Consider the following 72089-nt stretch of genomic DNA (forward strand, 5'->3'; position numbering starts at 1 on the left):
ATATTAGCCCTATTTTCACTTCTCTAGACAAGCATAAGAGCTATATCTACACTTCTCAAAGATAAGCATATGAGCTCTATCTTCACTTTTCTAGACAAGCATATGAGCTATATCTACGGAGTTCATCCCCCATCTCCTCCCAAGTCTATCCGGTTTAGAGGTACATCCCCCATCTTCCCCTAAACCGTGGAGTACATCCCCCATCTCCTCCTCTACACACAATGCATATAAACACAAATGTTCTATACACAATCAATCAATACATAAATTTAATATATTCAATCCACCGTCAAACTCTATGACACATTCAATCGATTAGTTTTAGTTTGCCTAATCATCATGCATTGTCTACAACAATCACGACTATCCTCCACCGATAGCCCAAAACAGTTATTTCTAAGCAGAAAATAAATGCACAAATGGATATTAAATCAACATTTCACTTTGGTGAGCGATAGATAATTCAACTACACCCTTTGACCCCATGCATTCCCAATCTCAACCATTCCATTTCATAACCTCATTTCTCACAATTAATTATCCCAATTAATTAACAATGTAATTAGGTCATTTTTCATAATTAACATTACAACCCTTAGGGCCCCATTTTCGTCAATGATTTAACATTTATTCCATTTCTCTATGCCAAACATGCATCTAGGTTTATTATAAGTAAAACCCCAACTTTTGTAAAATTACACAAAAGCCCCAAATTTTCACAAAATTACCAAACCAACCCCAACATCTCAAAATACTAAAATTTAAAGACAAAGTCCATAGAGAGGAGTAGGATATCCCTACCTCGAAGTTTGAGCTCCAATGGAGATGAAGACCAAAACCAAAATGCTCCAAATTCCAAAATTTTCAGATTAAAACGACGCCCTCGACGATCAACACGACTTTTACAAAGACCGAAGGTGAGGAACTCACCCTAGCTAGATCAGACTCTAGAGAGAAGGCAAGATTTTAGAGAGAGGAGCTCTCAAAATAGCTTTTAGAAAAAGTAGGAGAGAGAAAGAAATGTAAAAAGTGATTTAAAATCACCCAGCGGACAACTCATATACGTATGACCCGCTCGAGCGGAGAACACGACGCTCGAGCGCCAAGAACAAAACTCTGGACACGCTCGAGCGCAATAAGGCCCGCTCGAGCGCCAAGACACAAGAATAAAGCACATCCGCTCGAGCGCGAAAACCAGTTCGCTCGAGCGCAGATTTCAACCTCCCAGAACTTACACCCAGAAAGTACCGCCCGCTCGAGCGCCAACAAACCCGCTCTAGCGCCACCGCTCGAGCGTAAACAAACCCGCTCGAGCGCAGAAATCACCACTGCAGAAGTTTTTGCAGGAACCCGAAATAGGACCTCTAAAAACCTCAACAACAAGGTAGAGGTGTTTGGTCTAGGGTCTCTTTGCAAGAGTGTAGGAAATTCTCACTTCTAAGCACAATATGGAAAAAGAGAGAGGCTTCTAGAGAGAGGGGCTGGAATTTTGTTTACAAAATTATAGAGAGAGAGAGAGAGAGAGAGAGATTTAGAGAGAGAGGCTCCCAAACTTGTTCATATTCCAACCATTTAAAATGATAGATATTGCTTCAATATATAGCAAAAAGAGGGCATTTGGTCGAAATATCTGAATATAGAGACAGCTGGAGCATTTGGAAGACAATCGGAGCAAAATATCTTCAAATTCTAAGCTTTCTGGACATTTCTGGGCCACCGGCCATCTTTTTGGCCGACTTGCTACTAATGATGGCCGATTGTAAATTCTGCTCTACAAGTCCGATTTCAAATGGGCATAACTCCTTTATCTAGACTCCTTTGCAGGTCATTCTTGTGTCTAAATTGAAGCCCGGAAGTAAGCTTTCCAATGGTGTCAGCCTCACCTCAAAATTCCAAGTGTGCTAAGAGATATCCCTCTTTTAGTAAAGACTGCTCATTTCTAGCTCAATCGGATTGATGCCTAACTTCAACCAACCATATCTCCCCCATCCGAACTCGGCTTTAGGAGATTCTTGAGTGTAAAATGAAGCCCCAGAAGTCTTATTTCCAATGGTGGTGGCCTCATAGCTGAAATCCAAGTATACAAGTGGATAGACCCGATTTAGCGAGGACTGCTCCTCTCTCTCTTAACGGTTCATGCCCATCTTCTTCCTCAACTACGTTTCTTCCCTCCACTCCTCTTTTCTTCAACTCCAAACCCCCAAACAAGATGTTTTTGAAGATTTTTTGAAGAGTTCACCTCTCTTTCATGTATTTTCACTTTGTCCTTGCTCAGTTTTCTAAAAAGCGAAACATTTAACAAAATGCGAGCGTTGGAACATCGTAGAAACTTTGTTTCAAAAATGTTTTCAAATAGAGGGTTTTAAAGTCTAAAATCTTTGGTCAAAATAGTTTTAGTCCAAAAATGGGGTGTAAGGTTGGGATTTGACTCTCTCATTGCCGAAGAAATTGAACCTTTGCATTGCACACCTCATCAACAAGTAATTAATCAGTAACGCCCAAGTCTTAAGGGCGGTCAAAAATGGGTGTCTACAACTAGCTACTACTGCATATCAAAATAAAAGAAGTATACAACAAAGCTGAAATGGTAAATGAAAACTAGAAGTGTTGACAGAAGCAAAAAGAGTTACCAGCAGTTGTAGTAATGATAGTAGGCGTGCTGCAAATGGTGTGATGTTCAGTAGCTTTGAGCTTCCTTACAACCTCATGTTGTGTTGCCTTGACAACAACAGCCATTTTCTTTAAAATTTGCTGTTGTCTCTTCTTCTTAGACCTTTGAAATACGAGGACCTCCTTGGCTTGCTCATGTTCTATGCCTTGACAACAGCAGCCATTTTCTTTAAAATTTACTATTGTCTCTTCTTCTCAGACCTTTGAAATACGAGGACTTCCTTGGCTTGCTCATGTTCTATTGCCTTAGTGTAGACACCCCATTTTTGATCGCCCTTAAGACTTGGACGCTACCAATTGATCACCCAATGATGAATTTTTACGCTTGTCAAACGCTCGATTTCCTCAGCAAGAAGCCTCGGTTTTGAGCCACATAAATGTACAAACCTCGCACCATTTTTGGACCAAAACAACAGTTTTCCAAGCCTGACCAAGCCTAACCACCCAGAAGCCTGCCAGCCACTTGGTGGCCGGCCGACCACAAATAAGTGTACGGCCGCCCCCTTAGTGGCCGGTCGGCCACTTATGTCAAAAAAACCAGATATTTTTGTCAGCTGTGCCAGCTGTCTCCACAGATGCATACACTGCACCAGCTATTTCTGTGTTGATATTTCTGAGAGCCTAACATATTTTTCTATATATACTTGACCCCCTCTCATAGAATTAGGTTAGAAAAAATTCCAAAAGCTCCAATACTTGCATAGCACTCTCTCTCTCTCTCTCTCTCTCTCTCTCTCTCTTTCTATCTTGCAACCTACACAAACACTCTCTCTACACTTCCTAAACCAAAAATTTAACTCTTCTTGCTAAGGTTCTTGAGCTCAAATCTTAGCCCTTGAGAATGTAAACTTTGTGGTTTGTGAACAAAGGAGTTACTTTTCTTCAAGAGGCATAATTTTGACTATCTTTAAAAACTTCTTCCTTCTTTTTTCTTATTGTTTTTGAACTATTTTTGGACTGTTTTCATGGGCTGAAACTTGTGGCTTAAAGCTATCAAAGGTGGAGAGGTTAACCACTCTTCTTTGAACCTTATTCTTTAAGCTTTTGCCCTTGTGTTTTCTATTTCTTTCTCAACTTTTTTTCAAATTTTTATCACTAATTTTTAGAGTTTTTCATACGCTAAAAATGTTGTTTTGAAGTCCCAAAAATGGGGGGGTTAGCCACCCCTCCTTATGCTTGTTTACTAGCTTCATTTCCTCATTATTTTAGCTACCTTTTTCAAGCTTTTCTCTTAGAATTTCAGTACTGCTTTTAGCTATTTTAGAACTGTTTTGGGTTTTTTATTTCATTTATACTTTTTATATGGGCTTGTAGTGTAATGGTCCTCATAGGTTTGGTATTTTAGGCATTAGACACCAACCTATTTGAGTTGATAGCATTTATTTTATGCATTTCATACTTGTGTTCACACATAATCATCTCTACACTCTCCCTCCTTTCTTGGATTTTTTATTCATTTGAGAGTTGTTTCCACCAAGTGTTGTTTAAGTATGAGAAAGAGATCTTCTATGCTAAATGGTTTAATCTCTTTAGCGGTTCATTACCAGGGCATTACATCTCTCTTATACCCAAAACAACTTCTTGTTTGACACTTCCCTCCATTAGTGGACTTAATTCTCATTTTTGGACTAAAATGACTAATAAATGGAAAGGTAAGTAAAAGAGGCAATAAAATTAGACTAAAATGGAACAAGACAATAAAATCAAGTTGGGTTCAATCGGACGTTAATTGAACCATTAAGTCTTGAGTTCATACTTGTTAGTGGTGATAATGGTTCAAGAATCAATGTCAACCACTTCTCTTGACCAATCCCATGATAGGGATAAGGTTTTGTGGGTCTTTATTTGCACCTATTTAGCCTTTGTCTAATCGAGTCATGGATCATCATGCAACAACTTTGCTACCATTGATGATTTGTGAATTGAGTCTACCTCTCCTTTGATCAATTTCGTGATAGGGAGAGGTAGGGGTGGACAAACATCCCCTGAAAATGCTCTATTTGTGCTCTGTTTCTTTTCTGTTGTAACAGGGGAGAACCCAAAACTAGTGGCTGGCCGGCCATATCTCTGTACGGCCGACCACTTTTACTGGCCGGCCGGCTACCTCTTTTCAGCCAAGCAGTGTCTTTTTCCTTGTAAAACAAAGCAGAGGCTGAGGCCAAAAAAAAAAAAGAGTTCAATTTTCTGACTGTGCAACAGAAGCATTCTGGCAGCAGAACAGAGGGCATTTTCGAGTGAAAATCTACATCCATGCATGAGTCATCCCTTGTTTCTCGAGGCCCGTTAGAATTATGTTTAATAGTTGTATGTTAAGTAGTGGACTTGTAATAATTAATCACTTAATCACTGTTGTATTGTTACTAATTAGTTAATTCGATTCTAATTTGTAATAATTAGCTAGTGTAGTTGATTCATTCATTTTGGTATTGTAATAGCTAGTTAATTTGGTAGTTAGCTAGGGCATTCATTCAGACCCTATCGCGCAAAGGCGAAATTGTAATAATGTGTGTGTCTTCTAACCCCATTTCTTTATCCTTTTTATTTACTTACTTATGATGGATAACATAGGGCATCATGTTTCTTTTAGCATTTTCCACGATTTGCATCCATTTGTCTCACATGCATAGGGTTCTGTTCATCATTCTAAACGGCATTTGTCATTTATTAATTTCTTGAATACGTGCGCCACTGCATGCTATCAAAGTGTCTCACATGACATATTAGACAATCGAACCTCTTAGTTGCACTTTTGTATGTGTTGCATTAGTCATCATGTATCGTTAGGATCATGCATTTTTTCTAACTCTTTTATTTCTTTTGGCTTGTCTTGGAGTACTAAGTGAGCATTTATTACTTTAGCATATTGCATGCATGTGATTATTGACATATCAAGCATGATTACCATGAGGCTACGTACTTAAATGATATACCTATTTGAATGCTTACGGATGAAGGCTAATTGCTTCAGTTGGGATAACTTGATGAATATACATATAAGATCACTTTTTCAAGTGGTACATATTCAAAATAATTTTCAAATAAACATAAAATCAAAATGTTCCAACTTTTGCAAATCAGTGTTACTTGTTTGCATCACCTAGTAAAAATAGCCTAATAAACTGGAACAAGAGCATATACTGTATATAAAAATCACATTATGATTAGTAGAGGCCGATCTTTGATCGAGCGAGTAGGTTACTCAATTCATGACCTTCCCCTCTCGTACCTAAATTCCCGAACTGAGACACTTTGGTGATGACGGATAAGTGGCCTTTGGCGCGAGTCTCAGGTTTCCTAAATTTCTCAAAAATATTTTGGTTGCGACTCTGAAATCTGGTAATGCAGTCCATTTTTGACATTTTGATTCAAAATTGATTTTTCAAAAGATTTGCTGGATTTGGACTCATTAGTGTTTATCTATTTCACATTGCACTTATGAAATCAGATTCAGAATCACAGGAGTCCAAACTGTAAGGCTATCGTATCCAAAAGGAGCATGAAAAGCAAGCTACAGTTTTTGTCGACTCCACTGGGGATTTAGAGAACTTGAGTTGAAATTCATGATGCGAATTTTTATTTACATTTGTATGTTCTTTACATTGCATTTGTATTGTTACTCTAAGTCACTATGCTTTTCATCTACTATTCCTGGACGGCTTGCCGAAGGCTTGCCTAAAAAGCTTGCCAAAAGTGTCATGACCCAAACCCGCCCCTATAGGTTTAGCATCGTAACCGGCCAGTAATCCGTGATTATCGAAGACTTATTTAGCAATAAAGACAATAATACAATATAAAGGGGTTGGCAGAAGCCATCCAATAATCTACATCGTCTAATGAGTCGTGCAAACCTGAATGGGAAAAACTTTTATGGACACAACCACATTCATAGTCATATCTACATACATACCAAAAACACATATACAAGGTAGCATACAGGTTAGGGACCTAATCCCTTCACCATAACTGTACAATCAAGTCTTAAACATTCACTACATTAACAAGGACAAAAAGGGTGAATCTGAAACACCCCAAAACAGCCTTGACTCGTACAGGTTCGGAACCTCGACATGAGGTGCGATGGTTGGCTTGACAAAACGAGAGCTTAAGTCGACGCCTCTAGCTCTGGTCCAGTGCTTGGCCACCTACATATATATATATATAAACTGTGAGCTAAAGCTCAGTGAATAACAAATGTGTAAAGAGGTTAAGAACGATGTCCTTTATAGTCTTTGAAACAATCGATTAGCATTAGAACATTTTCAATCAATATCATTTGTCAATCAATCATTCAATTCGATCAATTCGATTCATCATATTCATTAGGTCATACGTGGTATATCCAATAGCAACAATACACTAGGTCTTAAAAGACCGAACAATCGATTGATGGCCATCATACAATAGTTCCAAGATTTGGAATTGACAGAGATCTTTGTAACAATAACGATAACAATATCAATAACAATAGCAATATGTTATGGATGCCACGAATGCAGTTCAAAATAGGATCATCATTCTATCGATAAAAGTATCATTTCAAAAGCATTATAATTTATCATTCAGAGAATAAATACAATTTGAACATATCTTTACAACATTGTTACTCACAGATCACAGGGCTATAAACAGGCCAATCAGCTTCCTTGGGTGCAAAACCTACACAGTTACAGAACGAGCGCATACTAAATTACACATCCAACTTTGGTAACTTAGCCCCTTTTCTTGCTTTAGTGTTGTTCTAGTTCATCATTCCTCATTATGATGCCTTAAATACGGCCTAGGGATGCCTAGGATGGAAAGATGATGCAAAAATGTACTTGAAAATGTTTTTCAAAATTTGCTGAAAACAGGGGTCTCGGTCGAGCGTGGATTCCTTCGCTCGAGCTGCATACCGAATGTGAGTAATCTCTCGAGTGTAGACTCTTTCGTTTGAGCGGTCTACAAAAATGTGAAAAGTTCTGGTCGCTTAAAATCTCTGCTCGATGCTCGCTCGAGCGTGAGACACAGTTCCTCGCTCGAGCGCAAGTCTTGTCGCTCGAGCGTGCTTTTGCACACGCAAAATTCTGAGAGCTTGCAATTTACGCTCAAGCTAGCCTTCTGTTGCTCGAGCGAGAGTATGAAAATGCAGGTGGTCGCTTGAGTGTGGAATCTTTCGCTCGAGCGAGGAAGTAGAATTCTGGGTTTTCCAAATTTGCTCCCAAAGTCCAAACCATGGATTTAACATGCCAAAATTCTGGAAAACACTTAGAACCTCATAACACATTATGATTTAAAGATCATTTCATAAAATCAAAGCTCAAAAGTATGCCAATTGTGCACAAATTAACTTGAAAATGAAAGAACATGGTGTAATTATGCCATGCATGTGTTTATTTGAATTCATAGCTTCCAACACATGATCAAATGAGCCATTCTTTCCAAAAAACTTGATGAATTCTTAGATTACAACTATAATATGAACATGCATGAGAGAATTTCATAAAAACAACTTCAAAATTCCATGATATGGACATGCATGCATGAATTAATTCTCAAATCTACTCTTTAAGCTATTTCTTGACTTTAGACCCTAATTTCCATGAATCCATGCATTAAACAACCTCAATTCACAATTAAAAGGGCAGATTCCTACCTTAAGTCTTGAATTTCCAAGTGTGGTAGCTCAATCTTCCAAATCCTCTCCAATTTCTTCTAAATCTCAAGCAATTGCCTAGTTGAAATCCAATTCTTCCTATTCTCCCTCTCTCTCACGTTTTGGGCAAGAAGGTGGAAAGTAGATGATGACAAACATGTATGAAATAAGAATAAAGCAATGGTTTTGAGAAAATCCACTAGGTGGCAAACATGAAATTAACTCAACTAAAGTAATTTAACATTATTCATTCTAATTTAATTCTTCCGAATCGAATTTTAATTAAGCCAACCATAAAATTCTATAAATCCTAATTAGCATATACGTTAAGTTAATTTCTGAATCGGTTGCCGATAAGGCTGTTAATTCGTAAATTGAAGTCAAAACATGAACAGGTCTTTCTATATTAAACAGATAAGAATGCATTTAAAGCAACACACTCACATAATTAATTTAGAATTTCATTCTAATCATTTACTTAGTATGCTTAATTATGAATTAGCGTTAACCATGAGTCGGGGTTGTCACAAAAAGGCTGGCCAGTCACAGACTCTGCCATGTTGGAAACACAACCCTTGGATTTGGATTACCGCTATACCGCTTGATCCTCCTTTCACTTCTCAATATTAAATATGAGAGGTATATTAGGTAATCTTGCTTAGGTACCTCTTTGACCAATCGGCCTAGCTGCATATAGTAAAATCATAGTGACTGTTCTAACATAGGACAGGATGTTCACCCATATGCAGGATTTTGTTAAACTAGTTGCTTGAAGTAGTAAAACTCTAGTTCATGCCAAAACTAAGACAAGGTAACCCTACCCCCTCATAGGGGTGATTTAGCTCTCTTTACTTGATATGTGCTTCACAATGAAATTGTACAGGGGTGCTTCATATCAGTGGTATGGTTGGTATTAGTTTGTGGGGTAGAATTCAACGGGAAGTACATTCATTCAGCTGTGATCATATCTGTTCTAGTGAAATTGGGCTGAGGTGCTGCCTGTTTTCTCTTTTATTAGGTAGTCCTGGAACCATAGCTTCAGAAGGCTCCGATATTCCCTAGGTACTCTGGACTTGTGTCGATAGACTTTGTAAGGTCGAGGACCTAGTTCAGAAGCAGCCAGTGTTTGCTTCACTACCGCCAGTGGCAAGGCAAAGAGGGCCAGACAGGGCTCACTAGTTCCACTGTTCTAACATTCACCAGTTAGATCACCTTTGTTCAGCTCATCACAGGCATCTACTCTTATCATGGCTCAGCCTCCAACAAATCTAGAGGATTCACTGATCCGTCTTTAGCAAATAGTAGATTCGCTCCAGCAGGATATAACCCGACAAACTAAGGTCACTAATAGGTTACAACAATAACAACAACAACAGCTAGTTATGGCTTCTGCTTCTCATGCACCTAGCGTGGCTACTCCTAGGCACCTCTGCCAATACAACTCAGGATGCACCAGGTGTTCCTATTCCTCCAATCCAGACAGATCTAGTCCTGGTTCAAATGTCTAGAGCTCCAGTCGAGGCACCTTTTCGAGTTTGAGTTTGAGTTTGACTCGACCCTGCTCAAAATCAACAAACTTGGAAAACTATTCAAGAAAATGTAGAGGGTTAGCTTCATTCCGAGTATTGATGATGGATATATTGAATTCGCCATTACTTTGCCAGAGCGGTTCAAGATGCCGCATATTGACCGTTTCGATGGCTCTGGAGATCCAATGGTGCATCTGCGTCTTTTCTCTAATATCCTGTGACCAATGGGTTTGACCTGAGTTCAGAAGTTGTCATTATTCGGCCAAACCATGTCTGGAATAGTTGCCATATGGTATGCTAAATTGGAGGACTCTGTGAAACAGAGTTGGCAGGAGTTGGCCGAATCCTTCATTGCCCAATATTCCTATAACACGCAGATCGAGGTCACAACTCATGATCTTGAAGCAACAAATCAGGAACTAAATGAGGCCTTTTTAGAATTTGTTACTCGATTGAGGGCAAAAGCGGCTATAATGGAAAATAGGCCTCCAGAGAAAGAGCAAGTTCGTATAATTGTTAGAAATCTACACGAAAGGCTATTACAAAAAATAATAGTCCTCTCACTATTCAACTTTAAGGACCTTCATGAAATTGGGATTCAAATTCGAGGATGCCATCAGACAAGGGATCATTGTGGAAGGCCAAGAGTCTATAAAGAAGAATGTTGTTCATAGTTCCAATGCTACTACTAGTGGTAGCACAACTGTAACGCCCTAAAAAAAAAACAACATTAAACCCATCAGATAAGACATACATTTACATATAAACTAACCACATACTTTTATTCATTAGAGTTCCATTACATAAGTATTACATGTTAACATCAAAACAAAATGCCCTACGGGCTTACAGCTTTCCAAGTTAATACTTGGTTACAACAAAAGAGTACTAACTCATACACATTAAGCCCTTGACTTGTATTTACATGTAATACATCAAAAAGTAAAACGACTACATTATGTCCGCCTCTAGCCTCCCAAGCTATGTCCTTGGAGGTGGCATGCTTCCTGTACCTGAAAATGATGTTCCCATATAGGGTGAGCCACAGCCCAGTAGAAATACACTAAACCAACCATGAACAATGACTAAAAGATTAGCAATTGATAGATGGCTAACACAGATACATTCACATAAATTACACATTTATGTCATACAACTTATGAGTCTAAGTTACCTTTCATTTTCCCTTTTTCAACAGATAAGCATGCTAGCTCTATCATCATTCCACATATATGTATAAAAACTATATCCCACATTCAGATAAGCAAATAAGCTATATCCACATTCTCAACAGATATGTATAACAACAATATCCCACATTCACAGATAAGCGTATAAGCTGTATCCACACTTTACCAAGATAAGCATATAAGCTCTATCTTCACTTCTCTAGACAAGCATATGACCTGTATCTACGGAGTTCATCTCCTATCTTCTCCCAACACTATCCGGTTTAGAGGTACATCCCCTATCTTCCCCTAAACCGCGGAGTACATCCCCTATCTCCTCCTCTACACATAACGTATATAAACACATTGGTTCTATATACAATCACCCAATACATACAGTTAATGTATTCTATCAACCGTCAAGTTCCATGACACATTTCATTGATTAGTTTCAGTTTGCCTAATCATCATGCATTGTCTACAACAATTACGACTATCCTCCACCGATAGCCGAAAGCAGTTATTTCTAAACAGAAAATAAATGCACAATGGATATTCAATCAACATTTCATTTCCTCATTTCTTACAATTAATCATCCCAATTAATTAAACAATGTAATTAGGTCGTTATCCATAATTACCATTTCAACCCTTAGGTCCCATTTTCATCAATGATTCAACATTTATTCCATTTCTCTATGCCAAACATGCATCTAGGTTTATTATGAATAAAACCCCAACTTTTGTAAAATTGCACAAAAGCCCCAAACTTTCACAAAATTACCAAGCCAAGCCCAACATCTCAAAACACCAAAATTTAAAGACAAAATCCATAGAGAGGAGTAGGGTATCCCTACCTCGAAGTTTAAGCCAAAAAGGAGATGAAGACCCGAAGATCAACTTGCTCCAAATCCAAACTTTTTCAGATTAAATCAAAGCTCTCAACGCCCTCTATCTTTTTAATAAAGGCTCTAGGCTAGATTCACACTCTAGGGAGATCAATTCTTAGAGAGAATATAAGTGTAGAGAGAGAGGGTCTCGGATCTAGGGTTTGATCACAAAAAGAAAGTGAAAAGTGATGTTCAAAATCGCTACTGTCCGCTGATATAAAACACGCTCGCTCGAGCGAAGACTTGGTCGCTCGAGCGACCAGACACAGAAAACTCTTGCTCGAGCCAAGAAGTTCTCGATCGAGCGAAGAAAAACCCAGACCGCTCGAGCGAAGGAAGCTCGCTCGAGCCAAGAAAGGCAACTCTCAGGTCCAGAACCAGACGCAACACTCGCTCGAGCGAAGCCACCCTGGCTCGACCCACCAGACACGAACCTCACTCTCGCTCGAGTGACCAACTCCTCGCTCGAGCGAAGGTCCAAAAATCTGGGCAGCAACACTAGGCTCCCAAACACAACCAACCTGTAACAAACCTGCCCAACACATCTTATAACTCAATATACAAAGTAAAGAGGATGCAAACTAAATAATAAACAAATACCAACATCCACGGACACATGTCCGGATCACTGTACAACAAGGGTAAACCCGGGATCGCTATAACCTCCCCCCCTTAAAGAATTTCGTCCCCGAAATTAAGCACAAGTTTTCAAAAACATGTTTTTCTTCATTTTAGACAATGTTACACTTTAACATTCAACAATTCGATCCATTACCGGTCATCCCATCTCTTTAACAAGAGGCATTCACAATATGTAAACAACATATGTATTTTCAACATGCATCAATATTATGCACTATCTTTCCAATTTCAACAATACGTTCAACATATATAATGTCACATTCAACTTCCATATGAGGCAAGTTCCAAAACATACTTCCAATAAACAAAACATTTTCAATATTTCACAACTTAAGACATATATAAAAGCTCTTAAGTTCAACAATAGTTTTAAATTTAAATACAAGATTACATATCATTAAACAAGTCCGGATATTTCTCACGGACTCCCAACTCACGTTCCCAAGTGGCTTCCTCCACTCCGTGATGTTTCCACAAGACTTTCACCAAAGGAATGGTCTTGCCACGCAGGACCTGATCCCGCCTATCCAAGACCCGAATCGGTCTCTCCTCATATGAGGCATCCTCATCTACCTCTAGATCGGTCCAATCCAACACATGTGATGGATCTGGCTCATACTTCCGAAGCATACTCACATGAAACACGTCATGCACTCCGGACAACTGCGGCGGTAAGGCTAACCGATAAGCAACCTCACCAATCCTCTCAAGGATCTCAAAAGGACCAATAAACCGAGGGGATAACTTCCCACTCTTCCCAAACCTCATCAAACCTCGCCTAGGTGATATCTTCAGAAAGACATGATCACCTACCTCAAATGCCAATGGTCTCCTCCTATGGTCGGCATAACTCTTTTGTCGACTCTGGGCTGTAACAAGCCTCCTACGGATAAGCTCAACTTTCTCCGTCGTCTCCCTAACCAACTCCGGACCCAACAAAGGTGTATCACCCACCTCGGCCCAACAAACCGGAGACCTACACGGTCGGCCATACAAGGCCTCAAACGGTGCCATACCGATGCTAGACTGAAAACTGTTGTTGTAGGCAAACTCTACCAATGGCAAGTGCCTCTCCCACGTCCCACTGAAGTCCAGGACACAACCCCGAAGCATATCCTCGAGGATCTAGATAGTACGCTCGGACTGCCCGTCAGTCTGAGGATGATAAGCCGTACTAAAGGTCAACTTAGTACCCAAGGCACTCTGCAAACTCTGCCACAACCTAGCAGTAAAACGAGGATCTCTATCTGAGACAATCGTCACTGGGACCCCGTGCAATCTCACTACGTCCCGAACATACAAGTCGGCAAGATGATCTACCGAATCTCTCACGCGTATAGGAATAAAGTGCGCCGACTTAGTCAACCGGTCTACAACCACCCAAATAGCATCACTACCCCGCTGAGTCCTCGGAAGACCTACAACGAAGTCCATAGTGATATGCTCCCACTTCCACTCGGCAATAGGCAAGGGTTGCAACAAACCCGCTGGCCTCTGATGCTCGGCCTTCACTTGCTGGCAAGTAAGGCACTTTGATACGAAAACCGCCACATCTCTCTTCATACCCCGCCACCAAAACTGGCGACCCAAATCCTGATACATCTTAGTACCTCCCGGATGCACCGCAAGGCGCGAATGATGAAACTCTCGGAGTACTTCCTCTCGGCAAGACTCCGGTACAAACAAACGGTCTCGGTATCTCACACTCAGGTCGGGATACACCGTCAAACCCTTCTCAACTTTCCCACTGGAGATCTTCTCTCGGAGAGATTCTACTTCAAGGTCACCTCTCTGTGCCTCTAACACTCTAGTCATAAGTGTAGGCTGTGCAACAACAGAAAACAAGGCCGCAGCCCCAACAGATTCGCCCAGTAGCAAATCAAACTCGCCAAGTGCTCCCAACATCTCCCATTCTCGGATGGCTATACTAGCTACATCACTAATGGATTTCCTACTAAGGGCATCGGCCACAACAATGGCCTTTCCCGGATGATAATGCAACTCAAAATCATAATCCTCGATGAACTCCATCCACCTCCTCTGCCTCAAATTCAAGTCTCTCTGTGTAAACAGATACTTCAAACTCTTGTGGTCCGAGAACACCTCGAACCTCTCACCATAAAGGTAGTGCCTCCAAATCTTCAAGGCAAAGATCACAGCCGCTAACTCTAGGTCGTGTGTGGGGTAATTCTTCTCGTGTATTTTCAACTGACGTGAACCATAAGCTACCACTTTCCCCTCTTGCATCAACACACAACCCAAACCCTCTCGTGAGGCATCACAATAAACCGCATAACCCAACCCTCTCTCCGGAATAATCAACACCGGAGCGGTGGTCAATCTAACTTTCAGCTCTTGGAATGACTTTTCACAAGTCTCACTCCACACAAATTTGACTCCCTTCCGAGTCAGTCTAGTCAATGGTGACGCTAACCTGGAGAAATCTTTCACAAACCGACGATAATACCCAGCCAATCCCAGAAAACTGCGGATCTCAAACACACTCTTAGGCTGTGCCCAATCCTGCACCGCCTCAACCTTGGATGTATCAACAGACACCCCTTCCCCGGATACCACGTGGCCTAAGAATTTGACTTCCCTCAGCCAGAACTCACACTTCCCAAACTTGGCATACAGCCTATGGGCTCTAAGCAACTCAAGCACCACTCTCAAGTGTGCCTCATGCTCCTCCTCTGAAGGCGAATAGATAAGGATGTCGTCCACAAAGACGACCACAAATCGGTCTAAGAACTCCCGGAAAATCCGGTTCATCAAGTCCATAAAGACTGCCGGTGCATTGGTAAGCCCAAATGGCATCACCAGAAACTCGTAATGGCCATACCACGTACGGAATGCCGTCTTCGGAATATCCTCTTCCCTGACCCTCAACTGGTGGTAACCCGATCTCAAGTCTATCTTAGAGAAACAACGGGAACCCTTCAACTGGTCAAACAAATCATCTATACGGGGCATAGGATACTTATTCTTAACCGTAGCCCGATTCAACTTCCGGTAATCAATACACAATCTCAAGGCACCATCTTTCTTTTTAACAAAGAGGGTCGGTGCTCCCCACGGCGAAACACTAGGGCGAACAAAACCCTTATCTAGCAATTCCTGGAGCTGAACTTTCAACTCAACCAACTCTGCTGGAGCAAAACGGTAAGGTGCTATAGAAATCGGCGCCGTGCCGGGCACTAAATCAATAGAGAACTCTATCTCTCGGTGAGGTGGCAAACTAACAAGATCTTCAGGAAAGACATCCGAATACTCACAAACCACCCTCGGCAATACATGCTGGGTCACACCACTCTCACCACTCTCAAAGCTAGCAAGTAGACCACTAAGCTCACTTCGCCCTCGCGAATCATACCCCGGTGGCAAAACACTACCAACCCGGTCTCCCAAGAAATGAAACCACTCCCCGCTCAAGGTACATAACGTGACCCTCTGGCGGTAGCAATCAATAACAGCCCGGTATGACGATAACCAGTCCATACCCAAAATAACATCAAAACCCTTCATGGGCATGACAACAAACGGAAAAGGAAGCCTATAGTCGGCGACCTCTATATCACATCCTCTAACACCCTGTTTCAGGATCAACTCACCACCCAAAGGCGATACCACACAAATAGGAGATGCTAACTGTGCTAATTCCAATTCCAAAACCAATGCAAATGCAGCAGATACAAAAGAATGAGATGCACCCGTGTCTATCAACACACTAGCAACCGAGTTGCAAAACAGAAAAGTACCTCTCACCACCGATGGAACCGGTATTAAATCCTGCGCGGTAACAGCATACACGCGCCCCGTAGGCCCCTGGTCTACCTGCTCACCTCTCGGAGCAAAAGACTGCTGCACAGACTGGGATGACGAAGCTCCCGGATTGGCCCTCGAGGCCTGCATAGATTGAGCTGGCTGAAAACCCTGCGTCTGCCTAGAACCAGACGCTCCCGAAGTGGCACTCAACTGCGGACAAAACCTCTTCAGGTGCCCAGGCTGTCCACACTGATAACAAGTCAAGGGCTGCCCCCTGCCCAAACTCTGACTCTGCGGTCTAGCTGAAGAAGAAGCAGCTCTCTAACCCCCACCCTTCTGCGGGCAAACAGAAACCTTGTGACCCAACTGGCCACACTTGTAACAGGTGAAATCCCCCTGACCACCTCTCCCGGAGCCTGCACTCGGCACTGAGAAGGTCGATCTAGCAACACCACCCTGTGACTGCTGAGGGTTAGAACCCCTCTGCCTCCTGCCATCACCCTGACTATCCTGGCTCCTCTTGGAGCCTCTCTGCCCCTCATCCTCCTCCTGCATCATAAGCTCCATATGAGCTGCAGCGTCCACTAGGTGTCTATACTCTCGGATGTAAGACCCACCAACCCTCAACTTGAGGCCCCGCCTCAACTTCCGCTCAAACTCATAGCAACGACGTTCCTCAGACGCCACCAGTTCCGGTGCAAACCTGGACAGACTGGTAAAAGTAGCCTCAAACTCGGCCACTGACAAGCCCTGCTGATTAAGCCGGCTAAACTGATCCCTCAGCTTCTCCCTAGCTGCTGCAGACAAAAACCTCTCCTGAAAAGCATTTATAAACGCCTCCCAAGTACCACCAACACGAGCCTTCTCGTACTTCCACCATTGACCTGTATCTCCCTTCAGTTGGAAGGATGCCAAGGTCACTTTCAGTGCTCCGTCCTCGATGCCAAGCATCTCGAACGTCTTACTCATTTGTTCTAGCCACTCATCAGCCTTCAGTGGCTCATTCGGATCCCCGACAAACTCATCCGGATTAGACCGGAAGAACTCCCTCTTCAAGAAAGAAAGCCCTGCCTCAGCGGCCTGATTCCCAGCTCTAAGAATACCCAAAGCTCCTGCTATCTCTCTGGCCAAGGCACCCATAGCCTGCTGACCCACTGGCTCGGCCACATTGGCCTGACCAACTCCCTCCTGCACTGCCGGAATCTCACCCGGTAACGGTGCTTCCTGCCTCGCAGGTCTACCACGCCTAGCACCTCTTCCTCGTCCTGACATCCTAATAAGAACATTAGCACTTTCACAAATGTGCCGAAACTAAACACTCACGTCCTAATGCATGGACAATTGTAATTCACTCCATATAAGCACATAAACACATAAGCACTTACGAATTTCATTTTCGGATAATGATAGTCCCGAGGCGTTACTAGAGTTCCGGTTAGAAACAGCATTGATCAAGTGCTTTTCCAACAAGACTCCCAGAAACTCAAGGATCCAATCAACATCCTAGAAATTAAATCCCATACCCACATAGTCACATAAGCATGTTATCAATTAAGCACATAGCATATGATATTACATCTAAGTCTCTATCAAGCGAGACAAACCCATTGTGATACTAATCACTTCCCACGTACCCAAAGTATTCGAACCCGGTACGCTCTGATACCAAGTTGTAACGCCCTAAAAAAAAAACAACATTAAACCCATCAGATAAGACATGCATTTACATATAAACTAACCACATACTTTTATTCATTAGAGTTCCATTACATAAGTATTACATGTTAACATCAAAACAAAATGCCCTACGGGCTTACAGCTTTCCAAGTTAATACTTGGTTACAACAAAAGAGTACTAACTCATACACATTAAGCCCTTGGCTTGTATTTACATGTAATACATCAAAAAGTAAAACGACTACATTATGTCCGCCTCTAGCCTCCCAAGATATGTCCTTGGAGGTGGCATGCTTCCTGTACCTGAAAATGATGTTCCCATATAGGGTGAGCCACAGCCCAATAGAAATACACTAAACCAACCATGAACAATGACTAAAAGATTAGCAATTGATAGATGGCTAACACAGATACATTCACATAAATTACACATTTATGTCATACAACTTATGAGTCTAAGTTACCTTTCATTTTCCCTTTTTCAACAGATAAGCATGCTAGCTCTATCATCATTCCACAGATATGTATAAAAACTATATCCCACATTCAAATAAGCATATAAGTTATATCCACATTCTCAACAGATATGTATAACAACAATATCCCACATTCACAGATAAGCATATAAGCTGTATCCACACTTTACCAAGATAAGCATATAAGCTCTATCTTCACTTCTCTAGACAAGCATATGAGCTGTATCTACGGAGTTCATCCCCTATCTTCTCCCAACACTATCCGGTTTAGAGGTACATCCCCTATCTTCCCCTAAACCACGGAGTACATCCCCTATCTCCTCCTTTACACATAACGTATATAAACACATTGGTTCTATATACAATCACCCAATACATACAGTTAATGTATTCTATCAACCGTCAAGTTCCATGACACATTTCATTGATTAGTTTCAGTTTGCCTAATCATCATGCATTGTCTACAACAATCACGACTATCCTCCACCGATAGCCGAAAGCAGTTATTTCTAAACAGAAAATAAATGCACAATGGATATTCAATCAACATTTCATTTCCTCATTTCTCACAATTAATCATCCCAATTAATTAAACAATGTAATTAGGTCGTTATCCATAATTACCATTTCAACCCTTAGGTCCCATTTTCATCAATGATTCAACATTTATTCCATTTCTCTATGCCAAACATGCATCTAGGTTTATTATGAATAAAACCCCAACTTTTGTAAAATTGCACAAAAGCCCCAAACTTTCACAAAATTACCAAGCCAAGCCCAACATCTCAAAATACCAAAATTTAAATACAAAATCCATAGAGAGGAGTAGGGTATCCCTACCTCGAAGTTTAAGCCAAAAAGGAGATGAAGACCCGAAGATCAACTTGCTCCAAATCCAAACTTTTTCAGATTAAATCAAAGCTCTCAACGCCCTCTATCTTTTTAACAAAGGCTCTAGGCTAGATTCACACTCTAGGGAGATCAATTCTTAGAGAGAATATAAGTGTAGAGAGAGAGGGTCTCGGATCTAGGGTTTGATCACAAAAAGAAAGTGAAAAGTGATGTTCAAAATCGCTACTGTCTGCTGATATAAAACACGCTCGCTCGAGCGAAGACTTGGTCGCTCGAGCGACCAGACACAGAAAACTCTTGCTCGAGCCAAGAAGTTCTCGATCGAGCGAAGAAAAACCCAGACCGCTCGAGCGAAGGAAGCTCGCTCGAGCCAATAAAGGCAACTCTCAGGTCCAGAACCAGACGCAACACTCGCTCGAGCGAAGCCACCCTGGCTCGACCCACCAGACACGAACCTCACTCTCGCTCGAGCGACCAACTCCTCGCTCGAGCGAAGGTCCAAAAATCTGGACAGCAACACTAGGCTCCCAAACACAACCAACCTGTAACAAACCTGCCCAACACATCTTATAACTCAATATACAAAGTAAAGAGGATGCAAACTAAATAATAAACAAATACCAACATCCACGGACACATGTCCGAATTACTGTACAACAAGGGTAAACCCGGGATCGCTATAACACAACTGTGAAATGCTCAGAAGTAAACACTGTCACCAGTCCCATCAAAAACCTTTTTGCTAACAATACCCTAAAACCAACCACTTCAACTCGGCCCCAAGTTCGAAATTTTCATCCTCTTTACATGGCTCTCTCTCAAGCCTTGAAAATTTTGCTAGAAAAAGGGCACCTAGAGCTTTTAGAACTAGGGATGGCAATTTAAACTCGGTCTGACGGCCCGACCCCCTGATCCCGATTTGAGTGGTTTTTTCCCGAAAAATATCCCCAACGGGACGGGGATGGTATTTAAAAATCAATCCCCGATTAGTTTCAGGCCGGGGACGAGGATAAGTGTCCCAGCTCCATACCCGGCCCGTCCCTGTCCCCGTCCCCGTCCCCGTTCCCGTTATTCCCGAAGTGAAGTTACCATTTTACCCGTCTATATATATATATAAAAGCCAAACCCTCCTATCACACTTAATGTTGCGTCTCTCATCTTCCTTTCTCTTATTCTCTCTCTTCCTCTCCCTCACTCTCACTCAAAACCAAACCCTCCTCTCATACTAACTGATGTGCCTCTCATGTCCCTCCCTCTTACTGTCTCTCTCCCTCTCCCTCACTCAGATTTCACCAAACCCACCGACGATGACGCCACCTCCGACTACTACAATGACGAAGACGACGGTCTGAATCGATGCCACGAGATCTGAATCGACGCCACCTCCGACGACGAACAGATCTCTCTCTCTCCCATGCCGTTACCCCGTATTATATATATATAATATATGTGTGTTTAGTTTAGAGTTTCGGATTCTCAACTCTCCCTCTTTCTCTTGTTCATTTTTCTCCTCTCCATTTACTCTGTTTTCAGCTCTAATTTTTTTTTTGTTTGCTAGGGTTTTCTTAGATCTGTGTGTGTGATATGAACAAATATACTAAATTGTTGATGATTGTAGAGTTATTTAAAAAAAAATTGTTAAATTGTTGATGATTGAGGCTTTTGGGGGGATTTTTTAAATCTGAATTTTCAGAGTTGAGTTGTTGTGGTTGATGATTGTCAGGGATTTTTCGAGGTCGGGGAAACCTGATCCCCGTTGGGGGCGTGGGGGGCCGATGGGTTCCCCGCAGGGGATCGAGGACGAGGACGGAAATATTTTGCCCTTCGGGGATCGGGGACGGGGAGTGCGATCCACGTCCCCGGCCCGGCCCGGCCCGTTGCCATTCCTATCTAGAAGCCCGACCTCTCCCAAATCCTCCCCTACCAAAACATGACCCTGCTAAACACTGTGCTTATCATCAATAACCGATTCATGATGCAAACCATTGCATCCGCCTCCGTCATAAGATTCAGGATTTTATTGACGAAGAGATTATAACTCCACCAAAAAGACCTCATACCACCACTAACCCATTACCTCCCCACCTCAACCTAATCCATACACTGCCATCCACCTACAACCCCAACATATACATCACCCTGGCCCGTTTACCCAAGCATGAGGTGTTCATTCTAAAAAGCACAAAATTGTATATGATGGCCTCACTTGAACCCCAATCATCTCAAACCCATGAACCCACTACTTCTGAGCTAATGAGCATGATTATCTTCAAAGAACTATGGTGGATTTAGCCTTTAAGATATTGGCTCCATCGTCGTCCACCCCAACATACATCACTTTGGCCCGTTTACTCAAGCCCATTTACCCAATTGCTTCCATTGAAACTAGATATACGACCCACATTCCCCCCCATTGATTTACACCAATAAATAAACTCAAATAAACCGTATGCTCTGATACCAGTTGTTAGGGAAAGTAGATGATTTCCCACAAATAAATCAATCGATAAAAATAAAAACTAATGTGGAAAAATTAAATCAATAATGACATAAGAACTTTTACGTGCTTTTCTTAATTTGAAGTACGTCCATGAGACTGAAATCCGATTACACTATCAATCAAGAGTTTTCAAACGTTTACAATGGAAACACGAATGGTCGCACAAACCACCCTTTGGTGAATTTCAAATAATCACAAATAAATAGAGGAAAAACCTCACCAAAATAAATAAACAAATTGTCTTCGAAACAGAGTTGAAGAAGACCACAAATCTTAACCAAACTAGCATCAAATCAGAAACAAACGTCGAAACTTTGCGAAAGTAACACCAAAGTGGAGCACCCCGAACAAACACAAGCAGCACTAAGCTCTAGCACCACACCTATTAATCATTGAATAACAGGTATCTCAATCATCAATTTTAGCAGCTGCCGCACTCTAGGAAAAGAACAAAACAATACCAAAAAATATTGTTGACTTTTGGTCTGTGCATCAAAACCTTAGTTGCCACCCAACAGATTTTTAAATACCTATTGAATCTCCAATAGTCAAATATAATATATAATATATATTATAACCAACACCAAACTAAATTAAAATTCTTCCAATAAACTAATTGGGTCTCCTACGCCAGGTATACCCCCAACAGCTTAGGTGTGTTTCGATCTGTAGCTTGCAGTTGGATGTTTCCGGCGGTATCAAGTCACGTTGGGTTTTCATTCGACAATATCTAGTGGTCCAGTATGGGCGCTTCTCTGCGATGTTTTGATGGGATGTAGTAGTGTGCAACTACGACCAGGGCCGACCCTGAGTTCGTCGGGGCCTAAGGCGAATTTCGGAAATTGGGGCCCTTTTATATTGAAAAAAAATTCATGAATAAAACGATAAGTTACATTTTTTTTATTTGTTTGTAACCATAAAAAAATTTACTTACACATATAATCATTAAAATTATAAATAAAACAATTTAATAAAACAAAATTAGAACAAAAAAATTAGGAAAAAATTATTCAATTAAAATTGATAAAGACCTAGGTAAAAAAATTTGAGCAAAATTATTTATTCCACTAAAATCTAATAGATAAAGAAGGTAAAAATAAAAAATAAAAAAAATAGGGCCCATATATTGTATGTATTATTTTTCTTGAGCCCAAACACTTTTTTTTTAATATATATTTTCGTTTTAATAAATATGGACCAAACTACACTTATAAATAAATATGGAGTAAATCATACATGGACCCAAAAAAATATTTTGGGGCCCTTTAAATTGATCCTAAAATCAAAAAAAAAAACATTGAGCCTATAATATTTTACCAAATTTAGGGGCCCTATTTTTGGGCCAAATTTAGGGGCCCTATGTTATATATGTTTATATGTTTTACCAAATTTAGGGGCCCTATTGTTATTTATTTATTTATTTATATATTTTCATTTTAATAAATATGGGCCAAACGCATTTATAAATAAATATGGGCTAAATTATACATGGGCCAAATAAAACATTTGGGGCCCTTTAAATTGATCTTAAAACCAAAAAAAAAAAAAAAAAAAGTTAAACCTATAACAATTTTTTAAATTTAGGAATCCTATTTTTAGGCCAAAATATGAGGCCTAAGACAAAAGCCTTACCTGCCTTAAGGCAGGGCCGGCCCTGACTGCGACTGTGGGACTTTGTTTGGGTTGTACGGCAAATGGGTGTCTAGGCGGTTGGGTTTTTAGGTGTTGGTTGGGTGCCTATTGGGTGTTCAGCAGATGGGTGTTTAAGAGGTGAACTCAGTTTAGGTGTTGGTTGGAGTTATTGTGGGTGTTGCTTGGTTGTGTTGGTGAATGGTGAATGGCAGATGGGTGTTGGTTGGATGTCTCCTGGTTGTTCGACAAGTGAGTGTTTGAGAAGTGTTCTCACCTTAGGTGTTGTTTGGGAGATGAGGACTATTTGTTATAGTTTTTAGGAGTGATTATAATTTATTTTGATTTTAGAGTCTATGTCAAATTATTTAGTACAATTTTTATTTATATTTTATTAGACAGAAATAATTTAAATAAGTTAAAAAAAATTAATTATTTAAAAGTTGAAATAAAATTTTTTTTGATTTATACTTTTCAATTATCAATTTTTAACTTAAAAAAAAATCCACCTAACAAGGCCATGATAGGATTGAAGAAGCTTTGAGATTGTTCCAACAGAGGGAACCAGTGTAGTGGAGCAGGGTGCGTTGCGTGGAGAAGCGTGAAATCGAAAGCATGTAAGACAACTGCTTGTGGAAAACAGCGTCGAAATAATTTTCTATTTGCATGGGAGATAGCTTTGGGTTGCAATGGGCAGACTGTTTTTGGGATTATGTATTTTGGATTGTAGTGAAGGTCTACTTCATTATTATTATTTGTTTGTTTTTTCTGTTTTCTTTAAAAAAAAATAATAAAAAATAAATAAATAAATTGTGAGGCCAAAAGGTTAATTGTAAAAATGTAACTAGCAGTAATAAAAGAGTTTGTACTTTCTGAATCTCTCTAAATGCGTCTTTTTTTCATATACTTTTAATTTCATATTTTTAATGAAAATTTTTCTTTACCCAAAAAAAAAAAAAAAAACTATCAATAATTTTTTTATAAGAAAAATAAACATCAAACGAATTTTCGTTATAATTTTTAAAATTTTTAAAAATAGAAGAAAAAAATACAAACATTACCAAATGGGTTGTTTTTATTTTTTATTTTTAAAATAGCAACAATTTTCAAAATTTCCAAACTTAGGAACTGAGTTTTGTAATAAAAATAAATCTTAAGTTTTTAATTTTATCAATTTAAACTCTAAACTTTTGATTTGTTTTCAATCTAATTTATTTACCTATTTTCGTAATGTAAAATTAAGGCAAACATGAATATTCTAATTATTAAACACAATAAAAATGATATTTTACACATTTAATGTATACTTATATTGTTTTTAATGACTAAAATACTCTTTTTTCGTCACTTACTTAACGAAAAATGATAAATAATTTAAATTGATAATAAATTGAAAGATTATGATTTAATTTGACAAACTTAAAAACTCATGTTTATTTTGTTACAAATCTCAAACCTTAACGCTGTGTTTGGTTGGGGAATTCAGAGAAGGGTTTGGAAAGGGAAAGAGAAAATATGTGTAAAACTATGTGAAATATAAATATGTTTTATTCACATTTCATTTACCTTTTTCATTTCCCTTTCCAAATCCCTTCTCAAATCTCCCAACCAAACACAACATAAGAGTTTTTTTTGTAATTGTGCCAACAAGTTAAATCATATTCATTTATGATCGCAAACACAAGATTAATCCGACAAACTTGAATGAAATATTAAATTAAGCACAACCATGAACAAGAATAAACATCTCCAAAGTTTCCAGGGGGAAATATATCAACTTATGCCTCACTGAAATCATATTCTGCAAAGCATGTTACTCGTCTCTATATATCATTCCCGCACCGCTTTCATTCCTTTTTTCCCTTGGCTTCATCGTACAACTGATCAATGCAGTCCTGCAGATGACATTGACAAAAGAGAAATGAGAAGCATCAAACGATCAGCTTTCATGGTGCAACCAGAGACTCAATAGCAAGGGTCGGTTAAGAGATCAGTTAAAGCTTTTATGTCCACTTTTTTGCGGCATTAGATTTTCAACAAATGAGGCAGCATCTCAAGCTTTTGTTGCAACCAATGCAACAAAGTGAAGACTTGGCTTACTTCGTGTCTAATTGCAATGCTAGGAAACTAGTTTGCATAGGCAAGGGTGAGGTCTCTTCGTCCGAACTGCCAATTCCTGATCTGAATTATGAGAAATCCTACAGATGGCATATTATGCCTCAACTGTCACAACCACCTTCTCCTAGAAAGAAGCGGAGTTAAAAGGCTTGAAAGCTCAACACCAATCCCTCCAAAGTCAGAAACAACTTGTTTGACTGCCACTACTAATGGTTGAGCACTCAGACTAACTTTGAAAGACGGCAAGGGACATATGTTTCTTTTTTTTCGGTAGAAAACATTCTCATGGGGAAAAGATTTTATGTGAAAAACATTTTTCAGATAAATTTTCTACATTTTTTATTTTATTTTTTGGGTTGTGACCATAAAACTGATATGCTAGTACTTTGTTCTATTGGTGTGGCGGCACTGAAAAAAGTGGTAGCGGCAGCAGCAGTAATTTAAGAAAACTAACTAGTCAGAAAAACAAATTTTGTTTTAGCGGGGTCTAAAGAGGGCAAGATGATTGCAACTTTACTCAAATTTTTGGAGAGACTATTTTCGTAACTCAAATCCCTCCACTGTCGATGCTAACAACAAACCTTATTATTCGATTAAGTCACCCTTTTGAGTTCTTAATCTATTTTCATATCCAATTCTGTTATAGAAATCTTCTTCTTCAACTTTGATGAAACACAAAACTTTTATCATCGAGTTTTCTATTGCATAATATTATATTTACATTTTACATGGAGTATTATATTTTTCACAATATCTTCATTTCTTTTTAGTAGAATATAGGCTTATTTTGTATATACTTTTTAATAAGCGCTTATTTAAATTAAATTAGTATGTAATTTGTCTATTTCGGTAGGATCTTGCAATCCTTGATCCGATTCTACGATTCGATCCTGTAAATACCTCCAACGATCTAACGTATGATCCCGATTTTAACAATCTTGATTGTGACTATAAAATGGATGTGCTAGTAGTTTGTGCTATTGGTGTGGTGGCGGCGGAAAAAGTGGTGGTGGTGGTGGCGGGGTTTGGGTGGTGGTAGGGTAGTGGCGGTAAGAGTGATGTGGTGGTACCATTTGTAAAACTAGTTCGGAAAAATGTTTTCAACATTTAAAAAGAAAAAAACATTTTCCTTCTAAATCAACTCTTTTTCCGTTAACCATGAAAAAGTTTTCCATCAATTTCTGTTTTTGGCAAAAACAAATGGAGCATTACAGTAGAAATTAAGCCACGAGCTTGGAAAGAAAAGGGAAGGAAGACAACCAAGGGAAATAGAAAGAACAAACATACCTTGTAGTATTTCAGCAACTGTGGCCTCTTCAGTTTAAATGTTGGAGTTATCAGATCCCTTTCAATGTCAAAAGGATACGGCTCCAAATGAACTGCTCTCAACATTTCAAAACCTCTAAGCTGTGAATGTCTTTCATGTCAGATAGGAAAAACATAACTAAGCTTAGAACTAGCAATAAGGAGTTAAGGGGTTTATTCACATACCTTGTTTTTCTGACCGGTGCTATTGAGTTCATCTAAAATGTACTTCCTTGCCTTTGAGCTTGCACACAATAATTTGAAATCTCCTGTTTCACTATTGTTTACCGCCCATTCCTCAAGTGCCTTTCTATCGGGGACCACAACGGCCACAAGGAAGGACTCGAAACTGTTGCCATAGACCCAAATCTGTGCACCAGTGAAAATCTAATCAAGCAAATTTCATCGTTCAAGAATAAGAGAAACTACTGAATTTGTTAGTTTCAATGGAGCATTTAAAAATACAATATTGTAGCGAGTAACATTTTTACTACTGCTATGAGTGCTATGGTTGGTTGATCATCGACATACAGATGTCACAAGAGGGCATTGCAAGAATGTGCTTTCAATGCTTTCCACAGCAACATATTCCCCTTGAGACAGCTTGAAAATGTTTTTTTTCCTGTCAATGATTTTCATTGCTCCATTAGGCTGCCATTCTCCAATGTCACCTGCAAGGATCAAAAATTCATTTTGGTATATTGTTTCGGTTAGCTTGAAAATGGAAACATAAGGACACATAAGGAAAATGAGAGGAAAAAAAAAAACGTTTGAAAATATTGGAAACAAAAACTAAAACCTATACAAATCTTAATGACTTTTAATTATGCTTGTTTAATCTTCTCCTCTCTATCTCTTCTCTTTTCTTGTTTCTTGGATTCTCTAATAAATTTAATACTATATTGTTTACTCTCAAATTTTTCTTTTGTCAAAAAAAGGCAAATAGAAATCAGCGTTATTATTTTTAATACGTGTTGAAACAACTTATTGTTTCAGTATATTTTTACTGCATTTTTAATATGTTTTGGTGGAAACATAGGAACTTCGGTATTCCACTAATGTTTTGTTCGGTTCATTAGGAAACAGAAATACTTCAGCTGTTTTGATGGAAAATAAACAAAAATTCATTCTTTGGTTACCTGCAATTGTATTGTTTTTAGGTACTAAACAATTGTCTTAAAAACAAGGAGAAATTGCTAAAAACACTCCAGAGTTTAAGTCTTGTAACAAAATAAACCGTGAATTTTTAATTTTATAAATTTAAATCCTAAATTTTTTATTTGTTTTCAATCTAAAACATTTGCCTATTTCTATTAAGTAAAATCAATGAAAACATGAATATTTTAGTCGTTAAACTCATTAAAAATGATATTTTTAGACATTTTATGTATACCTACAAAGAATTTAATGACTAAAATATTCTTTTTTCCATCGATTTTACTTTACGAAAATAGGCGAATGATTTAGATTGAAAACAAATTAAAAGAATAGGATTTAAATTGATAAAATTGAGAACTCAAGGTTTATTGTGACAAGGCTAAAGACAAACATAGTTCAAGATTGACTACACCTGCCACAAATTAAGTCAATTTGTCTTAAAAACAAACATTATTTTTAGGTACTGCACTTGACTACACTCATCATAGCTTAAATTTCTTTAAGAAATTCTGACCTGTATGGAACCACCCATCCATGAACACGTCTTCAGTTAGATCTTGCCGCTTGTGGTAGCCAGAGAACAAGGTTTTCCCCCTGAGGCAAATTTCTCCGCGTGGCACACTGGCAAGTGCATCGTATCCCAGTTCTGGCACTGACTCAAGCCTTGTCTCGATGGTTGTCATGGGGACTCCAACTGTTCCCATCATGGAGAACTCATCGGCTATGGATGCAAAACATCCACCACAGCTTTCAGTAAGACCTGAAATTTAGTTGAGATTTTAGAGAAGCAGTTAGTCAACTCAATGAAAAGGAATCCATAAAACCGGTGAAAAAGAATTCAATTCAAGAACTTAAGATATATCCATAAAGAATCTTAAATAAGCCACACGTCTAATGGTCACTAGAATGTTGCTTGCACTCTGTTAACTGACTTCATTTTCAATTTCCAAAATGGCCTTCTAAAGCTCTTTCCAAAAGGAAAGTAGTGTCAATTAAACCACATAAAGTTCAATAGATTTGTTTGTAAATAAATAGTGTAGCAAATGTGCTAGCTAATTGGGGTTGTGATCACTGTAATTCTTATTTCTCTAATTTTTCAAAATTTCCGAGAATAAGAAAAGACTTCTATAAATTTATAGTCATTATTGAAGTTTCTTCCAAAGCTATCCTAAACGTCATGACCTGAATTTTCATCAAGTCATTCGTCCATACCGTATCCTTGCGATAAGACACAGCAGCATGTCACCCTCAGAAACTCCTCCACATGTCTTGGCAACGGTGCAGCCCCAGATAACAGAATACGAACTCGTCCCCCTAATCCTTGTTTGATCTACCACAATCAAAATTCAAAAATTACTAAGTATTTACATAAATTTTGTGATATACTGATTAGGGAGGATACATAACTGACCTTATCAAAGACGAGCTTGTCCAAGAGAGGAGCTGCTTTGTCTTGTTGCAGTCCCTTCTCCAGATTCCTCAGTTTGCTGTTAATAGCTTCCTCATATCAAGTACCGTAAAATAACGCATAAAGTGACAGAGAAAATCAAAAAAGGATTACAATAGGACGTACTAATTATACGCATATTGAAACAGTGTCTTCCTCAATGCTCCTCCTGCTGAGATTTTCTCCATTATACCTCCACATGCAAATTATTTCCATGGTTAGCAAAACAAGAATCAACAAAGCATGTGATCATATACGAAGATGATTTTTGTACCTGTGTATATCCGGTCATAAACTCTAGGAACCCCACAAAACATCGTTGGTTTCAGTTCAACAATGTCCTCAATCAAATATCTGACATCCTTTCAGTAAAAAGAAAGAAAAAATGAGTTGCAAGACCAAATTGAACTAACAAGAAATATAATAAACAACGGCAAGAAATGAATGTTAATCTTACTCCTTGCCAAAATCCTATTGAAGAACCGCTGTAGATGCAATAGGTTTCAATTATCTGATCATATATATGGGCTAAGGGAAGAAATGAGAAATATGTATCTTCTTCTGTTCCCTGTAAGAGAAAAAGTTATTGTTATATTCTTTAGTGCTATTATCACATGATTACTGCAAAGATGACATTTTAGCTCTACAAAAAGTAGGTCATAACATCGGTCGGTACATGAGATTACTTCTTAGGTTCAAATTTCAGAGCAAGGTTCGGAAATAATCACTTTTGAAACATGAAAGATATACAATCTAATTTTACCGCTTCGACAGTTTCTAATAGTAGTTGGTTTGTAGACAAAACTTCTGCCATGATAGCCCCATTAGTTAAAATAACACCTTTAGGCTCTCCTGTCGTTCCACTCGTATACATTATCGTGCAGATGTCACTTCTCTGTTTTTTGGGAAGCTCGTGACCCAAATTTCCCTGAAAAAGATAGATAAACAAGGTGAGGTGGCAACAACAATCAAACTGAGCAACTGCTTAAACCACCAAAGAATGGACTACTTGAGCTGTAAAATAAAATATTGATGTGAAGGACTTACCAATAGAGCAAATTCTTTCCAAGAGAAGCAAGATACACCGAGGTCTTCAGCTTCCTTCTTTTGCCCACTCGAAATCTCCCCAAAGCTGACAATAGCTTAACAAAGGAAGAAGCAGTTTTTAGTAACATCCCCAGAATGTAAATTTATGCTCCATTTGTTTCGCAAAAAATGTTTTCTACATTTTTATGGTGTTTGGTATGACAAAAAATGAAAGTCAACAGACAACATTTTCGTGGTTAATGGAAAGCTTATTTGGTCGGAAAATGTTTCTAATTTTGAAAGTGGAAAAATGTTTTCCGGATGCTAAGAAACAACATATAGAGAGGATGAGTGTCGGGAAGATGAGTGTTGTTGAGATGGGGATGTAAAGGTGGACGTGTGGCAAGACTATAAAAAACAGAGTTAGGAATAAGTATATTCGAGAATGGATAGGAGTAGTACCGATAGAATATAAGTTGAGAAAGAACAGATTGAGATGATTTGGTTATATACAACGGAGACCAACAGAGGCAGTAGTAAAGAGATGCAATACACTGACGGTAGATGAGAGTGCTAGGGATGGGATAGACCTACATTGACGTGAACTAGTATAGTAAATAGAAATATGAATATCCTTAATTTGACTAACGAAATAACCTTAAATGGAGTCAAGTGGAGAAGAAGGATTCATGCAGCCGACCCCATTTGATGGAACTTAAGACTTGGTTTGATTTGGTATTATAACTTACCAATGCCCACACTACCACCTCTACCACGACGCCATCACAACTACCTCCAACACCACACCACCATTGCCACCACGACTACCACTTCCACCACCATTGTTACAACCACCACCACCACCACTAATACTACCAATAGCAAATTAGTTTCAAGGTCACAACCAAATATAGGCAAAAAAATTTTGGAAAGTATGTTTCGTAGAACACGTGTTTTCTGCCAAAACAAAAGGAGCGTTAAGTAATAGTCATTCTAACAAAATTAACCTTACGAGTTATGACCTACTTTTTAGATGTGAAGTACACCTTGCGAGGCATGTTAGTATCTGCACAAGGAGTTAAAATTAAGTATTACAAAAATAGATTATTAATACCACTCATCTCACTAATCGAGAATCAAAGCCTTCCGGATTATTTACCCATTGAACATTTGGAGATGGTAAAACCAAAAATTGAAAACAACGAAGCTATGTGGATAGCCAAATCAAAAGAAACATATGCTCATTAAGTAGAGTGTAATCAGATTCAAGCTCTACAAACTTTCTTCTCTTTCTAGGATTGGTACCAGCTCACTGGATTGGTTAATAGAGTCACCCGAGCATTTCACACAAGGGGGCATTTCTCAGCAAGAAAAAGGGCTTAAAAGCTCCTTTATCAAACCGATACTAATTAATAATTCTATAGTATAAGTTTTTCTTTTTTTTAAAAAAAAAATTAATAAAATTATTGTATTCTTCTCTTTGATATGTAGCTATATGAGCAGCTCTGGTGGTCGATCTTGGGTCTTAGGTGTGGTTTCAATCATGATAAAGAAGGTTTGGTGGTTGTATAATTCCCAAACAGAAATATTGCTGAATATTGATTATGATAATTCCCAAATTGATAAATTTTTGGTCGACGAAGAAGAAATGAAAACATACAGCCCGTATCTTGTTCTCTTGAACAAAAGCTATGGAAACTTCGGCATGGTTGATGATGAACTCCACGGCATTTGCACCTGTGACACCAGCAGAACCAAGACAGACTCACTCAATGGCTATAAAATTTAAATTTACTCAGCATGTATTCTGCATTTCAAGCTCACAAATGCTCAAAATAACAGCCTAATCGTTTATTGAAAAGGTTGAAAACATACCGAGCGTGTCATACAGTGGTACATAGGTTATGCAATGGCTGTTACAAGCCTGTGTAAAAATCAAATAATTATGTTCACAAAATACTAGGAAGTCAAATAAGCTTTCCAACACTGACAAATAGGTAACTCAAATTGGTAATGATTTTGGCCTATTAGGTAAAGAAAAACACTAGTATAATAAACAAGAAAGACTGCCATTGCAAATGTGTGTACATAGAGGCAACAAGTTTCTTCCTACATTCTGGCCATGCCTGATTAGTGGATAAGAGTGATAGGACTATTTTACCCCGGGATAAAATTATACTGCATTTGGCTTGTACTTGTGACATGAGCTTTTATTATGGATGGACTGTAAAATGACTAAAATATCATTTTCTCAATAAGTTAATCTAGGTAAGCTATCCCACCTAATCTTATTAACAAATCAAACAAGCGAAAAGCAATAAAGTATACCTCCATGGAGATTATCCACTCGGGGCAATTGGATCCATATATACCGCACCGGTCACCCTGAAAACACATAATCCCACAATATACACTAATCAGTTACAACTATATTTACTTGAAATCGATGGTTTGATTAAAATTAAAACTTACAGGATTGAGGCCGCGGCTCCGGATTGCGGAACCAATCCGACGAGCAGCATCATAAGCCTCCTCATATGTGAACCAAACATACGGACCCGCCTTTCAAAAAAATTCACATTGAAATTGATGATTAGTCATTTCTTATCTTATCTGGAACTACAAATCATGGAACTTAATGGGCTTTCATCTTGCTTTTCTTTATGGAAAATTTACGCATAAATCCTATTTTCTGAAAAGTTGAACCATTTAGTCTTAAAAATTTTCTTAGGCCTCGTTTGGGAATAGGCTTTTTTAGTAACTTTTTGACTTTTTGGCTAAAATGTGATGTAAAAAAAACTAGTATGTTTGGGATGACTTTTTAGTTTTTTACGAAAAGATGTGTAAAAAGTAGAGAGAAAACGGAATCTTTGACTTTTTGGTATATGTTGTTGGCTTTTTGATTTTTTTAGTAACTTTTTGACTTTTTGGCTAAAATAGTCACTTGCCAAACGAGGCCTAAACCATTTATTTTGGTAATGTTGTTTATTTAATTTTGATTATTTTGCAGATTACAATAGTACCCCTTTTGTGGAATGTTTGTTTCCTAAAAATCTGCAACATCATAAAAACATATACATCAAACATCACTAAAAAAAATATACATCAAACATCAACATATACATTATACATCACTAAACAAACAACCATTCCACAAACATCAACATATACATCAAACATCAACATATATTTTTATGGAGATTTGCGTCTTTGTAGAGTAGAACATTACTCTCTCTTTCTCTCTCTCTATATATGCAACGCACCCACTGATCCATCACACTGTTCTGCAAAATCGATATAATTATAAGCCGATCTTTGTCATCATTATAATTGCTCTTCTTCTCTGTTTTTAGACCAAGAACTCTGCAAAAGGGTTTTGTGGAAAGGTGAGTTGTGGATAGAAGATTTATGTCGTGGATCTGGATCTCGCGATTGGAGGAGCGGATGAGGGTGCGATTGGAGCAACGGAGAAGGGCGGAGGAGTAGCGGGGGAGGAGCGACGCAGAGAGAGAGAGAGAGAGAGAGAGAGAGGGAGATATCCCCGGACGCCGCCGATCTTGCCGAACGATTGCCGTAGCGACTGTGATTCTTCGTCTTCGGTCGTTGACGGCGGTGACTTCGACAGAGGTGAAACTGAGATCTAGCGGTGGTGGTGGATCTGGATCTCGCAGTTGGAGGAGCGGATGAGGGTGCGATGCGATACGATTGAGTCTTCAGGATGAGGGTTTGATGTTCACATGTTGATGATTATAGGGTTCACACGTTGATGATCATATTTCAAACAAAAACCCTATAAAAATTTGATAAACCGGAATGTTTGATGTTCACATGCTGATGATTAATGTTCGTGATGTTTGATGTTTGATGATGTTTTTTTAAAGTTGGATGTTGTTGATGTTTTTTTGATGATGTTTTGTTGATGTTTGATGTTGTTGATGTTTGATGATATTTTTATGATGTTTTTTGATGAAGTTTTTTTAGTGATGTTGGTGATGTAGTTGATGATGTTTGATGATGTTTTTATGATATTGATGATTTTCGATGATGTTTTTTTAGTGATGTTGATGGTGATAAACACCAACCCCAAAAAAAGGCCATTAACATCGATGTAACGATGTGTTTGGAGGAAAAACAAACATCTACAGAGTTTTAGGCATTTCAGTCAATACCACATTGGGGTTTTCCTCATTTACCCTTACTAAAAAGCGCAAAACATAGTGTAACATTAGTTATTTTGTCATTAACATTAGCTTGGGACTAATTGGATCATAAGATAAAATGTAGGACCAAATGAGTCATAAGATAAAGATTTGGGATTTATTGGTGCATCCTCCTTTCTTTATACTGATTAAAGTGATATGATTGATAATGGTATTTTCATTCTGGGTTGAAGCACATATGCACATATATACTTATATATATACATATATATGCTTCTTTCGTTCCAAAATAATAATCTCTTTTGGAATTTACAATTATCGCACATTAAAAATATCTCTGTGTTTAGTTTGAATTTTTTGGATTAAGTTTTTGAAAATAAAATTTTTTGATTTTCGTATTTTTTTATTTTTAGTAAATATTTTTAAAATCTTAAACATTTTTTTTTTACTTTTTTATATGCACCTTACTTAGATATATCTAAAAAGTAAAAAATTTATAAAAAAAATATTTTAAAAAATATAAAAAATAAGTAAAAAATTTATAAAAAAAATATTTTAAAAAATATAAAAAATGTACTGAATTCTCGTATTTTTTATTTTGTATCTTTGGTATTTGATGAATTTTTATAAGGTTTTTTTCACAAATTTTTTACTTTTTAGGTATATTTACATTAGCTATATCTAAAAAGTAAAAAAAAAAATTGCTTAAAATATTAAAAAAATTCAATAAAAACAAAAAAATACGAAAAACAATAAAATAAAATTTTCTGAAAAGTATTTTTTGAAAAACTTAACCAAGCAAATTGATTACTTTTTCAAAATTATCCTTGGATAGTACATTTTTTTCGAAATATCAATTATCATAATTGTACTTTTTGTGTTGTTAATAAATTTAAAATAAGGACAAAATAAAAAATTTATAGTATTATTTTAGTTTTCAATTTTTGAAAATAAACTAATATTTTGAAATAATGAAAAATGAAATACGAAATTAATATTTGGAATGATAGGAATATATATATATACACATTTAGAGAGAGAGAGAGAGAGAGAGAGAGAGAGAGAGGGGTACCTTTGAGTCGATGATTTGACGACGACCCAGCATACGATTTTTGGGGTTCCTCTGAACAGAACTACTGCCACCATGATTTCGAATTTGAGTGTGTAAGTAAATTGGATGAATTCAATTCAAAGTCATACATTCTAGCAACAGCTCAACCCTAAAGTTTAGTTTTAGGATTTTACGAAACTTTAATAGAAACGACTGGCCTATTAGCTCAGCTGGTTAGAGCGTCGTGCTAATAACGCGAAGGTCGCAGGTTCGAGACCTGCATGGGCCAAATCACATATACTTTTATTACATATATAATTCAGGGTTAGCTGGGTGGGTGGGTCATAGGTTTGTACCAATTTTTTATTTCTTGCATTGGTTGGGCGGTATGTTTGTACTAATAATTCCAGACCGGCCACAAGTTGGATGTTTTGAGAGTCAAATTGTTAATTTAATGATGGATTAATGGATAATTAAATCACGATTTGAGATAAATTAAAAAATATTTTTAATTAATTATCAAATGTTTATATAATATTAATTTGTATAATATTTTTCCTAAATATAACACAAACTAATTTTACACTATTTTTCATATATATAATTATAATTTGTAACAAATTTCATATTTTAAATCTCTCTCACATTTGTTTTTACTTTAATATTTCATTAGAAGCTAAAAATATATATGTATCAACTATAATGGAGCGGAACGGTGCAGTTTCAAAAGAAGATTATAAATTTTAAAATTTAATCAGCAGTTAGTGGATAGAACAAAACAGATTGATGTGATTTTAGCAAATTGAACAATATTTTGCACGACCCTAATCACAAAGTACCCTTTTTGGTTGATTGGACTTATTTATGCATAAATCTTATATATATATATATATATATATTAACGCATTTACCTTTGATAATGAAATTTTTTTGAGATTTTTTTATATTTATTTTGTATTTGTAGAATGATTAATAATGATACTGATAAATTTATTAAAGTGCTAAATGATTGAGATTTTTTGAATTGTCTTAGTGAGTTTTTTATTCATTTTTAGTTTATTTGAACTAATTTATATTGAAATATAATATGAGAAGTGCAAATAGTTGAATCGTATTTTTTCTAAAATATATTTTTAGAGTGATAATTTATAACTGAAAGTTAGAGTTTAAGTTTTTTGATAAATAAATCCAGTCTACATAACCAACTTGTTATTGCCCCTTTTTTTACATTATGGTTTCAAATAAATAATTAATAACTAGTTTTAAAATTAAAATTAAAATTAAATAGTAAAAAAAAATTAATTAAATTTTAACTATTTTTATCACAATTTCGCTTATGATTTTTTTTCCCCCTACCATTAATGCTATGTTTTAAGTTTTAAATAACAATAACATGAATCATAATGTAATTAGTAAAAATTAAACAAAAATTATGATAAATTATAAAATTATACTTTTTAATTTTTATTTTTAGGAACAAAAACTACACCTATGATAAAATATAAATACATTATTATTTTCTAAGGATTTCATAATTTTAGTTTGTCATATATTAGATGATATCGTAAACTATGTGAAACTCAATAATTATTATTATTATTTTTTACTAATTACACTTTTTTTAGTTTGCCATATAATAAGAATAATAATAATAATAATAATTGTTTTGTGAAACTCAATCTAGCAAAATTTGTTTAAATCGAAAATTTGATTAACAAAATCAAAATAACAAACAATAAACTACCAGTGATCCTTATCCTCTCATCTTTATTGAAATCAGCATTTACATATTAGGTACAACTTTTAAATTTTCTCACACTCACTAGTTTTGGCATCTCACATTGGGCAGTTTTCATATTCTTCTATCTCACTCACCTTTTTTTTAAGAGATTTTCATAGCACCGATGTAATTTTTTTAAATTATTTTATAAACCATAATACATGTGCTATGTACAAATTTAAATAAATAACATAAAATTTATTTATAAGAAATGTATTTTTTAAAAAGTGACAATAAAATTACAAAAATTATATTTACAATGAAATATAAATGTCTTTTGTCTTATAAATTTTGTAATTTAGTTTATTTTATATCAGAAATAGCCAATCATATAATAAATTATATTTGTAAATTTATTAATTAACCATTGTCTATTTTGTAAAAGTTTAAAAATATGTCTACTTAGGCATAAAATTATAATTTCTGAGAATTTATAATTCTGCGAGACACTAAAAGTACGGAAGCATATGTGATTCATGATGGAAACAAACGTAGCCATATTGACCTTGACTTGGTTTCTTGTGTTTTCAACTTGGCCATGACATAATCATTAGATAATTGTCTTAGTCTATACTTAAGCATGAATCACTCAACTTATTTATTTATTAAATTGGTAAATAAATATATGTTAGTATTTTTATAATAAAATAAGAAATATGTACATATTTATGCATAGTTATTAAAAAATTCAAATTTTGATAAAATTTTATATTTATATTTAAAATTATTACATTAATAGTTAAGTGTATTTACATGTAAAAAAACTATCCAAGGTCAACTTAAAATATGGGCATTGTTCTAAACATAATTTCGACCTGGTCAATTAATAGAAATAGTTGGTAATAGTAATTAATTTAAATTATATATTTAAATTATATTATAATTTCTCAGTTTTAAATAGTATGAACTAATTTGAAGGATAGTACTTACATTAAATACTAAAAATAGTTTAGAAGTTAGATTAAGATCAATTTTTATGCCAACAATTAAATTCTTGGAGAATTATCTTCATTCATACCCAATTCATGATCACTTAACTCATTTTTTTATTTTAAAATTGGTAAATATATTATGATTATTTTTTATTACCAAAATAAGAAAATGTATGTATATTTTGGGCATATTTATTTATTTATTTTTTGTAAAAAAATTATATATTTATATTAAAAATTCTTACACAAATAATGAAGTATATTTATATATGAAAAAATTATATAATACTTGGTCAACCTAAAATATGGAGCTTGTTCTAGTGCTATATTGGGCTCGATTTAAAAATTGATCGGTCAATTAGTGAAAATAGTTAATATTAATCAATTTAAGCTTATGCTTAATAATTTATTAAGTTCTAATGGGTATGAGCTAATATTAGATCAAATACTAAAAATAGTGTAGAAACTAGATTTTGTTGATTTTTATGCTATATATCAATCTAATTTTTAGATAATCGTTTTGGTTCATGCCCAACCATCACATTGCCCACTTATTTATTTTTTAAAATGGTAAAAATATTGTAAAATTTCTTATAACCGAAATAAAAAAATATATATATGAATGTATATTTGGCATATTTATTAATATTCTAAAACTTGATTAAGAAATTCTATATTTATTCTTAAAATATGTCTAATATTAAATATATGGGTAAATTACACAAATAGTTCCTATAGTTTGGGGCTTGTGTCACTTTGGTTTCTGACTTTTCAATTATGACACATTTGACTCTGAATTTTGAATCTTGTTCCAAATAAGGACAATTAAATATATAATTAGATTTTCCAAGGATAAAATTGTCAATTTGATAAAACATAAACTAATTTGACAAAAATAAATGTCAAACAAATATTTTTGAATTTTTAAAAATTATTTCTATCTATTAAAAATAAAATTATGAAAAATTGATAAATCTTTTAGACATTTATTTATTTTTTTTACCAAATTAATTTTTATTATGTGTTTGGATGATGATCATGTAAAATTAATTTTAAAAAATTAATCATGTAATTTTTATTAATTTTACATAATTTTTTACCAAATAATTGCATTGAGTTTCCTTAACTTTTAATCATAAATTTATTAGTTATATAAAAAAAAAAATTATATTTTCATATTCTTTATACTAAAATATATATTTTATCTTATTTATTTTTGTATCTCCGCACTTTCTACGTTAATTTAATCTCTTTAAATTTACTAAAAAAAATATCAATATAATTATATTAAAATCATAAATTTATTATAAATTCAAACGTTAGGAAAAATTATTGTAATTTTGTTTTTTACCTTCCACTTTTTCCACACGAAATAAATAAAGGTTTCTCTCCAATTGTCCACTTTGTAAGAAGGTCAACCGACAACACATGATAGGTTTAAAAATAAAAAAATAAAAAATAAAATTGTTTAGAAAGTGTGACAATTTTAAACATCTAATTTCAAAAATAAATAAATAAATAATTTGACTTGTCAAAATAATTTGCTTATATACTGACACTTTTAATGCTATTAGTTTTGATTGGTCCGCTATCTCCTTCAACATCATTTTCTGGAGTCCGGATTCTCGGCCGCCCTACCCGGCGGCCGTTTCCGGCAGCCCCCAAAACGACGTCGTTTTGGGGGTAAATTTTCAAAAAAAAAAAAAAACGCAGAGGAAGAGAGGGAGGAAGGAGAGGAAGAGGGAGGGAGGGAGGAAGGAGGAGGGAGGAGGAGGAAGGGAAGGGCCGGACTGGAGGGGGCCATAACCAGTGGGGGAGGAGGAGGAGGCGGAGGCGACGGCGGTGTAGCTGCTGCGACGAGGTGACGGGCTGCGACGCGCCGGCGGCGAGGCGACGGGCTGCGACGCGCAGCCTCCTCCCTCCCCTCCCCTCTGGTTATGGCAGCTCGTCGGAAAAAATGGAGAAGAAGGAAAGAACGAAGAAGAAGAAAAGAAAGAAAAAAAAAAAAAAAAAAAAAAAAAAACCTCCAAAACGACGTCGTTTTGGGGGGCTGCCGGGTAGGGCCGCCGGGTAGGGCGGCCGAGGATCCGGATTCCATTTTCTGACGTTTCGACTCGCACGCACCAACCTCTGAACCTTTAATTTATTAATTAAAGAATAAGTTCGTAAAAATCTTAATATTAAAAAAAATTAATTTATTGTGCACATTCCTAAATTTTTGACTTATTCTATTGGATTTTTTTTAGTAGCTAAAGTTAAACTTTTTTTTTTTTTTTTTTTTTTGTAGGAAATGTATCTGACAAATGAATTCAGTCTTTTTATTTAATAATAATAATAATAAAAAAAAAAAGGAAAAAAGCAGCCAATAAACTATGCTTTTAGCCATAGCCAAACCAAACCTAAATATGACTAATACTAAAACACAATTAATCAATAATGTAAGAATGGCTAAGGCCTCGTTTGGGAACAGGCTAATTTAGTAACTTTTTGGCTATTTGGCTAAAAAGGTAGGTAAAAAAAACTTGTATGTTTGGGATGACTTTTTAGCTAATTACAAAAAGATGTGCAAAAAGTAGAAAGAAAAGAGAATCTTTGACTTTTTGGTATGAGTTGTTGGCTTTTTGGCTAATTTAGTAACTTTTTGGCTAATTGACTAAAATAGCCTCTTGCCAAACGAGGCCTAAATATTTTTACTAAATTTATTTATTATTTGACATGACACCATACATGTTAATGTACAATGATAGAATGTGGGATTCATTGTGATCCCATCAATAACAAATCATTATATGTCAAATAATAAATAAATTAAATAATAAAAAATTGGTTGTCACATTGGGTCCTAACACATTTGAGAATCAAAATCTTCTTTATTGCATGATTGAAATGAAAATCTCAATACATGAGATTATTAGAGTTGCAAGAGATAAATGAAGAGTTTCATAATCAATTGACTAATTGGTTAGAGAATTATGAGAAACCCACGTACAGGGGACAGGGACATATAACTACCCTGATCCACGAATTTAAGCCATTCAAGCCCACATCACATTGTGATGCATCTGATCTGATGAATTCTAATAGAAAAATAAAATTCAAAAATAATCTAATAGTAGTATTTTGATAAATTATGAGTCAAAAATAGTGAATGTTTGATTTTAAATGAACAAATCAAAAGAAATCATATCATTATATATAAAAATTTCATATAAAAATCTCTAATTCATCAAATCACAAAAAATAATTTAGACATAAAGCGATAAATTTACAAATAAGAAACCAACCACGTAAAACATAAATAGAACAATTTGAGTAAAATTACATTTTTATGATGACCTTCACTCTCTAATATGTATGGGTCAAGATTTTTATGCAATTGGTTTTATAATTGGTTGTGTGTGTGTAAACTTATTCGGAGTAAAATTATAAATGCATCATGTTGGTATATATTCTCATTATTACGTAGGATTTCGCTCATGTTGAAATCTTAACATGAAAGAAATTGAAAAGTTATAGAAATTATTATAAGTCTCGATTTAATAATTTAAATTGTTTATATCTCTTATAAGACCCGTAATGGCCTCTATCAGTCTCTTAAATTCTCTCATGTTTAGATCTCATCAACGTGAGAGAGGCCCAATCCTACAACATGTGTGTGAGAAAGATATGTGTGTGTGTGTGTGAGAGAGAGAGAGTGAGTGTGGGTGGAGTGTGTGTTTTATGTACCTGAAGAAGTCCCAGAGCGAGTCCAACCCGGGTGGGAGATCCATGAGAGCGTTTTTTGCATAAATGCAGCGATACACAGGCCCCGCCGACGGCTTTTGATCGGTCGCCGGAGTCGATTCTTCCACCTTCACTGTATAAATCGACATTCTCTCAAACTTAATAGACTTTTTTGGGCTCTAAATTATCAAAATACAAAATGGATCACCTCCTCAAAAAGTGCTTTAGCTACCATGTACTATATAGCTTTCATGAATCTGTTTTGTTGAAATTTTGCTTAGTTTCACACACACACTCCGCTCAGAGAGAGAAAAGAGAGAGTTGGTTAGAGAGCTGTAACAATAAATGGGGAGAATAGAAAGAGGTAAACATGTCCCACCGATTTCCATAGCGGCTTTAAATGTTTGCCTGCCTGCCTGCTTTAACTGGTGCCTCCCCTCCACCCTGTACAGTTGAGAAACTCACCAAACAAAATTATATTTGGAGAGGATCCCGAGTCCCCTCTAGATTTTGAATTGGAAGGTGTTGTTTGGATCCGTAAGATTTATTATGAAATTTATTTTGATAATTTAAATTATTTATTTTGTCAGATATTTCCTGTATTTCATTTATATAAAAAATTAAATCGATCTGATAATTGTAACATTTTTAATTTTTCACTAAACAAATAGATAACAATTGTATTTTTTAAAAATAAATCATATATATTTTTTTTTAGTGAGAAACGTAATAAATTGAACAAATTATAGTTATCAGATTAATCTAATTTTTGTTTTTTATAGATGAAATACATTAAGTACTTAACAAAATGAACGATTCAAATTATTAAAATGAAATCCGTAATGAATTGCACAAGTCCAAATAGATTGGAGGGAAACGTACCAAATTTTTATGTGAATTTTTATAAGGCATTAGTTAAGATTATATTATATGAATCGCATTAGTTAAGATTATATATATGAATCTAACCACTTCCTCTAATATAGAATTTAGATATTAAAAAAAAAAACATTAATAAATATTTGATTGAACAAAATTTTATTTATTAATTTATTTATTTATAATAAGACCAAAATATCATCTTTTTTTTTAGTCGATTTTTTTCTTTTACTTTTTAGTCCTTTCATTTTATGTTTGGTTGAAAAAAATAATGTTTTGCTTTTTTTCTTTTTCTTTTTTCTTTTTTTTTTCTTTACATTTTTAGTTTCAAATTTATAAATTAAACTTGTATAATCTAACTTATTTGTCATATCTTTTTCAATGAATAACATAAAAAATATATTTCTTAAATAATAATACTTGTTTCAAAATGTCCATTTTCTTTTTTAAATAAAAGATAAATGTTTGATTTGATCAGATTTTTAAAAGCAACATTTAATATTTGTATTTAGTGATTTTTTCTTTAATTTACTCAAATTTTACTTTATTTTTTTACTTTTCAAATAGTCTATTATTTTTTGGGTTAATTACACAAAAAATCTTAGGGGTTTGCACCTTTTTCATTTTAAACCTCAGGTTTTCAGTTTCGACAAATTAAACCCCATCCTTTCACCTGTGTTTCAATCTGACCCCTCTATCCATTTCTGTCATATTAAGCTAACGAAAATCTTAGTAGAATTTCATATTCAAACCCACATGTTCTCTCGTCATAACTCTGTTTCATCTCATTTTTGCGTCTTTGGATTCACCTCACGACTTAATTTTCATTCTAACTCTCATATGCCTTGTTCCACCTCTTCTTGCGTGCCGTCGGAGCTCTAAAAGTTGACTAAAAATACGATTTTTCTCTTTGTGGGCAAAATTTTTAGATTCAAACTCATATGTTCAGGAACTTGTATCTCCCTTGTTGTAACTCCATTTTGCCTCATTTTCGCATCATTGGATTCACCTCATGGCGTAATTTTCATTCAACCCCTCATACGCCTTGTTTCACCTCTTTTTGCATGCCATTAGAGCTCCAAAAGTTGGCCAAAAATAAAAAAAATAAAAAATTGTTTTTTTTTTCCCCCTTCCTCTATCTTCTATCTTTATGCTTCTTCCTTTCTCCTTCCTTTTCCAAAATTGTTCTCTCTTTTTCTCTTCCTTTATGGCCCTTCCACCGAGCTCGTGGCCATGAAAGAAGAGAAAAAAAGAGAATAATTGTGGAAAGGAAGGAGGAAGCATGGAGATAGAAGATAAAGGAAAAAACAAAAGGAGAGAGAGAGAGAGAGAGAGAGAAATCTTATTTTTGGCTAACTTTTAAAGCTCCAACGGCACGCAAAAAGAGGTGAAACAAGGCGTATGAGGAATGGAATGAAAACTAGGCCATGAGGTGAATCCAACGACATAAAAATGAAGCAAAACGAAGTTACAACGAGAGAGATACAAGTTCTTGAATATGTAAGTTTGAATATGAAAATGTTGCCCAAAGAGTAAAAAAATTTATTTTTAGCCAACTTTCGAAACTCTGACGACACGCAAAAAGAGGTGAAATAAGGCGTATGAGAGTTGGAATCAAAACCAGGTCGTAAGGTGAATCCAACCACGCAAAAATGAGACGAAACGAAATTACGACGAGGGAGATACAAGTGCTTGAACATGTGGGTTTAAATCTAAAATTCTGCCCATATTTTTGTTAGTTTAATATGACAGAAATGGATAGAGGGACCAGATTGAAACACAGGTGAAATGATAGGGTTTTATTTGGGGTTTAAAATGAAAAGGCGCGAAACTGTAGGATTTTTTTGTGTAATTAACCCTTATTTTTTTATTTTTTTAAAAGGTTTAGAAAATAAAAGAATAATTTAATTTTTGTAAGCTTTTTCTTATATAGAATTTGATTTATTTTCACTTTTAATGGAAAAAAATTGACTCAATTTTTCTAATTTTTAAAATTAGTTATGACTTTATTATGACTCATTATGTTATTAGTTATGACTTATTATGATGTTAGTTATGACCTATTGTGATTATTATTTTGATTTTGATAAAAAAAATATATTTGATTATATCTTATGTGATGTTTGATTATAACTCATTATGTTTTTTTAGCTATGACTAAAAGTTATTTAGTAATCACATTTGTAGTAATCAACATCACAATTGTCATAACTTACATACGATACACATCCTTTCGAATGATGTCTGTATGATATTTATATGATTATGGTGTTTCTTTTTTGAAACCAACTTCTCCTTAATCCAAAATTTAAACTAAAAGGTGTTGTCCACGTTCATGGGGGCCATCATGGGTCTTGTTTCAATGATTTGAACCATTAATTTTGTAGAGCACTGTGTGTATAACATCATTGGGGAAAAAAATTGATCGATTTGATAATCGTAACCTCTTTATCTTATTGCATTGGTCTTTATAAAAATGAATGATTTACTTTCACAATGCCTCTACAACACTCTTTCACCTCTTCATAGTGCATCGCAACCCTAATTCGAAAGGAGATCATGATCGTAATCCAAAGAAAGACAGGGATTCGGGAGATCAAAATCATTATAATGATGGTGGAGATCACAACGGTAAAAAACAACATGGGTAGGGAAAGAGGGTTGAGGGAGGTTCATTAGAAGGAGTAGAGAGTTGGGAAGGTTCACTGGAAAGGGAAGAAGGCTAGAAGGTGAAGGTAGAGACTACTAGATGAAGATTGTAGGGTTAGGGGCCCAATGGGTAGAATTAGGGTTATGGTGGGAACATATTAATTGATATTACCATATGGTTACGATTATTTAATTAATTTAATTTTTTTAATAGATAATTTACTTGGAGATCCTTACAAAATAAGCGTCTCATATTATTAATAACATGGTCTAATTGACATTCCCAACTAGAGATAACCTACCTATTAATGAAGAGGAAGATAAAGGACATACCATTTTCTATTGCATATTCTACTGTTACTCATTGGGTGTACGCTTAAATTTCATCATGAGTAGACAGTAGAATATGCAGTAAAAAATGGTGTGTTCTTAATTAGACTTTTACCTTTTGTTTTCTTACATTATAAAATGATGTGATAACTGAGTTTTTTCATCAATTTAATTTTAACTATTCATTTCAACTATCAATCACACTATTTGGTTGTAGTGCCTTGGGTTTTAAACTCGACTTGAACCCACGTGTATAGATGTATCGGTACGATTTTGGACCCATGGTGTAATGGGTTGTGTTTTGGTGATTATGAACTGTATTAATTTCTACTTGGTGTCTAGTGGAGTTAATATTAGAGTTTCGAGTGTAAGGATAAGAAATTGGAGTGTCGCATTACCTTGGGAGAAATCGAGCTTCACCAGGTGCAGCCATAAGTGCGGCGAGGACGTCCCACACGTACAAATTGGTGCAATATGAAAGTAGAGCTCAGGGCAAGGTCTCGCACATACGGCTTGGTCCCTGCAAGTGCAGTTGAGTATGGCACACGTGCAGTAGAAGGTCAAGTTCTAGATTGGGACTGCCTGAATCCACAAGTGCGGTCAAACGTAGTGCACGTACTGTTAGAAATGGTTTTGGAAAAATTAGATTTTTCCATAACTTTGGTCTAATTTTTAAGTGGGACCCATGCGCCAAAGTTGGCGAGTCTGAGTGGTAACGCGTTCTACGCCGCCGTTCATCCGGTCGGCCGAGCAGGCGGGCTGGGTTGGGCTGGGCTTGGGCACGGGTGTGAGGTTGAGTTGAACTTGTTAAGCCCAATACTTATCTTTTTAGGCCAAAAACATTTGAATTTAATTTTATTTTTTGGTAAAATAAAATCTGTCTAGTTTTAATTTCAAATTTTGGTTGGAAAAATTCAAATTTGTTTGCACCTCTTCAAAATTTCGGTACAAGTTCCATATCTATCCAGACAGATCCGAATTTGTACAAATTCAAACCCAAACAGTTCTTTATCTGTTCAAAATTCAAACTTGTATCTATTCATTCAAAACCGAACAGGTCTTGTACTTGTTCTAACAGGTTTGCTACCTGTTGAATTCAAACTGAAAAGCCACCATTGAACCTATAAATAGACAAGTCCCTCATTTGGTTTTGTACTCAAAATTTTTGTCCAAAAATCTACTATTGCTCTCTGCATTTTGTTGCATTATTTTTTCTGTGAGAAAGAGTGTAAACACAAAGTGTATTTGTTGTGTGAATAGTTTATAGTGCTGCTACTATTCACTGTTGATCATTTTATCATGGAAGATATGTGGAGAGGATGAATTTATCTTAAGGACACAGTGTTAAACACTAGACTTGATCAAAAATTTGTTCGTTATATTAATAAGGTAAGTAATTAATTTACTTTATGTTTTATTTATTTTTGTCAGATTCTGATTTTGTTTTTATAACAAAAATAAGAATCCGTTGTTTTATTTTATTTTTATACTAGTTTGATTTTTGTAATCAAACAATCTCTCTCTTTCCTTTAATTCTTTGAATACTTTGAAGACTATCCAATAATCTTAAGACAAATTAATTTTCTGTGCTTTCATTGTATTAATTTTTCTGTGCTTTTACAAAGTGATATTCTAGTTAGAAAATACAAATAATAGTCATATATTGTTTGATAAATAGTGGTAATATACTGTTTATTTTCTTTGACAAATAGTAGTAATGTACTGTTGTCATTAACAATTTTAGAAAATTATTTTGTGTAGCACTGTTACAAAAATTTAGGTGCCGTTTGGTAACACTTACGTTTTCAGTTTTCTGTTTATATTTACAAAAATTTAAAAAACTCAAATAAAAACTTGTTTGGTAAAATTTTTGATTTATAAATCAGTGGTCTCAGTTTATAAATTTGGCCAAAAAATGAAAACACAAAAAATGTGTTTCCATTTTGAATTTTCAGTTTTTTTTTTTTTAACCACCCAACACTAGCCACCGCCCACCATCATTTTCCACCACCGTCTTCCACCACTACCACCCACCACCCACCACCCACCCCCACCCCCCACCACCACCTGACACCACCACTCACCACCCACCTACCACCACCACCCACCACCCGCCACCACCACCCACTACCCACCACCACCCACCTGCCACCCACTTGCCACCACCACCCACCCCTTGCCACCACCACCACTACCACCCACCACCCACCCCTTGCCACCACCACCACTACCACCCACCACCCACCTGCCATCCACCACCCACCACCCGTCACTACCATCTACCGCCCGCCACCACCACCCGCCACCTACTTGCCATCACCACTCACTACCCACCTGCCACCACCATCCACCACCTACCACCACCAGCCACCCACCACCACCAGCCTCCTGTCACCTACCCACCCGCCCCCACCACCATCACCCACCACCTACCTGCCACCACCACCCACCACCACCACCCACTCGCTACCACCCACCACCCGCCACCGCCACCACCACCCACCACCTACCCGCCACCACCTACCACCACCCGCCATCCGCCACCTACTTGCCACCACCACCAACCATCCGCCGCCACCACCGCCACCACCACCACTACCCAATCGCTACCACCCACCACCCGCTATCGTCACCCACTCAACCACCATCACCACCCACCCACCACCACCCGCCATCTGCCACCCACCTGCTACCACTACCCACCACCGGTCATCGCCACCACCACCACCCACTCGCCACCACCCACCACCCACCAATGTCATCTACCCACCCACTAACAGCACCCGCTACCTACCCGCCACCACCTGCCATCCACCACCTACCTGCCACCACCACCACCCACCACTCGCCACCGCCACCGTCGCCACCACCACACCACCCACTCGCTACCACCCACCACCCGCCACCGTCACCCACCCACCCGCCACCACCCACCACCAGGTACCCACCACCCACGTCACCACTTTCCACCACTCGTCACCGCCACCGCCACCACCCACTCGCTACCACCTGCCGCTACCACCAACTACCCACTACCTACCGTCTTTCGCCGCCACTTGCCACCACCGTCTTTCGCCGCCACTTGCCACCACCGTCTTTCGCCGCCACTTGCCACTACTTGTCATTTTTCACTCTTTTTTATATTTTTTAAATTTTGTAAACATTTTGTCAATTACCAAACGCGTTTATAGTTTATGTTTTTCTAAAAATAAACAAAAAATAAACAAAAATCAGTTTATAAAATTTTTATAAATATAAACTGAAAACGTAAACGTTACCAAACACACCAGTGTATAGTATTTTATTTTTCTGGTTTTAGTAATTAGAAAAGTAAAATTGTTTTGTATTATAATTTATTTTCTGGTTTTAGTAACTAGAAAATTAATTTGTGTTTTGGTTTTTCTGATTTTTGTAATCAGATATTATGGCTACTGTAACTAAAAGTGGTATGCCAATTGTTACAACCACTTTGGTCCCTATCCAGAACCATGTTCAAGTTTCAATAAATCATGGAGAAAAACCGAAAAAATTTAATGGTACCGAGTTTAAGAGATGGCAGCAGAAAATGCTGTTCTATCTTACAACTCTTAATCTGGCTCGGTTTCTCAGTGAAGAGGCTCCAGTACTTAAAGAGGATGAAAATAATCGGCAAGTTGTTGCCGCTGTAGACGCTTGGAAACATTCTGATTTTTTGTGCAGAAACTACATTCTAAATGGCCTTGACAACATACTGTATAATGTTTATAGCCCTCTAAAAACAACAAAAGAATTGTGGGATTCTGTAGAGAAAAAAATACAAGATAGAGGATGCCGGCACAAAGAAATTTGTTATCGGTAAATTTCTGGACTTCATTATGATAGACTCCTAGACGGTAATTTCTCAAGTTCAAAGTTTTCAATTAATTTTGCATGATATTCATGTTGAGGGTATGTCTCTGACCGAGTCTTTCCAAGTCGCTGCGTTAGTGGAAAAATTACCACTGGCTTGGAAAGATTTCAAAAAATTATTTAAAATATAAACGCAAAGAGATGACCATGGATGAACTGATTGTAAGAGTAAGAATTGAGGAAGATAACCGTAAGGTTGAAAAGAGAAATGATAAAAATCTCATTGAGTCCAAGGCTAATGTGGTTGAACAAGTGCCCAAACCACATAACAAAAAAGAAGAAGTTTGCTAGAGATGGTTCTAAATAAGGCGACAACAATGGCAATAAGAAGTTCAAAAGAAAATGCTATAACTGTGGCAAGACTGGACATCATGCCTCTGATTGCCGCCGCCCTAAAAAGGATCGCAGAAGTACAAGCAAGAAGACTACCAATCAAGCCAATATGACAAAACTTGATTACATCTCTGACTTGGTAAATGACATCAATCTCTTTGTTGTGGTGTCTAAGGCTAATTTGGTCGAAAATCCCAAGGAATGGTGAGTTGGCATTGGGGCAACTCGATACATTTGCGCGGACAAAAAGATGTTCACTACTTATAATGAGGCTGCAAATGGTGAGCAACTATTCATGGAAAATTCATCTACTTTTATTGTGGCTGGACAAGGGAAAGTAGTCTTGAAGATGACATCGGAAAAAGAACTAACCCTCAACAACGTACTGCATATACAAGACATCCGAAAGAATTTAGTTTCTGGTTCTTTGTTAAGTAAAAATGGTTTTAGACTTGTATTTGAGTTTGATAAATCTGTATTAAGAAAGAGTGATATGTATGTTGATAAAGGATACATGAGTGATAGTCTCTTCAAATTGAATGTAATGATTGTTGTACCAAAACTTTCTGTTAATAAGAATAACACATCTTTTGTTTATATTCTTGAGTCAAATTTATGGCATGGTAGATCAGGACATGTAAATTTTGATGCTTTGCGTAGACTAATTGGTTTAGATTATATACTAAGGCCTCGTTTGGGAACCTTCTATTTTAGTCAAAAAGCCAAAAAGTTACTAAATTAGCCAAAAACCAACAACCCATACCAAAAAGTCAATGATTCTCTTTTCTCTCTACTTTTTGCACATCTTTTCGTAAAAAGCCAAAAAATTATCCCAAACATACTAATTTTTTTTAGCTCATATTTTAGCCAAATAGCCAAAAAGTTACTAAATTAGCATGTTTCCAAACGAGGCCTAAAGTTTGAAATTAATCATAATCACAAATGTAAGATTTGTGTAGAAGCGAAACTAACTAAGGCTCCATTTAAATCAGTTGAAAGAAAAACCAAACCTCTAGAATTAATTTATACAGATGTATGTGTGATCTTTAATTTGTTCAAACTAGAGGAGGCAAAAAGTATTTCATAATATTTATCGATAATTGCACAAGATATTGTCATATATATTTACTTAGAAATAAAGATAAAGTCTTGGAAATGTTTAAACTCTACAAAATTGAAGTTGAAAATCAACTTGGTAAAATCATTAAAATGGTTAGAAGTGATAGGGGTGGTAAATATGATGCACCTTTAAATGAATTTTGTGCGCAACATGACATTATTCACCAACCTACAGCACTCTATTCTCCACAGCAAAATGGAATTGCTGAAAGGAAGAATAGAACCCTTAAAGAAATGATGAATGTCATGTTACTAAGTTCAGACTTACCGCAGAACTTGTGGGGAGAAGAAATATTGTTTGCTAATTATGTTCTTAATAGAATACCCCATAAGAAAACAAATAGCACTCCGTATAGATTGTGGAAAGGTTGGCCACCTTTCTATAAATACTTAAAAGTGTAGGGGTGTTTGGCAAAAGTAGAAGTTCCTATTCCGAAAAAGACTAAAATAGGACCAAAAATAGTGGATTGTGTGTTTATTGGTTATGTTCAGAATAGTAGTGCATATCGGCTTCTGACTTATAAGTCAAAAATACCTGATATACATGTGAACACTATTATAGAGTCTAGGAATGCTGTATTTTTTGAACATGTTTTTCCTTACAAGAAAAGACAGGAATTAAGTTCACAAAAGAGAACTTATGATTGTACACAAAGTCAAGAGACTAATGACAATCAAACACAAGACACTAGTAATGGTCTCGACCAATAGGATTTAACTGATGATGAACCAAGACAAAGTAAGAAAGCAGGAACATTAAAATTCTTTGGTCCAAATTTTTTGACATACCTGTTAGAAAATGAACCTCAAAACTTTAAGGAAGCAATGACAGGTCTTGAAGCACCTTTGTGAAAAGAGGCTGTTAATAATATAATTGAATCCATTATGCAAAATTATACTTGAGAATTGGTGGATCTTTCATACGGTTCTAAACCTCTTGGATATAAATGAATATTCAAGAGAAAAATAAAAGCAAATGGTTCATAGGCAAGGATAAAGCAAGACTTGTGGTAAAAGGTTACGGACAAAAGGAAGGTCTGGACTATTTTGACACATATTTCCCTGTGACAAGAATAACATCCATCCACATGCTTATTGCTATAACAGCGTTGTATAATCTAGAGATACATCAAATGGATATCAAGACAGCTTTCTTAAACGGTGATCTGAATGAAGAGATCTATATGGAGCAACCTGAAGGGGTTGTAGTGCCAGGGTAAGAAAAGAAAGTTTGTTGGCTTGTAAAATCTCTTTATGGATTAAAACAAGCACCTAAGCAATGGCATGAAAAATTTGATCATGCTATGCTTACTAATGGGTTTAAGATAAACGAATGTGACAAGTGCGTCTATATTAAAAATACTGACAAATGTTATGTCATTGTTTGTCTTTATGTGGATGACATGCTTATCATTGGAAGCAATCAAAACATGATCAAATCAATTAAGCAAATGCTGAACAAAAGATTTGATATGAAAGATATGGGGGTCGTAGATATAATATTAGGAATGAAAATTACAAAAACATCTTATAGATATTCATTATCTCAATCTCATTATATTGAGAAAATTCTTGATAAATATATCAAGGATGATATGAATGTAGCAAAAACACCTATAGACATCAGTCTTTATTTATCAAAAAATAAAAGTAATGCGGTTTCTCAGCTAAAATACTCTCAAATCATTGGAAGCCTAATGTACCTAATGAATTTGCACTCATCCTGATATAGCTTATGTTATCAGTAAATTGAGTAGATAAACTAGTAACCCCGAAGAAGACCATTGGAAAGCGATCATGCGAGTGCTTAGATATCTAAAGTTTACCTATGATCATGGTTTGAACTTTACTCGATATTCAGCAATACTAAAAGGTTATTGTGATGCCAATTGGATATCAGATACTAAAGATTCAAAATTCACTAGTGGATATATCTTTACTCTGGGAAGCATTGCTGTTTCTTGGAAATCCATGAAACAAACATGCATCGCACAATCCACAATGGAAACTGAGTTCATTGCTTTAGACAAAACAGGAGAAGAAGCAGAATAGCTTCGTCACTTCTTAGAAGACATTCCAATGGGGCCAAAACCTGTGCCAGCTATCTGCATTCATTGTGATAGTCAATCTGCAATAGGTAGGGCACAGAGTCATATATATAATGGTAAGTCACGACATATTCGTCGTCGACATAATACCGTAAGGTGATTGCTCTCAAATGGAATAATCTTAATAGATTATATAAAATCTAAAGAGAATATTGCGGATCCGTTAACAAAAGGTTTGACAAAAGAGCAAATATATAGTTCATCAAAGGGGATGAGATTAAAACCTATTACATAAGAGTCATCATAATGGTAACCGTGCTTAAATAAGAGTCATTATAATGGTAACCCTACTTAAATGACTGGAGATCCCAAGAACTAAGTTCAAAGGGACAACTAAGTTATGTGTGGCTTGCCAGAAATCACACACGGATTAAAATTCCCTACCCATTCCTATAGTGAGAGTGATATCTGTAACATGTGTTATATGCAGGGGTTTAATGATAAGCTTTGCTTTTAATGATTACTTATATCTTGATTTAGGCATAAAAATCAAGACGAGTATAAGAGATACTCACAATAAGAATCACCTATATGAGTGTCGAACTGGGGCCAGTTCTATGAGAATGAAGAGACTAAATTCTCTAGAAGCACTCATGAACAACCAGGAGCATTCAAGGCTAAAATGAACACAACCGTGAGAACCACGATGTGTCAGAAGATATTTTGTGTGAAATCTATTGTCTTGGCTTACACAAACAACTGAACAATTCAAGGCATCGTGTCTATTGCTTAGCTAGTAAGTCCGATAGGTTATCACTAGGGAAGGTTCAAGGCCGAAAGCTACATATCCTGATGCAAAATATTTTCGATTTGTACTCTTTCGACGAATTCTACATATTGTTACATTTCAATTGTCATCAAATTCCATTCATGTAGGGGATTCTTAGAAATGGTTTTGGAGAAATCAGATTTTTTCACAACTTTGGTCTAATTTTTAGGTGGGACCCATGCACCAAAGTTGGCGGGTCAAAGTGGTAACGCGTTCTATGTCGCGTTGTGATTCACGTAGTATATTTGGTTGCTCAAAACCATTATCGGGTGAATGAGAATTGAAACCAAAGTGAGCTCCATGGAAATGGTGTTTTTGGTGAAATTTCCATTAATGTTTGAAATAAGGCTTGTCCTACATTGCTTTGGAAGGCAACTTTGGTGTGGGTTTATAAGGCTTGGGTTTGGAGCCTGGGGTAGGCCCCAAGGGGCACTCAAGTTTTGTAGAGGAAGAGGTTATGGGCAAAGTGAGCTAGACCCATTGGACCCAAAATAAACACACGCGCACGATCCATTGTCGTCCGTCCGTCTGTCCGTCCAGTCAGTCAGGCAAGCTGGGCTGGGCTTAGGCGCAGGTGCATGGTATGAGGTTGGGTTGGGCTTGTCCAGCCCAATACGTATCTTTTTGGGCCAAAAACATTTGAATTTTATTTTATTTTTTGGTAAAATAAAATCTGTCCAGTTTTAATTTCAAATTTTGGTTGGAAAAATTCAAATTTGCTTGCACCTCTTTAGAATTTCGGTACAGGTTCCATATCTGTCTAGACAAATTCGAATTTGTTCGAATTCAAACCCAAACAATTCTTTATCTATTCAAAATTCAAACATGTATATGTTCATTCAAAACTGAATAGGTCTTGTACCTATTCAAACAGGTTTGCTACTTGTTGAATTCAAACTGAAAAGCCACCATTGAACCTATAAATAGACAAGTCCCTCATTTTGTTTTGTACTCAAAATTTTTGTCCAAAAATCTGCTATTGCTCTCTACATTTTGCCGCATTATTTTTTTTGTGAGAAAGAGTGTAAACACAAAGTGTGTTCGTTGTGTGAATAGTTTGTAGTGCTGCTACTATTCACTATTGATCATTTTATCTTGGGAGATAGACATCTACAATCTGAAAGTACCGTGGAGAGGACAAATCTGTTTTAAGGACACAGTGTTAAACACTAGATTTGATCAAAAATTTATTCGTCAAATTAATAAGGTAAGTAATTAATCTACCTTCTGTTTTATTTATTTTTATCATATTCTGATTTTTTTTTTTGTAACAAAAATAAGAATCTGTTGTTTTATTTTATTTTTATACTAGTTTGATTTTTGTAATCAAGCAATCTTTCTCTTTCCTTTAATTCTTTGAATACTTTGAAGATTGTCCAACACGTACGACGCAAACACCACAAGTGCGACTAGAGTTTCCGCATGTGCAACCAAGCCTGGGAAGCTGCAACATGGCAACCTCCCAGCCAAGCATTTTGGACCCACTCCTTGATATTTCTGAGACCTTTCTCTTTCTCTCCTCTCACTTGTTTCTTTTCTTCTATCTTTATATCTCTCTTGTCTCTCTATATTTTCCTTACTAAACCCATACACAAATCCTTTAGATTTGGTGTCTTAGAGTTAGATTTTGATCAAAAATTTGAGTATTAACATTGTAGATCATGACGAGAGCTTTACATCCACCGAAGTTTATTGCCATTTCGCCACTTTTGGATTTCCTTCTCTCTTCTTCTCTTTTTGAGGTAAGGTTTTGTTCTATTTATTTTAGTATGGGTTTGTGTAAGTGTATGTAATAAATTTGATATACTCTGTTGGGAGATTGATGGAGAAAATTTTGAAAATACATGTTAGATATTAGGGTTTGAAAATGATTAGGTTTTTTTTTTTTATAATTTTCTTATCAAATCTATTTGTTTTAATATTTATTTATACCAAATAGCATGTGAGTACTTTAATTCAAGAAAGTTCCAATTTTGTAAAATCCTTGTGAAATCTCTTATGTTGTGGAAATAGTTATTTAAATTATGAAATTAGAGATAATTGCATATGGATTATGGAATTATTTTGACTTATGAAATTGTTGCATATGATAGAAATTGCATTATTAGCCATTTGTGGAGAATGGTATTGTTGTAAAATTCATTGTCATATGATGAATGAAAACTCATTTTATTGCATTATGAATTGTTGAATTGATGTATTGAAAACCATTGTTGAATGGTGGTGTTGTTGAACATATTTTGAGAAACAATGAAAGTAGGATGAGTTGCCTTTTGTTTTATTTAAACATCATGGTTTTAAATTGATTGGTATGGTGAATCCGAGTAATGCATAGAGATGATGATTAATGTTGCGAGAGAGTTATTGGTGAAAATTTGGGAACCCATGCGGAGAAGGTACCCATTTGTTCTTCTAGTTAGGCCCAATAAAATGGGATTGATTAGGTGGTGTATAGCGATGACTACTGGCAAAATGGTACTTCAGATAGCTCACCAATTGATTAGGTGGTTGTTTATAGATAACCACTGCCAAAGTGATGGTCATGATAGCACAAGTTGATTAGGTGGTGCTTAGTGATGACCACTCACAAATACATGTACCTTGGTAGGATTTACCGAAATGAAAAGATAGTTAGGATTATGAAACAACATTTTATCAAACTTGTGATAACTCATGATTTGAAAAAATGAAAACTTACATTGATTTGAGAAATCATAGAGCATCTTATACATATATAGAACATCATGATCATCAATAAGTGCTTGAATGTTACATTTAAGCCCGTTAAAGTGCATTTATTACATCTTTAATTCTAATTACTTGATGTATTCTAAGGCATTCTTAGTCTTTGTAGGTATTCGAGCTCATAATGTTAAAAAAACTATCAATTTGGAGCTTTAGAGAGCTTGATGGAACATACGACTGAAGTCCAAATTAAGTTAAGGAAATGAACTTTAGAAAGTTCACAAGGGCAAGCAAATTTTCCTTTTCGTGTTCGAGCACAAGGTCTGAGTGCTTGAGCACTTAAGTTGTTGAAGAGAAAAGGATTGTGTGTGTGCTCGAACAGTGACGCAACGTGATTGAGCACAATCTATTCTAAATTTTATTTGTTTAGGGTTGTTTTTAGCACATATAAAAGGGAATCTAGTAACTTCTTTGAAGACAAGATTTGGAGGCCTCAAGTATTGAGGAGACACAAGAGAGAAGAAAGAAAAGGAGATCCAAAGAGGTTTTCATGGAGATTCAACCGAAACTTTGGATTTCACCACCGTCCATGAGCTACTAGACTCTCCGTCAGGGTTTGATGAAACCCTAATCAAGTAATTAGGATTTTTGTACTTTCTTCATGGATTTGATTTATTGTGATAATGATTGTATAACATTTATAGATTTTCATTGCAATCAAGTTCTTTATTCAAATTCATATGTATCTATTTCTGTGATTTTAAATACATAGTTATACAATGGTATTTCTTTACATATATTGAAATCATCGGATAAGTCATACCTAGGAAAGACAAGGCATGCCTGTGATTGTAGTTTAGCGTAGATGCTTTGTGCCAACCGATGATGATTCATGCCCATGATTTGAATGTATAAATATTCTTGACAATGTTATTAGGGCTTGTAACCATGATACATCATTATCATCATAGTAGTGATTTTTCATGAAGTGAATCAATAAACTCTAGTTAAGAAATTGGTGGTGAATTCAATAACCTTAAGATTATTACTTCCATATCTCAATTCAATTTTATATTGCTTTTGTTTCTTTTTAGTTTTTAATTAATTTAGTTATCACCATAAGAACAACCTTTGTTGAATTAATTTAGGAATTGTTCTAAAAATAATGTACACTTAGCCTATTTGTCCTCGTCGGAATGATACCTGGTTTTAACTGCTATTCTAAGGGTTGTAGTTTCTACTTGGCTTTTAATATTTATTTTTGGTGTGAAAAATGACCCATCAATCATGTGCTTGTGTGGATGCATATTAGTGAGTAGAAAGATTATCCTACTAGACTATATATTTACCTTACGTTGTTAAAATCTTTTTCGGGTTTTGACGATTGTCACAACGGTGAGTGGCTTTGGATTTGTGCAAATGGGCTACATTGAGCTCTCATGAATTGTTGGTCAAGAGTCTTTTTGTTTCATAGGTTAGGTGTCTTTATATTTTGTAAGGGTTAATCGCTTTGTAATTGATGTAAGCCTAAGGGCATTTCTTTTATCATTGGATGTTTTATTTCGTGTGACATATTATATACTCACTCCACTTAGATTTGAATATAGGATGTATGTAATGAACCAACCCCATGTACTAAATGATACTCATATAAATACGCGTGCGCCCGCGCACACGCGTGCGCGAGAGGCACATTTTGAGTATATAGACTTCATTTGTTATTCGAGTTTATTTATTGAGGTTTGGGTATTGAGAATTCAAGGTGTGACATTGGTCTTGGAGTTTTTAAAAATAGTTTTTGAATTTTGAATTGTATTTTTTAATTTTTTAATGAATATTTTGTAATATTTTAATCAATTTTTTAAAAAACTTTTTAGATACACTTAATCTAGATATGTTTAAAAAAATATAATTTTTGTAATTTTTTTTCCAAATTTAAAAACAAATCATTACATTTTTGTATTTTTTTATATTTATTGAATTCTTTTTAAATATTTTCATAAATAGTTCACTTTTTAAGTACATTTAAATTGGATACATCTGATAAATAAATATAAAAAGAACTAAAATACGAATAAAATTCATTAAAATTAACAAAGGATGAAAAATAAAATTCAAAAACTCAAAAATTATTTCTAAAAGTTGAAAAGCAAATAGAGTGAATGTTTTTTATTTATTGAGATTTGGGTACTGGGAATTCAGGGTGTGACATTGATCTTGGAGTTTTTAAAAATAGTTTTTGAATTTTCAATTTGTATTTTTTATGTTTTAGTGAATGTTTGTAATATTTTAATCAATTTTTTAAAACTTTTTAGATCCAATATGCTTAAAAAGTGTACAAATTTTTTTTTAATCCAAATACAAAAAATAAATAAAAATAAATAATCGTTACATTTTTGTATTTTTTTTTAGATATTTTCATAAATATTTCACTTTTTAAATAAATTTAGATTAGATGCATCTAATAAATAAATATATAAATTTATCTAAAATACGAATAAAATTCACTAAAAATAGCAAAATGGGAAAAATAAAAAAAAACTCAAAAATTATTCCTAAAAGTTCAAAAATAGAGTGAATGTTTTTTAATTAATGCCACATCAATTTGTAAAAATTATTTATACTTGAAATTTACCAAGCTGGCAAGGCAGCTTAGATCAACACAGGTCATGGATATACACATTGCAAAAATTGCATTAAAAAAATAAAGAAATAAAGAAGAAGAAAAGCTGAAAACATCTGACAAGTTACGTTAACCAGTCAAAAATGTTAGAGGTCCTAAAAATTCTATCAAAAATTTTATCAAATCCCACACCCATGTGAGACATTTAATAAAACTTTTAATAGAATTTTTGGGATCTCTAGTATTACTCTTAACCAGTAGGCCAAGGCACACATCATATTAAATAAATATTGCATTTAATAGAGCCTTTTGAGTTGGTGAATACTACTATACTAGCTATGATAACCTTTCCCAGCTAGATAAATAAATGGGGACTTATGTGTCTGTAGCAATAAGCTGATTTTTTTGTTCAACGGGTTTTTTTGATAATTAGTATCATTTTTATATAATCATAAAAAAAAATTACTAATTATTAATTTTTTAAAATTCATTATAGAAAAATATTGTTAATTGTCAATTTTTAGTGATAGATTTAGAAAACCGTCACAAAAAATATCACTAATTATTAATTTTTAGCGACAAATTTAGAAATCATCACAAAAAACTCTGTTTTAGTGACAAGTCTATCATGACAAACTTTCAACGATGAATTGATAGAACTTAATAAGAATTAAGTCCAATAATTCAGATATGTTGGTAATTTACCCTAAAGAGTATGGATTAAATTGCAACAAAAAAAAAACATGGTTTGACAGTTATAACAAAATAAATTTTTAATTTTGTCAATTTAAACTCTATTCTTTTGATTTATTTTCAATTTAATTTTTTTTTATCTATTTTCGTCAAGTAAAAATTATGAAAAATAGTATTTCAGTCATTAAACTGAATGAAAAAATATATCTTAGACATTTTATGTACAACTACTTTGATTTTAATAATTAAAATATTATTTTTTTTAACAATTTCACTTAACGGAAATAAAATATTAATATTTAAATTGACAAAATTAAAATTTTAGAATTTATTTTCAATGTAGTTTTTTTTTTAAAAAAAAAAAAATTCCCCAAGAGTATATAATACACCATCATTACTATCATATGACATATATTAATTTCTTAATTTCAAAAATATTATTATTATTTTTTTTAATAATTTTTTTATGAGAATTATGTTTGACCATTTCCCTTCCATTAATCACCAACAATACCATATGGGAAGAAATTCTAATTAAACAAATATATAATTAATTGGAATAAATTATTGGAAAATGTTCTGCTATTACATACAATTTTTTCTAGTGCACTGTTTTGGGATAACAATGATTAATATTGGGTAAGGTAAATTACACAGATTTTTCTTGGATTTAGAAAAAAAATACAATAAATCCTATAATTTTAATATAATTATGTTGATTTTTTTAGTAAGATTAAATTGATTGAAACTAATACAGATAGTGTAAAAACATAAAAAAAAATAACATAAAATATATATTTTGGTATAAAAGCGATGATAATATCATTTTTTAATCTATATGACTAACAATTAATGATGAAAAGAGAGTTAAGTATTTTGTGATTAAAATATTAAAAAATTAAATATAATTATATCAAAATTGTAAAATTTATTATTATTTTTTTTCCAAAATCTTAATAGATAATTTACTCTTAATAATTTGTTGCTCTAACGGCTAATTGGGAATAAAAAAAAAATGCTATAGATCTCAAATAATTTATTAAATTTTCTACCAAACCTCTCATATGATGTGGGGGAATTGGAGATACTGCTGTGCTATAAGGCGCAGAAGTTACTACTGCCCTTTTGTGGGAGATTGTCCCGAGTGTTTTTTGATAATCGGAACCGTTATATTATAGGGCTCGTCGAGTAGATCATCCATGCAAAAAATCAAGTTGATTAGATATCTGTAACTCTATATCCAAAGCACATTTGTTTCTATAAAAATTAACGGTTAACATAATTTTCATAAATTTTTAAAAACAATTAGGACCTAATAATGGGGTTATGAATATTCGATTAACTCGACTTTTTACATAAATTATATTCTTGACGAACCCTATAATATAAACGGTTCAGATCATCGAAAAACACTCGAGACAATCTCCCATAAGGGAGCAACAGTAACTGTTGTGCCTTAAGGTACAGCAGTATCCTTTCTCCTGGGTGTGAGATCCACACAAACCCACATGTGTATGAATCTCACACCTATATGAGAAGTTTGGTAAAAAAAAATTTAATAGATTATTTAATAACTCAAAAAAAATATATCTTAGGTGGGGTTGGGTGTACAAGTGTGGAGTGGCCCCATAATAGAGGACATGAACCCAAATTTGAAAGGCCATCTACCTTCTCATGCAATTAAATGTTTCCTTTTATTGGCCACGCGGCGAACGAGGGAGATTCTGAAGTTCTATTATATCATTTAATGATAAATGATTTATTTTAATTTAAATTAATTATTTTAATTTATCTTCTTATTTCATAGCTATTAGATATATAAAAAAAAAATTCAATTACATGTATAAAATGGAGAGATCACAACCCCCCAGTAATGCTAGGCTTCAGGAAAACCTTCAGGAAAATGTGGGTCCCACCTGGTAAGGAAATAAAAAAAGGAAAAAAAATGAAACGTGATGGAAGAAGTCGTTGACTGAACCTTCCTATTATATCAACAACAAATAGGGTGGGTCCCACCTAGGAAAATAAAAATAATAATAAAATAATAAAAAATAAAAAGAAAAGGAAAAAAGAAAAGAAAAGAAAAGAAAAGTAAAGGAAAGGAAGAAAATGTTGGCTGGAACCTCCATGTTATATCAACAACAAATATTGTAGGGTAGCAATTCAAGTGAATTCCTTTTAGTGAAAACTCACAAAGAATATAATCCAAGAAATAACAAAAAGAATTTATATATTGCCAATATATAATAGTTCAATAACATAAACCTACATCAAAATGACAATACTTCAACATAAGCTTATACCAAAATGACAATGCTTCAACAACTCAACAACATAAGCCTACACAAAATGACAATGCTTCAACATCGGCTTGCCTAGAAGTCATACAAATATTGTCAATGGTAAATTAAAAATAAATTAATATAGGTCCAAGAAACATTGTCATTGGTGACATCTTCAACTTCTTTCATCTTTGTCTCGTTCGGGATTTTCAGATTGTGAGTGCGCCATATCATTCAACATTTTCGTGAAACTTGAATTGCCCAACATCCAAGATTGAGATGGATGATGATGTCCCTACCAAAAAAATAAAATAAAATAAATGACATAAATATTAAATTTTTGTTTAAGCCACGTTAATAAAATACAAAATGGAATATTATGTACTTGGGATGACAAGTGTCCTTGGAGCATGTTTTGTTGCCCGAAACTTGGAGCCAACATTTCAGATTCCTGCAATATAACAAGCACCCATAGAATTATAAATCCAACAATAAACTAACAAAATCTAGCTATAAAAGAAATCAATAAATCCAACAAGTTTCTTACATTGATTTTAATACTCTCTTGTGTACCAAGATCAACAAATCCCATATGTGAAGGCGCACTAAATTCAGATTGCTACAAAATATAAAACTTGAAAGTTAACAAAATAATAGCTTATCAGTTAATGGCAAATTCATGCATGAGATATTTTCACACCTCTATATTTCCTTGGCTGCTGGTGCTAGTGGTCTTTGTCTTTGTCTTGGTCTTCACTCTTTGCTTCTTTTTAATAGTTTTTTCAAGCATAAACTGTTTCCTTTTACATGGTGGCCTCCCTTTTTGATAGACAACGATTGGATCAAGTATGGTTGTGCTCTCCTTTGAATTTAAGACACCATCCCCATATGAGCTTGAAGCATTCTGAGTACTCATAGAACCAAACTTGTTACTTCCACTAACAACATCAACTTCTTCTTTCAACTCCCCTTTTAGTTCACGTAACTGTTCAACCACTATCACACCTATTGTCACAACTAGTTGCCAAATCAGCCACCTCATTGAAGACATTGAACATTTTATCATAGCGACGTGCTTCAGGCTTAATAGAAGAGTTGTCATAACTGATATGCACTTTAGTGTGACATCTTTTCACATTTTTGTTCCATCTTCTTAAAATATACTTGTCTGGCATTTGATGAATCCTTTTTTTCATGAGCACTGCAATTTGATGCCTACACACTATTCCCCTAAACTCAAACAACCGACAACTACAATTTGTTTCAGAGCTGTCCTCTTTCAAATATACTGTGAAAGTTGCAAGTCTAAGGCTTTCTCCAAAGGGAACATCTTCACTTACTTCATACACAGAAAAATTAAGATCTTCTGAACACAGAGACAAATTGCAATAAATCTTTCCTACAACCTCCTGTTGGAACTCTTTGAATTTTGCAATTGTGTAAGCATTTTGAAATTGCTTTTCAAATGGATATTGAGTTATGCATGGGATGTATGAGTTGAGAGAATTGAATTCTTCACCATTTTCATTTTCAACCTTCTTTGCCATAGCATTTTCATATTGCTCCACAAATTGTTTCAAAGTGGTTTTTGAGTTAATATACCCATCAAAGAATGCGTGCATGCTTTCACTACGCTATGTGGTTGACATTCCTGCCCAAAAAATGTCTTTGACAAACGTAGGTACCCATCGATGTCTTTCCTCATACAACCTAAGTAACCAATCATTGCTATGAAGTTGATACTCCTCAATGAACTTACCCCAATTTTCTTCAAATTCTTCTGTTGTTAATGAATCATAAACTGCATTCTGAATACCAAATTTTATTGCTTCATATTCCTTGTATCCTCTCAATTTTTCAGGCAATTTTTTCATAATATGCCACAAACACCATCGCTGACGCGCATTAGGGAAAACAATCTCTGTGGCTTTTTTCATGGCTTTGTCTTGATCTGTAATAATAGCATTGGGAGGGCATCCAAACATGCATGCAAGCCAAGACTGAAATAGCCATGTAAATGTCTCTGTGTCTTCATGTGAAATGAGTCCACAACCCAACAATGTTGACTGTCCATGATGGTTCACACCAACAAATGGGGCAAATGGCATATCATATTTATTTACCAAGTATGTTGTGTCAAATGTGACCACATCCCCAAACTCTTTAAATGCTGCTCTACTCCTCGCATCGGCCCAAAATACATTTTGTAATCGACCATTTCCATCCAAATCCATGACATAAAAAAAGTCTGAATTATCACCTTGCATTTTCACAAAATAATTATACATTGCAGTGGCATCTCCTTCCTCAAGTCGTAAACGATGAACTTTGTCTATATGATTCCTACAATCTTTTTCTAAATATGACAACTTCTCACGCCCTCCAGCTTCCAACACAAGTGAAGTGAAATTTTTGTTCATCCTAATCCCCGCTCTATCATTTAATTCAAGTCTCATCTTCACATGCGGCTCAAGTATCCTATTTTACTTGAAAAAACGAGATTTGGTTGGACTCATTTTATGGTTATGCTCAAGTACTAAGGATCGCAATAGCCACATTCCATCGGGTTGTAGAATTGCATTAATGCAAGCTTTGCATCCCGTTCTTGTTTGTGGCCGTAATTTAACTGGATTGCTTGTTTTGATTATTGCCTTCCCAGCACGAGTACAAGCAAGAGTTATATATTTTTTCTCCCCATCGCCTCCCTTTTTACAATTTTTCTTAGACACCGCAAAACCATTTTTCTTCCCATATGTTGCATAATATTCATAAATTTCATCACTTGACTTAAACATCATTCCCACCTTAGGATCCTCAGTTTCAACTTCTACATTTTCAGTTTCGACTTCTACATTTTCTGTTTCCTCCATTTCATTCTCAATATTAATTTCATTAATGCCCTCACTTGAAGAACCACTCCATATTTCTTCATCCATATCTCTACAATATATATATATATATATAACAAATTAAAAAGTTCTTCAACAAAAATAAATAAAAAGGCAATAAATAAACAGGAATTAATTTAGTTCTTAAACAAAAATAAATAAACAACCAATAACTAAACTGAGGCTATTTAAAAATAATAATTTGTGCCTTGAAATATATACATTGGTGGTATAAGGCATCAAAAATTTTCAAAATTGAACAAAAACCCCCAAAATTTAACCTATGCAATTTCTAGGCTTTCATACATGAAACAAAGTAAATCCACAAAATCTCATTGAAAGATTCAAATTTAGAGATAACAGAAATTAAAATGAAAATTGAGTTATGTAACCTATGCAATCCACAACATCTCTTTCATTGAAAGATTCAGAGACAACAAAAATTTTCAAAAGCCCCAAAATTCAAAATTCTAGGGTTTGAAAAAAATAATCCCAAAATCGCACAAAGAAGGTAGGATACAAAATCAAGCTTGGTAAAACAACTACAAACACTCAGATTTTGGTTGCAAATCTTACCTTCGGTGTTCTTGCAAGAATGGTGGGATTAGAGACTGAAATCGCAGCAAAAATCTGAGAGTGACGGAGAAATCAAACGGAAATCTCAGCAGTTACGGAGACATCGACGGCAGTGACCGGCGGCAGCAAGCTTACGGGTGAGAGCTGAGCGAGAGAGTGGTGAGAGAATTGAAACGTGAGCTAGAGTGGCGAGAGAGTTGAAACGTGAAAGAGTTGAAACATGAGACTCAGAACTTTTTTTTATTTCTTAAACTAGCAATTTCCTTGCCAGGTGGGACCCACCTTTTCCTGAAGGTTTTCCTGAAGCCTTTTCCTGAAGACTAGCATTACTATAAATAAAAAAGTGGCGCTAATAGCCATCACCATTTTTCTAAAATTATAACTTTAATTAAAATTATTATAATAAACACAAATTGAAATAAATACCTACTCTTAAAAAATAAAAAAATAAAAAAATAAAAATAAAAACTCAAAATTGAACACCCAACTCTATCAAACCAAATTAATCACTCAACTCTCATGGTCTACCATTATTATTCATTGTCATTGTATTCTTGAGCACCTACATTGACAAAGACTAATTAATACATTGACAAATGTGATTTACCATATTATCGGGTGAATTAAACTAAAATTACAAAACTTATAGGAGAAAACGTATTAATTTTTTTTTATCATAAATGTAATATTTGTAATTTATTATTATTTTCTATTTTATTTTATTTTATTTTTTTGCTAATTAAACTATGATATGAATTTTTTTATTTCTAATAACCTAGAACACAATTAAAATTATAAAAATAATTTCAAAAATGTTAAAACTTAATTGATTCTAAATTATTACTTTTATATATTTTAAACAAATCTTATGCTATTATTTAATTTTTTTATTGTTTATTTATGTATGTGCATAGTATAGATATTGTGATAGTATATATTTATATTAGCGACTGGGTATACGCAATGCTTGTGGAAACTCGTTTGAAGTTATAATATGAAATTCATATATTTTTTTTCTTCTAACAATGCACATATAAATCATATGATAATTATGTGCAATATAACATTTAATATTAATGTATTTGATAAATTAAAAATGGGTGATGCACCACTAAATCTCAAATCTTTATCTTATGACCCATTTGGTCCTATATTTTATCTTATGATCTAATTAGTCCCAATGGGTGATGCACCACTAAATCTCAAATCTTTATCTTATAACCCATTTGGTCCTATATTTTATCTTATGGTCTAATTAGTCCCAAGCTAATGTCAATGACAAAATACCTAGTGTTACACTATGTTTTGCGCACCCCAACGTGGTATTGGCTGTAATGCCCAAAACTCTGTAGATGTTTGTTTTCCCTCCAAACAAACATCAACAAAACATAATCAAAACCATCGACAACATCAAACATTAAAACATCAACAAACATCAAATATCAACAAAACATTATCAAACACATCAACAACATCAAACATTAACAAAACATCATCAAACATCATCAAAAAAATTGTGAACATCATCAACATCAACAAATATCATCAACAAACATCAACAACAAAATTGTGATCACCATCAACATCAACCAACATCATCAAACATTCGAACATCATTTCCCTCAAATCAGATCCATGATGGCAAAGGTGTTGAGTCTCCGCCTTATTTCACTATCTCCTCACAGCGAGGCCACACGGCAGCGGCCTCTTCCACAATCGCGCCTCTGCCGCCGCAGCCACCAAGGCCTCGCCAAACTGCTCTCTCCGCCAACCTTGTTTTTTTTTTTTATTTTATTAATAATAATAATAATAATAAACTATTAATATACACAATAAACTATTAATATAAATAATCAAAAAATCAAAAAAATTAAAAAAATTAAGACTATTATTTTTTTAAAATAATTTTTTTTTTATGAACATTGAATTGTTTTTTTAAAAAAAAAAAAACACACACACACACACACACACACACACAAAATTAAGCAAACAAACAAACCAATTTTCTGAAAACATAAATTATAAACACACAAACACAAACGTTGATATAAACCAAGAAAAATAATAATCAGTTTTTTTTTTTTTGTTTTGTTTTTTTTCTTTAAGAAGATAACACAATGAAACATTTCATTTTCTATAAAAAAAAAAATTTATAGAAAGTATAATTAACAGTATTACAGAAAAAAATACAAAAATAAAATCCAAGACACACATTTTACATGATTTTTTTAAAAGCACTGAATTCTTGTGATGTCCTGGGTCTTGAACTTGACTAGCATGGAGTAGTAAGTTAGTATGCATTACTTTCAGTGTTTTGTTTATTGTACTGGGTCGTTGAGATTCATGTTCTACTCATTCTTAACCTCTCTTAACATTTCCGGGTTAAAATTTATGAGTTTTGGGTGTTGGAACCTGTTTTGGGATGCAAAAATCTTCAAGATATTGAGAGGGCTTTTTACACCAAATCGAAGAGGGCGACGAAGGTTATGTTTACACCGATTGACTCAAGTTTTCATCGACGTTGAACTTTAGGGTTTTCATTTTCTTCCTCTTCCAAGCTTGAGGTAGGAATAATCTTTGAGTTATATATATGTTTTTACAAGTCTATACTTGTTTGGAGTATTTCATACATATTTGGATTATGATTTTGGTTGATGAGCCCTAGATGATATTAAAAGTGGATTTTCTTTATTTTTCCTAAAGCTTTTAAGAATATGAGTTATGTTATAAAGTGTGGGTGTTATTTTGAAAAAATCTTTTCAAAAATGCAACAAAACCTAGTTTTTGTGAAAACCCTTGGATATTTTGGGAAAAAGTTGAGGTCTTATGAAATTTATGCTTAGTGAATTGTTATGTGAAGAAATGATAGAGAAATTTCTATAACTGTATCAAATGAGAAATTTCATGGATGAATGAGAATTATTGATTTTAAAGCTTATTGTTAGTTTGTCTTGGAAAACCAAGTTTAGGAAATGATGTTTAACATGTGGAGAATACATGTATATTGATATTGTTATATTATCTTTTGGAATTATATTATGATATTATAATGATAAGAGATGTGAGAATTTGATCACAATGGAAGATTGTGTAGTGGGATTGAAAAATGGAACTATATTGATGCATTGTTATATTTTGCATTGTCATTCCATTAATCATTGTCATAATTGATTTTGAATCTTGCATTGAAAAATTATTCCCTTGAGAAAGAAATTATTTTGTGAAACAAAATCATTTTGATTTGTTTTGGGGTAAATACGTTGGTAAGTCCGGATAGGGGGTGTAGTTGATATTGATTAAGTTGGCATGTGTCACGACCCAAACTCACCCCTATAAGTTTAGCGTTATAATCGGCCAGTAATCTTTAGATTACCAAAGGCCTCTGAACAGATTAACACATAATAAGGGGTTGCGGAAGCAAATATATAAAACATACATAGTCCATTGAGCTGTACAGACATACATGAAGCAGAAATTTAAAACTTTATATGCACACATGTGACGTCATAATCACATTAGTCTTACGTCACCCACAAATACAGATAAAACCAAAATGGGACTTAACCCAGTACACAGATAAGTAGAAACTTGTTTAAAATTCACGAAAAGAAAACAAGGTCTTAAACTTAGTTCACAAAACATGGCCACTTGACTTTTTCCAGAACCTCCTCGGGAGGCATAAAGGTTGGCCGACAAAACAGAATTCCAAGCAATCATCACTGAGCCTGGTCACGCACTTGATCACCTACATATATAAAACAATACAGTGAGCTGGAGCCCAGTGAATCATAACAGAGTAAAGGTTTTAATGAACGGTGTCCATAACAAATTTAGAAATCAGAATTCAAATTCAGAAACAGATTCATATTCATATTCATTTTTAGAGTTCACATATCCCATATGATTATACATGGTACATCCATTAATGCTAACAAATCCGATGACCCATAAAGGGACTGCCATAAAGGCAGTTCGATGACTCATGTGTACAGAGACGTTTCAGATGACCTGTAAAGGAATGGTCATAAAGGCATTCCGATGACCCATAAAAGGACGCATATCGTATGATGCTAAGGATGCCACGAATACATTTCAGAAACTTGGACAATCAATCATTCATACAAAACATAGCATTTTAGAAAACTGATCATTTCACATCATCAGAAAATAATTAAAGTTAAACATAACTTTATAGAGTTATTACTCACAGATAGCTCCAATAGCACAACAGATAAAGCAGACGAATTAAATAGTCTATGATGCGTGACCTACACAGCACATAGTAGATACATATTGAAACACACATTCGGAAAACACTGAACTTATTTCTTTTCTATCTTGGTATGTTTCTAATCCTTATCCTCGTTACTATATCTTAACTAAGGCTTAAGAATGCCTAAGATGCAATGAGGATGCTAAAATACAAGTTGAAATACTTAGTCAAATTTTCAAAAACAGGGCAGTCCGCTCGAGCGCAACTTCTTTCGTTCGAGCGGTCTGCATAGTCTGCAAAAGTACTGGTTGCATGATTTTTTCGCTCAACGGACGCTCGACGGTTGCTCAAGCACAAGATTGAGTAAAAAGAGTTCTCCGCTCGAGCGCAACTTCGGTCGCTTGAGCGGTCTGCAAAGTCTGTAAAACTTATAGGAGCTCTCATTTTACGCTTGAGCATAACTTCAATCGCTCGAGCGAAAGGTCAAAAATAAGGATGGTCACTCCAGCGCAAATTCTGCCGCTCGAGCCAACCCCAAAATTCTGCAAAAGTACTGAGAGCTCGCATTCTTCGTTCGTGTGCAGACTCCACCGCTCGAGAGGAGGGTGCAAATTCTAGAATTTCCAGATTGCAGTTCAAATTCAAAACTCAACTTCAAGACTTCAAAACACATCCTTTTGGGCCCAAAACTTGAGAAAACATATGTAAACTTGTAAAACATTATGAATTCAAAATCATTTTGCAAAATCAAAGCCCAAAAGCTTTGCCAATCGTGCAAAATCAAACTTGAAACTCCAATTGTATTACATGCATGAAGTGGTATGAACTTTAATCTTCCAAAACATAACCAAGTGATATAAAATAGCATAAAACTTGATGAATTTTTAAAACCAAGGTAAAACAATGACATGCATGAAAGAATTACTTGAAATCAACTCCAAAATGCTATGGAATATGCATACATATATGCCTAGAGTTTTAATTTTCCAATCTTATCTCAATTCTTGCATTAATCAACTTAGTTCTCTTGAATCCACATGTTAAGTGACTCAATTACATCTAGAGGCTTGAATTCTTACCTCAAAGCCTTGAATTTCCAAGTGTTGAAGCCTAATCTTTCAAATTCTCTTATATTCTTCAACAATTTCTAGCAATTCTCCATTTTCTTATTGATCTCTCTCTCTCTTTCTTACATTTGTAACTTCAAGAATGATGAAATGAGAGTGTAAAGTGTATTCTACAGATCACTTGTGCCTTATGTAGGCTTGATTAATGAAACTTAATTAATTTGAGTTAAGAATTAATCAATTATGATTACTTTATATTAATTATTTGATTTCGAATCGAATTTCAATTGAACCTACCATAATTGTCTAAAAATTCCAAATGACACACAAACCAAGTCAATTTCATGATCAGATGTTGATAAGCCCTTCAATTCATATAATGAAACAGAAACATAGATATATCTTTCTACACCAAACAAATATAAACACAAATGACACAATACACATGTAATTAATGTAGAATTTCCTCTTAATTACTTATTAGGCACGCTTAATCATAGTTTAACAGTTAATCACGGATCGGGATTGTTATAGCATGAGTGTCCATGGTGAAAGACCGAAAACACGAGCGGATGAGGTATCACGTGCTGTCCGATTAGCAACTGGTAAAGTGGAGATTGGTAGTGCTTGTTATGCCTACTTGCAAACGCCAACCTAGGGATTACCTGAGTCATATTTACCATCCCTTGAACTACATTAAAGTTGTTGAATTGTCATGTTTTCAAATTACACGAAGCACAAGATTTTCAAAAGTTAGAGATATATATTTTGAGCATAGCATGGCATATCCATTCATCTTAGGAGACTATATAAAATGTATATACTTTGTTAAGATTTTCTATTGGGTTTTGTGCTC

The 72089-nt window shown here is 35.1% G+C and overlaps 3 protein-coding genes and 1 non-coding gene across 5 annotated transcripts; 1 reads left to right on the forward strand and 3 right to left on the reverse strand.

The window, feature by feature from the left end:
- Nucleotides 1-25084: 25084 nt before the first annotated feature.
- On the reverse strand, nt 25085-42520 carry LOC114274576 (putative CoA ligase CCL6). Of its 2 annotated transcripts, none has more exons than XM_028216533.2 (19): nt 42135-42520; nt 35718-35781; nt 32958-33047; nt 32814-32870; nt 32361-32409; nt 32146-32222; nt 31512-31551; nt 30507-30601; nt 30223-30387; nt 29917-30027; nt 29734-29821; nt 29586-29652; nt 29424-29499; nt 29225-29342; nt 28527-28772; nt 27386-27525; nt 27041-27223; nt 26837-26956; nt 25085-25326 (listed from the first exon to the last, which is right to left on the reverse strand). In XM_028216533.2, exons 1-19 carry the CDS (start codon nt 42278-42280, stop codon nt 25279-25281), a joined length of 1980 nt encoding a protein of 659 aa, XP_028072334.2. In that variant the 5' UTR covers nt 42281-42520; the 3' UTR covers nt 25085-25278. The 2 variants fall into 2 exon arrangements, with proteins under 2 accessions (XP_028072334.2, XP_028072335.2); XM_028216534.2 differs by having other exon boundaries at nt 35718-35778; nt 42135-42427.
- TRNAI-AAU (transfer RNA isoleucine (anticodon AAU)) lies at nt 35912-35985 on the forward strand. The gene has a single exon. It is a non-coding gene; the product is annotated as a tRNA-Ile (tRNA).
- Nucleotides 42521-62664: 20144 nt separating the features above from the next.
- LOC114274591 (uncharacterized) lies at nt 62665-64111 on the reverse strand. The gene is made up of 5 exons (XM_028216553.2): nt 63527-64111; nt 63190-63474; nt 63037-63108; nt 62875-62940; nt 62665-62784 (listed from the first exon to the last, which is right to left on the reverse strand). Exons 1-5 carry the CDS (start codon nt 64109-64111, stop codon nt 62665-62667), a joined length of 1128 nt encoding a protein of 375 aa, XP_028072354.2.
- A 12-nt stretch (nt 64112-64123) lies between these two features.
- On the reverse strand, nt 64124-65425 carry LOC114274592 (protein FAR1-RELATED SEQUENCE 6). Its single transcript, XM_082918255.1, has 2 exons — nt 65141-65425; nt 64124-64945 (listed from the first exon to the last, which is right to left on the reverse strand). The coding sequence occupies exons 1-2, from the start codon at nt 65423-65425 to the stop codon at nt 64124-64126; spliced, it is 1107 nt and encodes a 368-aa protein (XP_082774381.1).
- Between the last annotated feature and the right edge of the window lie 6664 nt (nt 65426-72089).

The sequence above is a fragment of the Camellia sinensis genome, chromosome 3 (assembly GCF_055761805.1).
Source record: "Camellia sinensis isolate YWXY chromosome 3, ASM5576180v1, whole genome shotgun sequence".
In the NCBI taxonomy this organism is placed as follows: domain Eukaryota; kingdom Viridiplantae; phylum Streptophyta; class Magnoliopsida; order Ericales; family Theaceae; genus Camellia; species Camellia sinensis.

What these genes read in the sequence shown, in the direction of transcription:
- LOC114274592 (XM_082918255.1), bottom strand. Translation starts at nt 65,425, where the DNA reads ATGGATGAAGAAATATGGAGTGGTTCTTCAAGTGAGGGCATTAATGAA. An exon ending in CTTGTACTCGTGCTGGGAAG is followed by an intron (nt 64,946 to 65,140) that starts GCAATAATCAAA and finishes CCGCATGTGAAG; the next exon opens with ATGAGACTTGAATTAAATGA.
- LOC114274576 (XM_028216533.2), bottom strand. Translation starts at nt 42,280, where the DNA reads ATGTCGATTTATACAGTGAAGGTGGAAGAATCGACTCCGGCGACCGAT. An exon ending in GTCAAATCATCGACTCAAAG is followed by an intron (nt 33,048 to 35,717) that starts GTACCCCTCTCT and finishes TTTTTTTGAAAG; the next exon opens with GCGGGTCCGTATGTTTGGTT. An exon ending in GCACCGGTCAGAAAAACAAG is followed by an intron (nt 26,957 to 27,040) that starts GTATGTGAATAA and finishes AGACATTCACAG; the next exon opens with CTTAGAGGTTTTGAAATGTT.
- LOC114274591 (XM_028216553.2), bottom strand. Translation starts at nt 64,111, where the DNA reads ATGCACGCATTCTTTGATGGGTATATTAACTCAAAAACCACTTTGAAA. An exon ending in GCAGCCAAGGAAATATAGAG is followed by an intron (nt 63,109 to 63,189) that starts GTGTGAAAATAT and finishes TATATTTTGTAG; the next exon opens with CAATCTGAATTTAGTGCGCC. An exon ending in AAGGACACTTGTCATCCCAA is followed by an intron (nt 62,785 to 62,874) that starts GTACATAATATT and finishes TTTTTTTGGTAG; the next exon opens with GGACATCATCATCCATCTCA.